The 72,089-nt window shown below is 44.8% G+C and overlaps 2 protein-coding genes across 2 annotated transcripts; both read right to left on the reverse strand.

Moving 5' to 3' along the window:
- Window positions 1-2,337: 2,337 nt before the first annotated feature.
- phldb2b (pleckstrin homology-like domain, family B, member 2b) lies at window positions 2,338-51,452 on the reverse strand. Its single transcript, XM_038972674.1, has 23 exons — window positions 51,164-51,452; window positions 36,295-36,351; window positions 35,905-36,025; window positions 34,892-35,074; window positions 24,053-24,172; window positions 21,906-22,090; window positions 20,507-21,808; window positions 16,244-16,615; window positions 14,894-15,031; window positions 14,646-14,783; window positions 13,476-13,604; window positions 12,900-13,052; window positions 12,706-12,816; window positions 12,500-12,589; window positions 9,380-9,532; window positions 7,794-7,937; window positions 7,515-7,614; window positions 6,304-6,457; window positions 4,702-4,792; window positions 4,470-4,616; window positions 4,165-4,384; window positions 3,965-4,050; window positions 2,338-3,839 (listed from the first exon to the last, which is right to left on the reverse strand). The coding sequence occupies exons 1-23, from the start codon at window positions 51,194-51,196 to the stop codon at window positions 3,699-3,701; spliced, it is 4,368 nt and encodes a 1,455-aa protein (XP_038828602.1). The 5' UTR covers window positions 51,197-51,452; the 3' UTR covers window positions 2,338-3,698.
- An 8,993-nt stretch (window positions 51,453-60,445) lies between these two features.
- On the reverse strand, window positions 60,446-71,574 carry plcxd2 (phosphatidylinositol-specific phospholipase C, X domain containing 2; the record flags this gene model as incomplete). The annotated part of the gene is made up of 8 exons (XM_038972675.1): window positions 60,446-60,605; window positions 61,455-61,585; window positions 61,835-61,945; window positions 66,096-66,305; window positions 66,494-66,613; window positions 66,705-66,841; window positions 68,616-68,682; window positions 71,563-71,574. Coding segments are annotated over 8 exons (948 nt in total), but the record flags the coding sequence as incomplete, so codon positions are not given.
- Window positions 71,575-72,089: the final 515 nt, after the last annotated feature.

The raw sequence follows: 72,089 nt of genomic DNA on the forward strand, positions 1-72,089 counted from the left end.
CATAACCTCCTGACTCTTCACATAACCTCCTGACTCTTCACATAACCTCCTGACTCTTCACCTAACCTCCTGACGCTTCACCTAACCTCCTGACTCTTCACCTAACCTCCTGACTCTTCACCTAACCTCCTGAGCTCAATACGGCATTCTCGATCACACAGGGAAGAATAGAAAACCAATGAAGGTGGTGTAGTTATTTATATCACCATAGAGCCCACACCCTGAATAGAGACGACATCCCCCTCCTCCAGCTCTAGAGACAATAAACGGAACAAGAAGTCATGTTTTCCATTGTCAGGGTGTTCATATTTTACCATAACCCTCTGATAATTGTGGAAAAGGACCGCACCTGTATTATAGCTGCGCCAGTCCACTGTATTTTATCTGTAGTAGTAGACTCCTCTCACTGGTGCTGTGAAAATACCTGCATCATAGGAGAAGCAAGGAGAGATCAACACTGTCATTGCAACTTATTGGAGATATTGGACTGAATGTCTGTCTATGCAGTGCCTTCGGAAAGTATTCAGACCCCTTGACTTATTTGTTACGTTACAGCCTCATTCTAAAATGGATTAAATAGTTTGTATCCCTCATCAATCTACACACAATACCAAAACAGGTTTTTAGACAATTTTGCTAATTTATAAAAAATTACACAAGTTTTCAGACCCTTTACTCAGTACTTTGTTGAAGCACCTTTGGCAGCGATTGCAGCATCGAGTCTCCTTGGGTATGACGCAACAAGCTTGACACACCTGTATTTTGGGAGTTTCTTCCATTCTTCTCTGCAGATCCTCTCAAGCTCTGTCAGGTTGGATGGGGAGCGTTGCTGCACAGATATTTTCATGTCTCTCCAGAGATGTTCGATTGGGTTAAAGTCCGGGCTCTGGCTGGGCCACTCAAGGACATTCATAGACTTGTCCCAAAGCCACTCCTGCGTTGTCTTGGCTGTGTGCTTAGGGTCGTTGCCCTGTTGGAATGTGAACCTTCACCCCAGTCTGAAGTCCTGAGCGCTCTGGAGCAGTTTTTCATCAAGGATCTCTCTGTACTTTGCTCCGTTCATCTTTCCCTCGATCCTGACTAGTCTCCCAGTCCCTGCCGCTAAAAAACATCCCTACAGCATGATGCTGCCACCACCATGCTTCACCGTAGGGATGGTGCCAGGTTTCCTCGAGACATGACGCTTGGCATTCAGGCCAAATAGTTCAATCTTGGTTTTATCAGACCAGAGAATCTTGTTTCTCATGGTCTGAGAGTCCTTTAGGTGCCTTTTGGCAAACTCCACTGAGGAGTGGCTTCCATCCGCCCATCTCCACAGAGGAACTCTAGAGCTCTGTCATATTGACCATCAGGTTCTTGGTCACCTCCCTGACCAAGGCCCTTAACCCCCGATTCCTCAGTTTGGCCAGGCAGCCAGCTCTAGGAAGTCTTGGTGGTTCCAAACTTTTTCAATTTAAAAATGATGGAGGCCACTGTGTTCTTGGGGACTTTCAATGCTGCAGACATGTTTTGGTACCCTTCCCCAGATTTGTGCCTTGACACAATCCTGTCTCGGAGCTCTACGGACAATTCCTTCAACCTCATGGCTTGGTTTTTTTCTCAGACATGCACTGTCAACTGTGGGACCTAATATAGACAGGTGTGTGCCTTTCCAACTCATGTCCAATCAATTGAATTTACCACACGTGGATTCAAATCAAGTTGTAGAAACATCTCAAGGATGATCAATGGAAACAGGATGCACCTGAGCTCAATTTAGAGTCTCATATTAATGGGTCTGAATACTTATGTAAATAAGGTATCCTTTTTTAAATTGTATTATAAAATTGGCAAAAACTTTGAAAACCATGTTTTCGCTTGGTCATTATGGGGTATTGTGTGTAGATTTGAGGATTTTGTTTTATTTAATCAATTTTAGAATAGGGCTGTAACGTAACAAAATGTGGTAAAAGTCAAGGGGTCTGAATACTTTTTGAAGGCACTGTATACATGTTTAGGATGATTTACATTGCATTTTATATTTAGAAAGATGCATTTGTAGAAAGATAAATAAACGTGCCAGTTCATGTCAGTACTTGTGTAGTACCTGCATTCGCTCTCTCCAGCTCCTTCACCTGTGTGTATACAATGTGCCAAGAGGACTGAGAGCCAGTCTGAATACAGGACCAGATCACCCTCTAGTGGTTCTGATACAACACCGCTGCTTCTGATCACATGGAGTTCCCAGTCATGTTTAGCATAAACAGAATCTTTACATGGATCATAGACCCTTCCATCAAATCAATGTCTCATGAAAGCATGTTATCTTTTCAAGAAAAATGACCAAACACATTTTCAAGTGACAATATGTTCTTACTTTAATATTTGTTCTTGCTTTTTCTGTATGCAGAAATAAAGATACATGCATTGATAATCAATAGCATAAAAACAGTATGATATAGCTACATGATCAAAAAAACTGCCATTTAAAAATATATATATATATATATATAATGGTTTAAAAGCACATTAATGCCCGATAATGAATCAAACCCCTGGCTAGCCCGACCCCGGATACTTCATATCTGAAAGGATACAGTAGAAACAATAGGCAGGGTGGAATTTAGTCATGTAAGTAAGCATTTCACTGTTAGTCTTCACCTGTTGTTTATGAAGCAAGTGACAAAAACGGATTGGATTTGCTTACACCTGTCCTTTCAGTTCTACACTCACTGCATAATGTGCTAGGTTCGAGTTGGGATGGTTTAGGGGTCATTCTCTGTCCCTCAGAGTGTTCAACTGTCACCCTCTACTGAAGAGAGGGAATAGCTAGATGTATATGATGGTGGGAAGGAAAAGCATCATGACTCAGCACTAACATACAGTAAACCTATATGCCAAGGCTGCTCACCATAAAACAAGGCATTTGATAAATACAACTCACAGCTAACATATAGCTATCTGGTTAGTCAACGATAACATACGCAGCGAAAGCTCGACCAGCATGATTATAATCTGTGAGGGTTAACCTATATGATCCTGTATTTATTCTACCACTGACATGTATAAGGCTGCATCTCAATGACAACGTATTCCCCAAGTAGCAGCCTTGGGTATTGTATTTTACCACAGATTACTTGACCTTTGGCTACACTGGAAGACGCAATGGAGGACATTGGCCTCATGAGTTAAGACACCATACAATAAGATTAGCACCTCTGGGTTATGTGATCACAATGTAACAAACACACACACAGGAGACCTGAGGTCTTTGGGGATGAGTAAATATCAGTAACTTGTCCCCTGATCATTTGACCCTACACAACCAGGAATTGAAATGACCGTTCTGTTTGCTTGTTTACTAATGATACATAAAAACACTGGCCAATCCCAGCGGAGCTACTGTGAGAGTTAAGGCACACTGTTGGAGAACACGTACTTGGACATTTTTATAATAATAAAATACAGAAATAAAAACAACAGTCCATCTCTGTCACAGAGAAGAGAGAGGAGCTAATCCTGTCGTCATAACCACACGCTGGCTGTATCCTTCCACTCCGAAGCACCCCTCTTTATACCATGAACTGAGTGTATCCTTCCGACGCGTACAGATCAAGTCTCCTACACCATAAAGTGGGTGTATCCCTCTGCCATGGCCATATCACGCCTTCTACACCATGAACTGAGTGTATCCCTCCGCCATGCCCATATCGCGCCTTCTACACCATGAACTGAGTGTATCCCTCGGCCCCAGTGACAATGACATCCATCCAGATCCTCATGGCCTCAGGAGAGGGGGCCACCATGTAATAGACCCTGTCATGAGTCTTCACACTGAACGTCAGACACGGGTTAGGACTCTGGAGGGGGGAGGGAAGGAGGGGGAGAGAAGAATAGGGAAAGGGATCAGATACAGCAAGGCTACAAGGATTCAGCATTTAATAAGAGAAAGACCGTGTCTCACACACAATAAAGGAGTAGGTACCTTGTGTGCGTTCTTTAAGTGGTCGTAGTAAACTTCCTCTATTGCTTGGAAGTAGATGACCCCTTTCAGCTTGGCCTCATGCTTGTCTGCAGCAGTGACAAAATACACAACAGTTAGAAACACACAAGCAGACCAGAAGAGTAGGACTTAGTGGTGTGTGTTACTCACACTCCAGTCCATGGTCCCTGTCCATTCTTTACCTGAGAAGTAGGAGAGCGTTCGTCGGTTGCGGTCAAAGACGAACCAGCGTTTCTTCCAGGTCTTGATCTTTCCCCCCATCTTGACCAGGAATCCTCGGCACGTCTTCTCCGTGAGGGACAGGTGGAAACAGGTGTCAGCACTGTGGCCCGCTGACTCTATATGGGCTTTTAGGTCAAAGTCATCCTTACGAACTGGTAGGTAGCGCGTCAGAGGACGGGACTGTGGGGACAGGGGTTAAAGGTTACTCTAGTGGTCAGCAATCTTAGTCCTGGAGAGATATTGTTTCGTATGCCTATTGTTTCACCTGTGCTCTCTGTTTCTCCCGTAGTTTCACCTCCCTGTCGATGAGTTTCTGTCGTCTGTTGGTCTCCTCCTGCAGTCGTTTCTCCAGATCCTCCCTCCTCCTCCTCTCCTCCTCCAGAGCCTGTTTGCGTGACTCCATCTCTTGCTCCTGCACCAGACACACCACACACTTTACTTTAGATGTCAGTGTGTGTGTGTGTTTGTTTGTTTATCTGTGCACGTGTGTATGTTACCTTGTGTTCTATGAGGCGATTCTTCTCTGCCTGAGCCTGTCTCAGCAGACGCTCCATTTCCTCCAGTTTGGTCACGTTAGACATACTGGCACTGCAACACACACAGTCATTCTACAGGCTGGGAATGATGCAGCACAGGACTTATTCTTCCCATGGAACACACACAGTCATTAAGAATGGGCCCTGCTGGAACACATTAGAACCAGCCTGGACGTGTGTGTGTGTGTGTACGTGTGTGTGTGTCAGCACAGTCTGCTGCTTTTCATTTCCACTTCAAAAGAACACCTGGAATAAGTCTAACTAACTCCTCCTCTATCCATCTCTGCTTCATCTCTACCATAATCCTTCATTCCTTCTCTCAACCCTCTTCCCTCTCATCTCTCTCTCTCTCCTCTCGACATCTCTTCGCTTACATTTGAATAATTTAGCAGACGCTTTTATCTAGGGTGACAGTAGTGAGTGCATGCATTCTCATCGTTTTTTGTACTATGGCGTTGCAAGCACCATGCTCTACCAATGGAGCCACACGGGGCTTCTCTTTCCTGGTCCTGTCACCTTTATCTGAAAGAGGCCTCTCCCTTACATAACTAGTACACACACACACGTCACTCCAGTGATGGCTTTACAGAGATGCAGTATTCGATATGGTGTTCCATTCCCGAGGCTACATAGATACTCCTTTGGGAATTATCCTGATTGGAGCACTGTGTGTGTGTTTGTATGTGTGATTACAGCGCCATGCACATCAGAGAAGTAATCCAAGAATGCTAGCCAGGAAATATAAGCAAACTGAAGCTCAGACGCTCTCCCTCCCTCCCTCCCCCCTGCTTACCTGCATATATAAGAGGGAATGGAGCTTATTGTCCATTCAGATGCTCCAAGCTAGTCCAGTTCAATTTAACCCCAAAAAAACCAACCAGAGCCAAGACCCACAGAATACAGAATCTGTGCCGTGAGTGTACAGAACCAATCCCGTTTTATCTTCAGTCCAATCAGAAATGAAACCACAAAACCTAATTGTGCTTTGCTGTGTCACTGAAAGCTTCACGGTGCACAGAAACAAGCAAACAGCTCCAATGTCTGGACCACAAAAACGGACTAACCCATCTAAATCCCAGGGGTGTAGAGCTGGACTGAACCCTCTCCAGACAGACATAGAGAAAGCGAGAGAGAGAGAAAGAGAGAGAGAGAGAGCACTCTACATACAGAACTCATGATTTCACCACAGTGAGGCTGAACCCCAAATCTACCTCCGCTTGATAGCTATCCCCGCTTGTAACCTGACTCCCCTAACCTCCCCCTGAGGAGGGAGCCTAAATGGCAGGAGAGCTACAGGTCCATTTGCAAACATACTTTTTACATTAGCTCTACACAAACTCACACAAATGTTTCAACATGCATGAACATTCACCTCTCTCCCTCTCCATGTTTCACATGATAGAAAATGAGAAACTGACTTCATATGATCGGTATGCACATTCAGCCTCTGAACACACACATATCAATTCTCCCACTTTTCCTTCACCTCTCCAACACACACACACACACACACACACACACACACACACACACACACACACACACACACACACCCCCCCCTACCAGGAGACGTTGTCGGGGGAGCAGGCAGAGATGCTGGTCTCCATTGAGTCAGAGCTGTCCACGCTCATGGTGTCGTATGCCTGGCCGTTATCACAGTAACCGTAGGTGTCCAGGTACACGTTGGACTGGGAGGCGGCCCGAGAGCTCGGCTGACCTAGACCAAGACCACACACGGTCAGACAGAGAGAAACCACAACAAAATCACACAGTCAGAAAGAGAGAGACCACTACCAAAGCACACAGGGTCCAAGAGAGAGAGAACAAAGCCCAGAAAGGATACAAAAATATATTTTTTAAACAGCGTGAGAGAGAAGCTGTGCATATTTGATGTGTGTATACCATTGAGTTACCTGTCTGTACCCCTCCCTGCACTGAGCCCTGTTCTCCAAGACCGCTCCCCACCTCAGGGACCACAGTCTGACCGTACGGTACAGACTGTTGGCCCTCCCTCTGATCACACTGACCAGCCACGGTTAAAACACACACAGCAAACTAAAGGTGCAAAAAGTTACCACAACCAAAAGGTCCAAATAACAATGTCCAAAACCGTTTAGTCCAAAAAATAGATCCCAGAACAAAATGAACAACCACAACCAGTGGACCTCCAACCTGACTGTCACTACGAAGGGAGTAATGTAACACGCACTCCTACAGTAGGGTACAGCAAAGACACACACACACACACACAGACCGAGACACACACAGGAAGCCTGATACCATCACCCAGAGAGGGTCAGAGACACACCACACCCCTCTGATGACCCACCCCAAGGGACAGGCTTCAATCTCACCACAACACGCGCACGCAAACACACACGTTATCCATGGGTTACTAGGACCTATTAACGGATGCTTCACAACAGCAGAGAGCATTTCCTGCCTCTCCTCAAATCTCTCTACAAGCAAATAAACAAACCATGCTTCTGTCCACCCATCACACACACACACACACACACACACACACACACACACACACACACACACACACACACACACACACACACACACACACACACACACACACACATCTGACGATCCATCTTTTTTATAGGTTGAAACCCTTGCCTTATAAGGTAAGCTGTGTGACTAACTTGTCCCGAGGGTCACTGGTGGTGTGACAGACAACTCTCCTAGACAAACTCCTCTTCCCTCCCCTCTCACTACTTCAGTTTCGCGGTCAGTTTACACATGCGTGAGGTGTGTGTCCTCACCCTTGTGCAGGCGCCGTTTATCTGTGTCTCTATTGGAGACAGACATGGCCCGGGGTAGAATACTGCCACAGCTAGAACTCTGGACCAGGGGCTGATGGGACTGTGGAGGACCAGAAAGAGAGATTAAAGGTGTGTGTGTGTGTGTGTGTGTGTGTGTGTGTGTGAGAGAGAGAGAGAGAGAGAGAGAGAGAGAGAGAGTGAGAGAGTGTGAGTGTGTGTGTGTGTGTGTGTGTGAGTGAGTGAGAGTGAATGTGTGTGTGTGTGTGTGTGTGTGTGTACCTTGTTAGGCATGCTGCGTCCTAGTGTAGCACAGTTGAACTGAGGGGTGACAATGGACGGGGTCTTCTTCCTGGGTAATGTGTCACTCAGGTGGGCCCCACCTTCTTTCACTAACCTCTTTCTCTCCTCCAGTGAACGGAAGTGCTGAACACACACACAATAGTCAGAATCACACACACACACACGCGCGCACACACACACGCGCACACACACACAGCCTTTACCTGCCTGTTGTGGCGGTGTTTTTTGACAGGCAGAGGAGGAGGAGGAGGAGAGTCAGGGAGGGGAGAGGGGTCACGATAGGTCACCATGTCCTCCGGCCAATGAACCGAGGGGGTTTTGGTGAGAGGGGGGCGGCGGGGCAACAGGGGATGGGAGGAAAAGGAGGAAGGACAATCGACAGGAGAGGAGGAGTGACAGAGCTTAAAGAGGAAGAGAGGAACACCATCAAAGAAAGAGAGAGTACAGCAGACAAAATATAAAATCAAGAAAAATTGAAACGCAAATGCATGGAAAACTGAGGAAGGCATACAGTGCATTCGGAAAGTTTTCAGACACCCATAGGGATGGTGCCAGGTTTCCTCCAGGTGAGATGCTTGGCAATCAGGCCAAATAATCCAATCTTGGTTTCATCAAACCAGAGAATCTTGTTTCTCATGGTCTGAGAATACTTTGGCAAACTCCAAGCGGGCTGTCATGTGCCTTTTACTGAGGAGTGGCTTCCTTCTGACCATTCTACCATAAACACCTGATTGGTGGAGTGCTGCAGAGATGGTTGCCCTTCTGAAAGATTCTCCCATCTCCACAGAGGAACTCTGGAGCTCTGTTAGAGTGACCATTGGGTTCTTGGTCACCTCCCTGACCAAGGCCCTTCTCCCCCGATTGCTCAGTTTGGCAGGGCAGCCAGGTCTAGGAAGAGTCTTGGTGGTTCCAAACTTCTTCTATTTAAGAACGATGGAGGCCACTGTGTTCTTGGGGACCTTCGATGCTGCAGAAATGTTTTGGTACCCTTTCCCAGATCTGTCTTCCTTCGACCTTATGTCTTGGTTTTTGCTCTAAGCTATAAAAACAAAGAGAGTCGTACACTCCATATGTATAACCTTCCAGTAATTTATTGGGTAAAACATACACTGTGACATACACTGTCAACTGTGGGACCTTATATAGACAGGTGTGTACCTTTCCAAATCATGTTCAATCAATTGAATTTACCACAGGTGGACTCCAATCAAGTTCTAGAAACATCTCAAGAATGATCAATGGAAACATGATGCACCTGAGCTCAATTTCAAGTGACATAGCAAAGGGTCTGAATGCTTATGTCAATAAGGTATTTCTGTTTTTTATTTTTAATAAATGTGCAAAAAATTCTACAAATCAGATTTCGCTTTGCCATTATGGGATATTGTGTGTAGATTGATGAGAGAATTTTTGAAATACATTTTAAAATAAAGCTGTAAAGTCAAAGGATCTGAATACATTCTGAATGCACTGTAAATAATGTTATCCTCCTCCACACAAACACACCTACTGACCAACAAACACACCTACTGACCAACAAACACACGTGCCCCTTACACACACACCTCGTCCTCCGCTGGTTTTTGGGCGCTGTCGTCAGTGGGGGGGCTAGGCTCAGAATCAGGGGAGGGATTGGCCAGAACAGGGGCAGTGGCGGGACTAGGGTTCCCCCCTAGCTGGGAGTAAATTTCATTGATCTCACTGACTGTTACATAGCCCTGGAACATACCATGAGGGAAAAGGGGGGAGAGAAGAAGTGGCTAGAGATGAAGTGGACAGGGAGAGGGAGAAACAATGGTGAAAGAGCTCGAGATTAAAAGGGAGAGAGATTAAATAAAGAAAGGGGTTGAGAGATAGAGAGAGAGAGAAAGGGAGATTCAGCCATGTTAAAACTTTTTGTTAGCTTGGTCAGTTAAACTGCAGCATCAGAGACAGAGCTGTACTGTTCCATTAGTTTCACATAGACAATGAATGAAGAGAGAAGGTTAAACATAAACAATATGAACATCTTTAAAGGCCAGTTTGTTACCAGTGCAATGTGTTATTATCACTGTATAAATGAAAGACAAGAGAAGGTGTTTCTAAAACGGCCTGTAAAAAGTGCTTCTCAACCTCAAGATTCCTGGATTTATAAGAAACTATCCATCACACAACTCATTCCATAGTTCTCATGTTATCGTTTTGACCATAACCTTTTTGATACAAGGGACCAAGATTCTAAGAAACACTAGCTTAAAGTAAATGTCCAGTGAAACTCTCACTTTTTAAATTCTGTTAATGCACACACAAATAATGTTGTTGACTCGTCCTATACTCGTATTTGTGGCCAAAGTATAAATTGGAGAAAAAAATACTTCAAAAACCCCACCTCAAACTTGTAGTGGGGCAAAAAAGTATTTAGTCAGCCACCAATTGTGCAAGTTCTCCCACTTAAAAAGATGAGAGGCCTGTAAATTTCATCATAGGTACACTTCAACTATGACAGACAAAATGAGAAGAAAAAAAATCCAGAAAATCACATTGTAGGATTTTTAATGAATTTATTTGCAAATGATGGTGGAAAATAAGTATTTGGTCACCTACAAACAAGCAAGATTTCTGGCTCTCACAGACCTGTAACTTCTTCTTTAAGAGGCTCCTCTGTCCTCCACTCGTTACCTGTATTAATGGCACCTGTTTGAACTTGTTATCAGTATAAAAGACACCTGTCCACAACCTCAAACAGTCACACTCCAAACTCCACTATGGCCAAGACCAAAGAGCTGTCAAAGGACACCAGAAACAAAATTGTAGACCTGCACCAGGCTGGGAAGACTGAATCTGCAATAGGTAAGCAGCTTGGTTTGAAGAAATCAACTGTGGGAGCAATTATTAGGAAATGGAAGACATACAAGACCACTGATAATCTCCCCCTGCTTAAGCCAGTACATGTCCAGGCCCGTCTGAAGTTTGCTAGAGAGCATTTGGATGATCCAGAAGAAGAGATCGGGAGAATGTCATATGGTCAGATGAAACCAAAATAGAACTTTTTGGTAAAAACTCAACTCGTCGTGTTTGGAGGACAAAGAATGCTGAGTTGCATCCAAAGAACACCATACCTACTGTGAAGCATGGGGTGGAAACATCATGCTTTGGGGCTGTTTTTCTGCAAAGGGACCAGGACGACTGATCCGTGTAAAGGACAGAATGAATGGGGCCATGTATCGTGAGATTTTGAGTGAAAACCTCCTTCCATCAGCAAGGGCATTGAAGATGAAACGTGGCTGGGTCTTTCAGCATGACAATGATCCCAAACACACCGCCCGGGCAATGAAGGAGTGGCTTCGTAAGAAGCATTTCAAGGTCCTGGAGTGGCCTAGCCAGTCTCCAGATCTCAACCCCATAGAAAATCTTTGGAGGGAGTTGAAAGTCCGTGTTGCCCAGCAACAGCCCCAAAACATCACTGTTCTAGAGGAGATCTGCATGGAGGAATGGGCCAAAATACCAGCAACAGTGTGTGAAAACCTTGTGAAGACTTACAGAAAACGTTTGACCTCTGTCATTGCCAACAAAGGGTATATAACAAAGTATTGAGATAAACTTTTGTTATTGACCAAATACTTATTTTCCACCATAATTTGCAAATAAATTCATTAAAAATCCTACAATGTGATTTTCTGGATTTTTTTTTCTCATTTTGTCTGTCATAGTTGAAGTGTACCTATGATGAAATTTGCAGGCCTCTCATCTTTTTAAGTGGGAGAACTTGCACAATTGGTGGCTGACTAAATACTTTTTTGCCCCACTACAAGTTTGAGGTGGGGTTTTTGAAGTATTTTTTTCTCCAATTTATACTTTGGCCACAAATACGAGTATAGGACGAGTCAACAACATTATTTGTGTGTGCGTTAACAGAATTTAAAAAGTGAGAGTTTCACTGGACATTTACTTTAAGCTAGTGTTTCTTAGAATCTTGGTCCCTTGTATCAAAAAGGTTATGGTCAAAACGATAACATGAGAACTATGGAATGAGTTGTGTGATGGATAGTTTCTTATAAATCCAGAAAATTACAGGCCTCTCTCATCTTTTTAAGTGGGAGAACTTGCACAATTGGTGGCTGACTAAATACTTTTTTGCCCCACTGTATCTCAAACAGACCGTTGAAAAACGCTTTCCATTTTGTCATAGAGTATGATGTCATTAATATTTTTTATGACCAGTATACACCGGTCATGTTGTTGGGTATGCCCACATCATTCCAAAACAGAAAAGCTGCTTTTTAACATACTTAATTACCATTTTTGGAAGGAAAACTATTTCACTCGTAATTATTTGTCATTAATTATAGGTCATATTTCATAGAAATCTGGAAAGTTACTTTAAATGACTAAGGATGATGGAGAGAGAGAGGTGGAGGCAAGGATGAAAGATAGATGGAGGGAGGAAATAGTACCTCAGCGCTCTTTATGGAAAGAGAAGAAAGGAGGGAGGATAGGACCAGCAGGTCAGCAGGAAGGATAAGAGAAGAAAGAGAGGAAGAGGCGTGGTCACGGGACTGGTCGCTAGGAGATCGACACACGTCAGCCAACGACGCAGTATCCTAGGAAACAGGAAAGGAGGAAAGGAGAGGAAAAGAGGAGGAAGACAGTGAGACGAGGGGGACCATGGGTGGGAATGGAGGTTGCTAGGCAATAGTCAAACATACCTCCTTAAGACTGATAGGGCTGAGAGGGAAGCCCCGCCCACCTGTGAGGTCAGCATACTTCCTTTCCACAGAAGCAAGGTTATCTTTCTCCTGAGAGAGAGAGAGACTTTAATATGCAATTAGGACTGAAATCAATGGACTGTTGCAAAACACACACGCACACACTCACAAACAGACACACACACACACACACTGTGCGTACATACCCTCTGCAGCATCATCTGCAGGTTGGTCCTCTCCTTCAGGAAGCTGTCCTTTTCTCGCTGAGCCTGCTGGGTAATCTGTCCCGCCTGCTTATTTAGGGCCACCAGCCTCTCCTTGGAACACATACAGTAGTTTAACACACACAGTTTAACACACATACACAAAACACACTCATACTCTAACACACACACCGTACCTTGCGTGTGACGGTGCTCCGTTGGTAGTCAGCTATCTCTCTGAGGAGTTGTGTGTTTTCCTCCTTCTCCTCATCATGACGACTCTCTCTCTCCAGCTGCTGAAACTCCAGGTCCTCAAAACGCTTCGTCTCAGCTTCCAGCACCTCAGAGTTCTGACACACACACACATGTTTTTCTCAGATTGTGTTATAACATTTTGGCTGTCCGCAAGTGTTCAATTACTATTTTCTGCATGAGGGAGAGAGCATTCAGTCACACACGCACAAACACACTCACACAACCACACCAAGGCATGCTCTCGCCAAACCTGATGCACAATCATGCTTCCTCATCCTAACAAAAAACAGCTAATATCCCCCATGAGCAGGTTGACTGTGTGGAGCTTTCTGACAGACATGATATGACACATACTAAAACTGACAGACAGGAGGAGAGGTGAAGAGGAAAACCTCCTGTAGATAAATGATAGGGGGAAGGAACAAGAGGAGAAGGATGGGTGAACAGGTGGGGAAGGTGTGTCACAGGAAGTTGTTTATTTTAGCAGGAAGTGTGTGTGTGTGTGTGTGTGTACTGACCCTGGCGAGCTGCTCCTGTAGGGGCTCCTTCATGGCCTCAGGACAGCAGTGGAGCTGGGAGCGCAGCTCACACACACTCTGAGACAGCTGCTCTACCCTAGCCCTCTCAGCCTGCAGCGACACACACGCCTGGCACACACACACAGACGGATAGACGACAAGCATACAAGCACGCTCACACACACATGTGCATATGTACGCAGAGGTACAGTACACACACACACACAGGAATGACAAGCAGACACAGGACAGAGGGAGAGAGGACGGTAGCGTTAGTGGGAGTCGGGAGGCAGAGTTAGTTACTACAGTGTTACAGTGGTCAGGAAAGCAGAATGGACTAGAGGGCAGAGAAGAGGGAAGGACTGACACAGCGGTGGGTTGGGGATGATGAGGGTTATTATGAGAGGGAAAGGGGTCTTCAACACAGACCACCAACAGTCCAAGACGTTCAGGCTGACCAGACACAGGAGAAACAGGCTAACTGACCAGACACAGGAGAAACAGGCTAACTGACCAGACACAGGAGAAACAGGCTAATTGACCAGATACAGGAGAAACAGGCTAATTGACCAGATACAGTATGTGTCAAACTAGACAACTTTATTTTTGTCTTTCTCTCAACTGATCCTTATCTGTCTTCCTCTCATCAGATCTGTAATCACCAAAATGTGTAAGGGTAAGTCTCTCTCTGTCTCCTATCTCTCTCTCTCTCTCTCCATGGTATGTTCCTCTCTCATGTATCTGCCAGCTGTAGGGTTAATGCAACTCTCCGGAAGCAGGCCTGAACATGACCCAGAGGAGAAGAGGGTGCCAACACACACACACACACACACTTCCTCCTATCTATCCAACCCCTCTTCATTCCCCTGTCATCGATCTTTTAGTAGAACCTCACTATACACCCCCCCCCCGTGTATTAACAGCTGTATATTTGGACCAGAGACTGCATGACAGGGATTTACACATACCAAGTCAGCTAGTCACATGTCAATCAATGTATCGCTGGGTGTGGCTAGAGAATACATACTGCAGCATGCTCATTACATATGCACACAGTGCTTATGACACCACAAACTCTTAGAAACTCCATATAGCAGTACACACACAGACACACACTCTTTCACTCTCCCTCCCTCATGTTGCCCCAGTGTTATCACACAGTGGTATTACCGGAGTCTTCTGGTTCTGTGCCTGTTGTTCCATGTCAGACATCTTGGTGTTGAGTGTCTCCAGAGCATCTCTCTCCTGCTGCAAGGCTGCTAGCTCCGCCTGCTGCTCTGCCTCCACCAGGGCACGCTCCACCTCCACCTGGATGGCCAGAAAGAGGGAGTGAGTCTCTATCCATCTCTACCTCTATTACCTCCTTCCTCCCTACATCTCTCTCCACCATTTTTACATCCCTCCCTCCCTCTTTCTACCTCTCTAAGAGACTCGTCCATCTGGTTGTCCAGTTCTTTGATCTTCTGTTCCAGCTCCTCCATGTTGTTCAGCACCTGGATCCTCTCCTCCTCCACACGGGTCACTTCCTGCCTCCGCTGGCCCTCCTCCACCAGCGCCTAAAGATGACGTCACACTCTCACAATGGAATCTATGCTATGTTCTTTATTCACGGGTCCTGGAGAGCTACAAGGAGTGAATACATTTGTTTCCAGCCAAGAACTAACAAACCTGATTCCGTTTATCTAGCTCTTGATGATTAGTTGAATCATGTGTGTTAGTGCAGGGCTGGAACAAAAGCTACATGTTGTCCTGAATGAGGGGTGAAAAACAATACGGTTCATAGAAAAGTTCTAGGTATTAACATGATAGCTAAATCCAACCAATTAAGCTATCTGTCGAGTACCTTTCTGTTCTTCAATTACTCACCAGAAACTATGCAGCTGTTCATACGTACCACACACACACACACACGCCAGCTGCCCACCTTAGGTTGCTATCCTTAGCACTCTCTAATCTAATAACCAGACTGTAAATATCTCATGTGTGTGTGACCTCTCACAGCAACCAATTTTTACAGTATCCAGCACCTCCGGGTTCTCACAGTAAAATAGAAGACTAATTCACAACAACAAACAACCCTGACCTCTAAAACAATAGGTTGCTGTGGAGGTCTAAGAAGAAAATACATTTTTGAGAGTAGGGAAAATAAAAATACAGTATGTGGACCTTAAATGGTAAGGTAAGTCAGATTCCAGAGGAGTTTCCACATCAGAACTAAGGAATGTACAAGGAGGGGTTGAGCCGTGACCATGGCTAGTGTGTGTTTTCTTCTGTTTACAGTGAGAGGGGAGCTCTCTTTCTCTCTACCACTCTCCTCTAACTCTCATTTAGTCATGAGAAGCTACATTAAGCTGCATATAGCTTCATAGGCTGTTATTAAGCTTGATTAGGCCTGTGTAAGGATTGCCTGACCAGAGGTCTCATTAACAGGTTGCCAGGTGATAAACACTCTGCCTCCTGTCAATCATTTAACAAGGCTTAATTAAGCTTTACTCAGAGGAAGGACAGCAGTAGCACCTTATGTATTCGTGTGTGTGTGTGTGTGTGTGTGTGAGTGAGTGAGTGAGTGAGTGAGTGAGTGAGTGAGTGAGAGAGAGGCAGGGAGGTTGGCTGAAAGAAGTACAGGAGAAAGGGAACAAGAGATCAAATATAAATGGGAGAAAGCGAGAGTGAGAAAGCTCTCACTCTCGCTTTCTCCCATTTATATTTGATCTCTTGTTCCCTTTCTCCTGTACTTCTTTCAGCCAGCGAGAAAGTGAAAAACTCACCCGATTGGTCCTAGGCAGGCGCGCGGTGGGCGAGGTGGCGGAGCTTCGTAGGCTGATGGCCGGCGATTCCGCCCTGTTGTCCCGGTGGCCGCTGCTCGGTCGCTGTCGGACTGGACGCTCCTCATCGTTACCATAGTAACCGTTCTCCGAGCCGCTACCGGCCCCATTTCCGTTAACGGTTGAGTCGGAGAAGACGGATTCTGACTCATCGTCATCAGAGACCTGGAGTTTCTCTAGTTCCCGGTTGATCTTCTGAAGGTCGGCTAGACCAACACCGGTATCGACACTAGAACCAACACCCCTCTCCCTGTCCTGCTCCGATCGACCCAGCTCTGAACACAGAGACAGAATGGTTTCCAGCCGCTGGCGTTCCTACAACACAGCACACACAGTTAGAAGCCCACACAAATAGGTACATACAGAGTTACACACACAGACACACTTAGATATATATGTACAGAGATACACACACACAGCAAACACATGGATTATTATCTATATCCAACTGAGAGCCAAATACACAGATATTACCTGTGGAAGCATGGCTAACATTAGGAGCATTTCTCCTCACAGACACTCCATAGGGCAAACAGACTTTTCTCATAGCCTTTATATTTCTCTCATAGAGAATAACGAGAGCCCACAATAACACAAACTAAACCTATAGCTAACTAACTAACTACTAGCGCTGTGCTACTGAACTAGCTATAGAAATTCACTAAGACAGTGGGCTACTATCTGCAATGCACTGCTGCAGGTGAGAGAAATTAGAAACCACATTGCCCCGAGAACTGAGTGACTGCTAGCAGATACAGTGAGTAAGAGAGAGAGAGGAGAGAGAGAATTCATGTGTGTGTGTGTGTGTGTGTGTGTGTCTGTATGTGTGAGAGAGAAGAGGCAGCAGGAGGCTTTCCTGCGAATGTTATTGGCTCGGAGTCAAACTCTCCAACCGGAAAAGCCCAACGTACTACATACAACATTGGAAATATATCCCAAACACACACACACACACACACATGCACGCGCGCGCGCGCGCGCACAGGAGAGAGACTAGAAATACATCCCACATGCATACACATCTACACAAACAGAGGCCAATAATAACAACGGTCAGTCAACAAGTAGCAGAGTAAAGCAATACTCTATCAATTTGACACCTGATTCAGTACTAATGGAGACAAACCGCTGTAGACCTACTACACAAAAGGAGGTGAAGCAGTACAGTTAATAACAGCAACTGGCTCTGGGTGTAACCTGATCTGATCACAAACAGCCCTGGCACCCACAGGAGAGGATATACTGATATAGAAATGCAATCCTTCCTCTTCTCTCACCATCCCTCTCTCCCCATCTACACCCTCTCACTCTTTCTCCCCGTCTTGCTCTCCCTCCATCCATCCCTCTCCTATCCCCAGTCACAATCTCCCCCTCTACCCTTCTCCATTTTCTCTCTCTCCCTTCCCTGTCTCTACCCACCACTCTTAATTCAATTTAAATTCCATTTAAGGGCTTTATTGGCATGGGAAATAGATAAACAAAAGTGAAATAAACAATAACAAATGTTTACAGGAAACATTATTCTTTTGAAACTTTTGTGAGTGTAAAGACATTTCAAATGTCATCAAATAGTTACAGGGGTACACACAATGGCGTCGAGGGTACGCCAAATAAATATTTTATTGTTTTTGTAACTTATTTTCTACACATTTTCAAACAGTACATTTATATTTTCCAACGGGGCTATACATTTGGGTGAGGTTTTTTCTCTCGCCTGAGTAGCCTCGTTTCACTGCCCAAAAAAAACTATTAAACCATCCAGTGTTCAGTGAAATAACAACACAATATCAAATACAGGTAGCCTAGTCAAATAATTAACATCCAATCACATTAACCGTTACTCTCTCGCGGGAAACCTTCACTCTTGCGCGGACTTTTAGAAACATGACAATTTGAAAAATAAGCCACCAGAGTTTTTGGAGCGAGAATAAAGATGGCTTTAGAGTAGTAAGACATGTATAAAAGCAACAGATACCATTAATAAGAAGGGACTAGAATAGGGTGAGCTACCGAGTCGCTAGGACAGGCAAGCCCCATACTATTGTGGAGGACTTAATTCTTCCTGCTGCCGCGGATATGGCTGGGACAAAGCTGGGGGAAAAGGCCAAAAAAACTACACAGACAACGCCTTCATCAAACAACAGTTTTTAACGACGCATCAGTGACATGGCAGGAGATGTTTTGAAGCAATTACTGCTTCACATACAAGCCAGTGAATTCTACGTGTTACAGCTGGATGAGTCAACAGACGTGGCGGGCCTGGCACAGCTCCTGGTATATGTCCGTTACATTTATGGGGGGTCAATTAAGGAAGACATCCTCTTCTGCAAACCACTGGAAACCAGGACAACTGGAGAGGATATTTTTAAAGTACTGGACAGCTTTGTGACATCAAATGTACTTTGGTGGTCAAGATGTGTTGGTATCTGTACTGATGGCGCAAAAGCCATGACAGGGAGACATAGTGGAGTGGTAACACACGTGAGAACAAGAGAGCCTCATCAAAATTGCAACAAGCGGTTCTGTGAAAATGAAAATGAATCAAAAGCCACTGCCAGATCTGGATAGGGCTACGCTCAAGAGTTTCTTGCCTTGGCAAATCGCGCTAAGACACTGATGCCCTTTGCAACCACGTACCGACGTGAGAGTGGATTCTCGGCCCTCACTAGCATGAAAACTAAATACAGGTACAGACTGTGTCGAAAATGATTTAAGACTGAGACTCTCCAATGCAACCCAACATTGCAGAGTTATGTGCATCCTTTGAAGCAAACCCTTCTCATTAACCTGTGGTGAGTAATTCACAATATTTGATGAACAAATAAGGTTTTATTGGGAAGATGGTGAAATAAAGAGCAAAATTATTGATTATTATTATATTATTATTTGTGCCCTGGTCCTTTATTATATTATTATTTGTGCCCTGGTCCTATAAGAGCTCTTTGTCACTTCCCAAGAGCCAGGTTGTAACAAACACTCCCACTCATTCTTATGTTTAATAAATGTATCGTATAGTGCGTGTGGCAGGCTTACAATGATGGCAAAAAACAACATTTGAGAGTGTGCTGACCCTGGTGCTAGAGGGGTACGCAGCTGGAGGTTGAATGTTTGAAGGGGTACGGGACTATAGAAAAGTTGGGAACCACTGCTCTAGGGCAACGGTGTCTAGATGGAATTTGTATTTGTGGTCCTGGCAACTGGACTTTTTTTTGAACACCATTATTTTTGTTTTACTGAGATCTCCCTCACCCAGCATAGGAGCAGCTGGTGGAGAAAAATTCCCAATAGTGAAATCAGGGACAGAGTAGTAGTGAAGTTCTCCTGTCTCGCCTCTAGAGGGCAGAGTAGATCCACAGTTAGCATACAGAGGAGACGCATCTCAATAGAGGAGACGCATCTCAATAGTGAAGATGAAGGAGAGGAGACTAGGAGGAAGCGATTTTAGACTATTGAGATAAAGCCTAATTCTCTTGAGTGATTGGTGCATAAATGTGTGTTTCCGACATGTTTGTATGTTCTCCCATGAAGGCAGCCTTTACGTCGCTAGGGAAAATACTTTGAGGAATGATCCTCTGGGAATATTCAGCACACTTCAAAAGACGTTCACATTGCCCAACACTTGTATGAAAGCCACCGTCCGTAGTTGTGGCTGCACGTCTTTATTTTGGACTTAGCCCTGTTTACTTTGTGTGTGTGTGTATGTGTGTGTGTGTGTGTGTGTGTGTGTGTGTGTGTGTGTGTGTGTCAGAAAAAGAGAGAGTGTGTATCTACCTGCCCTATATTTCTGCTCTCCAAATACAATCTGGTTCTAGCCCACATCTGACAGTTCTGTTATGGGTTCCTAATGATCCAAACCAACCCAACTGTGCTGAACTGCAGATGGCCCTACTTACGGAACCACACACACACACAAAACCACAGAGGGCCCAAAAAAGCCAGTGTTTTCCTCTAAACCAGACCCAACCCAGCGGAGGAGTAAGAATAGCTAAGCATGTTAACATAGGCTAGCAGCCAGAGGCAGTACTTCCCTGAGGGAACATATGTTTGTGTGCGTGCATATTCATCTGTGTGTATATGCCCCAACAGTGCAGCTCCCGAAGAGTGTGTTTAGGAGGTTGAGAGGTCAGAGGGAAGATATCTGATTCCACCACATAGCTGTGCTATTTCATTCAGATCTTTAAAAAAAGACACACACACACTACTCACCAGTCTCTCCACCTCCTGTTCTCGTAGTCTCTCATCTCTCTGGCGATGGTGGTAGTCAGTCAGTTCTTCCTTCCCACTCAGGGAGCTGATACTGCCACTTCTCGCCCTGAACCCCCCCGGTGGGGTCACCCCCGCCCCCAGCCCCACTCCTCCCTTCCCAAATGACTGCCTTCGTTCCCCTAACCCTAAACCTGGCTCTATACCTCCCTTCCCAAAAGACTGTCTCCGTTCCCCTAATCCCAAACTAGGTTCTACCCCTCCCTTTCCAAAGGACTGTCTTCTCTCCCCCAGACCGAACCCTGGTTCAAGCCCACCCTTCCCAAAAGACTGTCTCCGTTCCCCTAACCCTAGACCAGGCTCCAGGTTGCCACCCCTGTGCTCCCTCTCCCCGAAAAAAAGCTCTGGTCCAGGGGAGACTCCGCAGCTGGCTGGCCACTCTGGCTCCTGGAGGCTGGATGTGGAGCTGGTGGAGGTGAGGCTGAGTTTCTTGGCCACGCGGGGACTGGAGGAGCCCCCTGATCGGAACGGAACAGTCACGTCTGGAGTGGCCTGGGTGGGAGACTTTGGGGAGGAGAGGGAGATGGATACCACCCCCTCACCTTGGTTCCCCTTGTGGTTCATGTTTTGGGCCTGGCTGTAGTTAAAGTTAGTGGTTTGGTTATGGTTGTAGTTACTGTTTGTGGTGTGGTTTTGGCTATTGTTGTGAGAAGAGTTGCGTAGAGGTTCAGAGCGCCGTGAGGTCGGGGGGAGGGTAGAGAGCACCAAGGCTCCATTATCATGGGAACGTGGCGACGATGACGGGCAGAGGCGGGGCAGAGAGAGGCTGTGACTTCCCATCATGCCGCCTATCGATCCTGCAGAGTACTTCCTGGTTCGGTTGCTAGGTGTCGGCTCATGGTTGCCGTGACTTCGGCGTCCCAGGCGGGGGCTGGAGGGCACGCTGGCTGCTCCACTGGTTGGAGAGAGGGATGAGCGTGGAGGAGGAGAGGAGAGGCTCTCACCACCGGCCACTGAGTTAGAGGAACCTCCACCGTTCCACATCGACAACAGGGGGGAGGAGTTTGGGTTTAGTTGGCGTCGCCCGTCGCCAGGGGAGGCCAGCAGGCTGTCCTGTGATTGGTAGGATTGGTTCCGGGTCATGGAGGATCGGGAGGAAGGGGGGTCAGAGCGCCGAGAGGGGGAGGGAGGGGCGGCAGCTTTGACGGAGAGGGGCGGGCGATCAGAGCCATAGAAACGCCTAGCCTGCTCTTGATAGGCTGACGACATCGAGGTGGGTGAGGTCACAGGCGTGGTGGGTGGAGACTGGGAGAGGGGAAAATACATTAGAAGTGTAAAACCATGTCCATCTAGTGCATGCCTCAGTTCTGCTGGGGTTCGTTGAGAGCTACAGCTGTCATACCTGTGTCATACTGAAGTAGGAGGGGCTAGAGTCCCCATTGGCTCTCAGGCTAGTCTCCAGGGCGATCTTCTTTCGTTGTAAGGTGTCCATCAAATCACGGAGCTCTGAGGCAGAACGCATCCCTCTTGCACTGCCGGCCCCTCCCACCACCCCATGGCTGTAGTCACTACTGAACTTCAGATAGTCTGGGGAGGGAGGGGGAGAGGAGATGGGGAGGGAGAGGAGTTCAACTGTAAGTTGTATTAGTTGCATGTACAGGATACACATTGTATACACCATCCAACGAAATGCTTACTTGCAGGTTCCTTCTTGACAATGCAACAGTAGATACGGGAGAGGAGAAAGCAAAAAGGAATACACATAAGACATGTTATTTGAACGTCTCTTATCTTCACCACTAAGTGAACAGTTAAAAAGCATCCTTTACATGAGCTCTCTGTCCATCATCTGTTTAGTCTGTTGAAGCCTATAGGTCTGAGGGTGTTCTTATTATTCTGAGAATATCTCTGTGGAATCGTGCGTCGACGTGTGCCTTCTTCTGTGTGGTTTTGGTCTGAGAGTAAAAGGAGAACGTTATATGGTGGTTGTACCTGCAGCTAAGTCTATTCATAGCTGAACTTGGCAGGACACTCATAACCCAAACAGCAGAGAGCTGCCAGTAAACGGCCTATAACACCGAGGGCCCAAGAGCCAACACACACAGACACAACACACACACACAGAGAAAAACTCACACGCTCCCACCTATTCTCCGATTTAAAACTAACACACGGTAGTTCAGGTCTCTAAAAGTAGCAGAGCAACCGACTTCCTGGGGAAATAATTTGGGGGGGGGGAATAGAAAACCTCTCAGTGGTCAGGAATGACTTCAATCCCCCCTTGAGAATCCAATGGAGAGGAAACCTAGTCATTTTACTCATCAATGAGCTAAACAAAAAAGAGACAAGAAGGTTAGCCATTTCACCCTGAGTAATGGGACCACTCTTTACACACCGTCAAGACAGTCACACACACGACCTCCAAAACACACATAGAATCACTAAACTTAGACGGACATGTGTGCCTTGTGTGTACACATGTCCGAAGTGTGTTTACCTAGAAGTGTGTGTATACATGTACTAAATGTGTGCATGACAGTATGTATACTGTGCATGTCCTGTGTGTGCACACATGAGAGTGTGTGTAGGTAAGATTGTGTAAGCGAGCTGTCCTAGTGTGTAAAGGTTTAACCTCAGCCTTGTAAGGAGGGGGATAAATGGGGCAGAAAGCAGAAGACATCTGGTCTGGAGACGCTGTCAGAAACACAAACAATCACACTAGACTCCATTAATAGACAGATTTCCCTTTACGGTCTGGTTAATATCAGCTCACTCTGATCTTTATAAAACTATTAACACTAAAAAAGGTGCATGGCTCCTCGCTATACAATTGAGTTCAGTGTGTGTGTGTGTGTGTGTGTGTGTGTGAGACCCCTATACAGATGTATATTCGTGTGTGTACATTCCTGCTGTCTAGCTGCCGAGACAGCGCGCGAGCAGCGATGATATACGCAGACACACACACACCATGTTCAAATGCAGAGATCAATCACCGCGGTTACAGCGGAACACAGCTGCATCACCACGACGACAGCTATTGCCAGATGTGAAAAACATTCCACCCGTCTTGAGAAGTGTGTTTTAGGTGTGTGTGTGTGTCTGTGTTTCTAAACCTGTGACTTGTCAAAGACCCTCTGCCTCAGCAAAAACATATCTATGAAGATATCCACATACACATTAAGGACCTAAGAATGCTTTAGCTTACATTTTAGTTATTTGGCAGATGCTAAGTCTCCTCTATACAGAAGGACTTACAGTTAGTTCAGTCATCTTAAAATAGCTGGGTGAGACAACCACATATCAGAGTCAAAGCAAGTACATTTTTCCTCAATAAAGCAGTTACACATGACCGCGTCTCAATCACGCACACCTGTGGTGGCGGGCTCCACCCGTAACTGTACCCTAACAGTGGGAGAGAGGAAGTGATATGAGAACTGTGGGACTAGGGGCTGATATGGGATCTATAGAGGGGGGACAAAGGAGAAGAGAGGACTGGGGTCAAGGGAGGTCAGAGGTGAAAGAGGGTAGGGCCGAGTGTGTGTATGCTACCTGTGCTGTAGGCCAGAGGAGAGACAGGGCTCTTCTGGGGCAGCATGCTCTTCATACGGCTAGCCTCTTCTGGATGGTTGAAGCGGAAGAAGTAGGATTGACCCAGACACAGAGAGTAACCTGGAGAGAAAACACAGTCAGATAAAGACACACTAATTGAGAGACAAAAGAAATAGTTCAACACAGTTCATGTGTTAGACCTCTAGGTTCTCTGTATAACAGACTATCCATCTGCACCACACTCACACACATAGTCTGGGCCATTCCAGACCACAGTGTTTGGCCATCAATTAGGATCACAGAGTCAGGTATTAAACAAGACATGAGGGTCACAACCTCATAACTCTCTCCCCCTCTCTCTCACACCCACACACACAGCAGTCATCCACAGCTGTCCAAATACCTCACAAAAAGAGGGAGAGATAAAGAACGAGGGGGGGAACCCCTTATCGCTCTCTTTATTTCTCTCTTGAATGCAGTGGTAAGAAGATCCCTGAGTGAAGGTCAGAAAAAGAACACCATCTTGGCCATCTCTCTGCCAGCCTCAAACTGACCCTTCCACATGATCCAGATAAACAATTCAGCCACTTATCTCTGTATTAAACAATGCTGATGCGTGTAGGATTGAGATATTATCTCTGTATTAAACAATGCTGATGCTTGTAGGATTGAGATATTATCTCTGTATTAAACAATGCTGATGCGTGTAGGTTTGAGATATTATCTCTGTATTAAACAATGCTGATGCGTGTAGGATTGAGATATTATCTCTGTATTAAACAATGCTGATGCGTGTAGGTTTGAGATATTATCTCTGTATTAAACAATGCTGATGCGTGTAGGTTTGAGATATTATCTCTGTATTAAACAATGCTGATGCGTGTAGGATTGAGATATTATCTCTGTATTAAACAATGCTGATGCGTGTAGGATTGAGATATTATCTCTGTATTAAACAATGCTGATGCGTGTAGGATTGAGATATTATCTCTGTATTAAACAATGCTGATGCGTGTAGGATTGAGATATTATCTCTGTATTAAACAATGCTGATGCGTGTAGGATTGAGATATTATCTCTGTATTAAACAATGCTGATGCGTGTAGGATTGAGATATTATCTCTGTATTAAACAATGCTGATGTGTGTAGGATTGAGATATTATCTCTGTAATAAACAATGCTGATGCGTGTAGGATTGAGATATTATCTCTGTATTAAACAATGCTGATGCTTGTAGGATTGAGATATTATCTCTGTATTAAACAATGCTGATGCGTGTAGGATTGAGATATTATCTCTGTATTAAACAATGCTGATGCTTGTAGGATTGAGATATTATCTCTGTATTAAACAATGCTGATGCGTGTAGGATTGAGATATTATCACTGTATTAAACAATGCTGATGCGTGTAGGATTGAGATATTATCTCTGTATTAAACAATGCTGATGCGTGTAGGATTGAGATATTATCACTGTATTAAACAATGCTGATGCGTGTAGGATTGAGATATTATCACTGTATTAAACAATGCTGATGCGTGTAGGATTGAGATATTATCTCTGTATTAAACAATGCTGATGCGTGTAGGATTGAGATATTATCTCTGTATTAAACAATGCTGATGCGTGTAGGATTGAGATATTATCTCTGTATTAAACAATGCTGATGCGTGTAGGATTGATGTTTCAGTTTCAGGGATCCCTCCCAAGCAGCTTAAATACAGAGAAAAACAATGTCAAAATGACAGAACTGTTCCATCCATCTGTCTGATACCAGAGATACCTACACTCAGACAGATACCAGAGAGTAAACCAAACCAAGGAGAGGAAAGAGAGAGAGAACGAAAGAAAGAATGGAAAAATACAGCATGGAAAAAATGTCTGGGCTAATTTTCTCTCTCACTCTCCTCTCTGTCCCAAAACCCCAATGTTAGGAGAGGGGGTAATGGTAATAGGGATGACGTGACTCCCTTAGAGGGCTCAGAGTCTGATCTGGTGTGTGTGTGTGGTTTTAACATGTAGCTGATGTGTGAGTAATGTGTGTGTGTAACTAATGAGTGAGTAATGTGTGTGTGTGTGTGGTCATGTAAAGAAATATGTCTGACATGCTTCCCTCTTCCTGAAAAACTGCAAGTGTGTGTGTGTGTGTGTTTTTTTAGCTGAGGGTACTTTTCTGAGCTCGCTGTAGTATTTCTAGAGAATAAGCCAAGGACAGGACTAAGACCAAAACTTCTCATACCACACTGCTGAGTGTGACTTATTACCCACACACACTTACCACAGGAAATAATACTCAAGACATAAATGTGAAATTCTGGTTTTGACCTTTTCCTTTGAATTGAGAATGTTTTCACACAGGACTGTTTAGTCTATGCAGCTGGACTAGGCACTACATAGTAAACAAAGTAGGATAGGACACATTGTGATGATTTGGCCCGTATCTTCACACACATCAAAGACTGCAACATGCATCCAAAAGGTGTCCATGCATGCGACTTAAACAAAAAATAAATAAACAAATATGTTGTATTGTCACATACACCGGACAGGTGTGGAAGAACTTGACTGGCCTGCACAGAGCCCTGACCTCAATCCCATCGAACACCTTTGGGATGAATTGGAACGCCGACTGCGAGTCAGACCAAATCGCCCAACATCAGAGCCCGACCTCACTAATGCTCTGAATGGAAGCAAGTCCCTGCAGCAATGTTCCCAAAAAAATGTTCTTCCTTTATTTAACTAGGAAAGTCAGTTAAAAACAATGACCTGGTGGAAAGCCTTCCCAGAAGAGTGGAGGCCGTTGTAGCAGCAAAGGAGGTGAACCAACTCCATATTAATGCCCATGATGTTGGAATGAGATGTTCGACGAGCAAGTCCACATACTTTTGGTCAGGTAGTGTAGAATCATAGGATAACGAACCTGTATATGCCATGTGTGACCATGGGTGTGTATAAAGACTGTTTACAGTCTGTTTAATAACTCACAGTACCATATGGTGTTTAGCATGACAGCAAACAGAGGAGAGAGAGAACATCTGTGTGTGTGTGTGTGTGTGTGTGTGTGTGTGTGTGTGTGTGTGTGTGTGTGTGTGTGTAACAGCAGTCTTTCTTCATAAACTCAAATTCCTTGACTCAACAGTCTGCCAGTTTTATAGAACTGTAGCCCTTATTTGTTCATTACACTACATTCTAATTTCCTTTCTCCCAAAAACAACCAATAACAACCCCTCCAAACAACAAACACACAATCTTGTTTTTTACAGATATCCCCAGCTACAAAGATAACCTCACACACTTTGATCTCACAGATGCCAGTGAAGAAGACATCTGGTACCAATTTCTTCTGGTTAATCTAAATTAACCTAACACGGAACCACAATGTTATGGGGGGGAAACCGGTCTATATTTAGGAATAAGAGTGCAATATGTGTCTATCTAATTGCCAAATGTGGACCATTAGGTTATAATATTAAACAATTTGACCTTTATCCCACAGACTATATGTCACCCTGCCTCTTACATGGAGGCTGCTGGAGGGGAGGTAATGGCCCTTATAACTACCAAATACCATGTGTGGGACACTGGCCATGAGCACACTGACTGACACAAAAAAACGATCTCCCAATCTAGGTCATTGGATTTGGGGGGGGGGCACACTCTTCTGGTCTGCTGCTTGGATGTGTTGAGTGGACCACAGCGGCTTTGCAGGGCCCTAAAAAATACACTGCAAAAGTCAATGCATCATTCCTTCCTCGGTGTGATCACTGACACGATTAGTGTCCCTTTTGAAAAATAGGCCTGCTATAGCCTAAAGTAGGATGGGAGGAAGAAAGAAAGTAAGGGAGGGAGGAAGGATGCATTTGAACAGGGGACGCAGCTGGTATACATAAGTAGCGTTGTCATGTCACCTGACAGATGCTACCGCTTTCAATTACATGTCCTCTCTCCTTTATAAAACAAATAAAGTAACGAGGCTAATCTTGACATCTTAAATCAAAGGCACTCTCCCAATAACCGAGTCCCAGGAAGGCAGATACAGATTTCCTTTGGCGTCACTTCAGTTCTACTTTCTATGACCGCAGGCTGTTTTTTCTTGTCAAGTGAAAACCAATCACGTCGTTGTCTGTCTGTGAACTACAACCCTTGAGGTGCGCGCGCTAATACCATTCTTCACAAAGGTGATGCTTACCTTGTGACGTCAAGGTAGCCTTTTCAAATTTGATCGTAGGTCATGAAGTTAATTTCCCCCTGCAAACGTAGACAATATGAAAGACTATCTGGAAAGCATTTAAGCAGGAGGTTTTTATCTCAATTATACAATTTATGGTTGCAACATAGTAAGCGTGACGCAAATGGTTTGCTGTTGCCTACCCTTGCTATATTCCTAAAACATTTAGCCTAATCAAGAGCAGCTGACAAACAAAAATTCGCCAAACAATGAAAAGAGCTTTATCATAAAAATTAAATAACGTTTCCTTCGAGGGGCAATCTGCAGTTGCTTCATCTATTTTGGGAGTTCTGAATTAAACGTACCCATTGATATTTGAAAAATATAACTTATTATTAGTTTAGTTGAACGGTCGTACCGCATCAGAACCCAAAATATAAGCTTGTTTCACTCCAATGTTTGTAAACAAACACTATATAGCCTCAACATGGTTAAAACTATACTTTTGATATCATGGATGGTCAGACCTTGCATCCATAGCTCTGTCTATGAATTTGAGATTGGTTACATTTCTCCAGCCCTATCCCTCATCTTTTTAACGAAAAAAGGGGTGGGCCCCCGCTGTGTTTTTGTTTCAACTGATTATTGCCGTTTTCTAGTCACAAAAGGCTACAAAACCAAATTGATGTACACATGCACGCGCACTCACAGGGGTCTTCCAAATCAGGGAATTTCTGAAATTAGGCTATCTTTACTAACCTTTTTACTGAGTCCCATTCAGCGAATACAACTGCAGTATTTTGGGTTCTTTCTCTGAACAATTACCATCGCGTTCTTATCCTCCTTCAGCCCAGTCCAAAGCTCCAGAAATGACTCGGGACTTCGGGGTTCAACAGATTCCCATCCAGATGGGGTTGAGGTAAGGAGCGCACCAACTCTCCAAAAAAGGGGGTGGTGACGCCTGCTTGACGCGAATAGACTGGGGTAAAAAGCAAAACCCTCCCCTAAGAAAGTTTACGAGCTCTGAATGAGATCAAAAGCAGCCGCGTGTAAAACCCCAAACTAATGTATTTGATTAAAAATGCATTTCAGTTCAGCCAAAGTAGTCTCGGACCCCGTTCTCTGTTGGTTGGAACACAGCGGTTTAAAAGCCAGAGGTATTTGGTCCCCGCCCCCTTACTCTATTTCTTTGTCTACCTAGCCTACTTTTCCCTTCTCTGTGGAAACACCTTGAGAGGAATGTTACTATTGCCAACCTCACATCTATAGAGCTCAACAGCTAAGAGGGAGAAAAGAACAACTCAAACTTAAATAGATGTGATTTTTATCAAAACCATATTTTTTCAAATTCAGCCTAAATGTTTAATTAAATAACAACTTTGATCTGATGCACAGAAGAACAGCTTCGGAAAACTACTCAATAGAGAAGGGGAAGGAAAGAGAGACAGTGGACTAGAAAATAAGTGAGAGCCTTGGACAGAGGGGAATGAGGTAGAGAACTGTGATGGAGAGAGAGACTGCATGGTATAGGGTGGAGAGAAAAGGAGAAAAACATCCACTCTGATATTTTCAGAGGAGTGATTCCTCACAAAACCAGGACAAAAAAAGACCATGATTTTGGGGATTTTCGTGAAATTTAACTCTGGAACATTGATATTCCCATGTAGAGTATATAGGCTATTATGTTCAAGAATATATAGACAAATTTGACTAATCAAAATGTGTATATTTGCTATATTCATGTTTTTTCCCCAATATTCATAAATTAATGTAAGACGTTTTTTATTGAAATCAAAATACTACTCATATTACAGAACAAGTGGTGACACTTCATATGACAATTGCTGCTTAGTAGCACCTATAGATACAATGTTTTAGTGTCTTAAAATACCACCCTGCATCCCACTGCTGGCTTGCTTCTGAAGCTAAGCGGGGTTGGTCCAGGATGGGAGACCAGATGCTGCTGGAAGTGGTGTTGGAGGGTCATTAGGAGGCACACTTTTCTCTGGTCCAAAAATATATATCCCACGGCAGTGATTGGGGACATTGCCCTGTGTAGGGTGCTGTCTTTTGGATGGGATGTTAAACAGGTGACTTGACTCCCTATGGTCACTAAAAATCCCATGGCACTTATCGTAAGACTAGGGGTGTTAACTCTGGTGTCCTGGCTAAATTTGTCCCTCATACCATCATTGTCACCTAATCATCCCCAGCTTACAATTGGCTCATTCATCCACCCTCCTCTCCCCTGTAACTATTCCCCGGGTCGTTGCTATAAATGAGAATGTGTTCTCACTCAACTTACCTGGTAAAATAAGGCTAACATTTAAAAAAAGGAGGCCTGGGTAAGGCCAAAATCCCATAAATATCCCACATTTGATCAATTATTTCTCAATTATGCTTTTAGAAACAAATGTCAAATACTGTATATGTAAACAATCCTTCCTCCAAAGAGACATTCTATGGGTTAAATTTAGTCAAATTCACCAAATTCATGGCATTTTTTTGTCCTGGTTTCGTGAGGAATCACTCTGCTCCTGGCAGACACATGTTTAGGGATAGTGTTTCTGTGTGTGTGTGTGTGTGTGTGTGTGTGTGTGTGTGTGTGTGTGTGTGTGTGTGTGTGTGTGTGTGTGTGTGTGTGTGTGTGTGTGTGTGTGTGTGTGTGTGTGTGTGTGTGTGTGTGTGTGTGTGTGTGTGTGTGTGTGTGTGTGTCTGGTGCCTCCACATCATCATATTGATATGAGTCAGCGGTATGGTTTGTAATCTCTGTTATTGGCAATACTCTGCAAACACAATATGTATTTCCAAACAAAACACTCCAGTTACATCACTTTGTGTGTGTGTGTGTGTCTGTCTGTCTCTGTGTGTATGTGTGTATGTGTGTGTGTGTGTGTGTGTGTGTGTGTGTGTGTGTGTGTGTGTGTGTGTGTGTGTGTGTGTGTGTGTGTGTGTGTGTGTGTGTGTGTGTGTGTGTGTGTGTGTGTGTGGCTAACGTCTGTAGCCTGAGAGATTATCCTAGAGGATGTTTCCATTTCACGCTCTCTTTCTCTAAAACCCACAAGGTTCTCTCGTTCCTTCTTCTCTGTCCTTACCATGAACTCTCACATTCTCTCTACCTCTTGCCCTCTGCCCTGTTCTTTATGTCTTCTTATCATCCCTCTCTTTTCACACTAAGAAGTTTTTCCGCCTTTTCTTTGTATCTGAAAGGTATTGCGGGTGTTGTGCCGAAAATCTCCCCCCTGCCAGAGTCCCCCCCCTTTGCGTGAACGCGCACACACTCAATTCTTCATTGCTGAGACTTGCTTGCTAGTTGAGATTTCTGCTCTTCACTCCGTTGTCAGTTTAGCCTACATTTCACTGATCTTAGTGGCAGCATTTTTTATTTGTGTCCTTCAAGGCAGCTGTCAATGATCAAGTTAGGCTGTGTTTCATTTTATTTTTTATGGCGGTTTGATCGCAGGGGAGGCACTAGTAATGTCTGCAGTTTTCGGTTTGGCTATTTGTTCCAAGTGTATTAGTCTATATATAAATCTCTTTGCAAAAATGTGTCATCTCTCCCATTTCTTATTCGACTAGTAGTTGTTCTGAAATGTTTATTGCTTGCCTACATTTTACTCCCTCCTCTATGTTTAATATAACATCCATACATACTCATTTTGGTTGCCTATCTTGACGAGAAGTTTGTTCTATAGAAAGTATTTGACTGATGTGTGCCACAGAAAGTATTTGACTCTAGTGACACAATTAAGGAAATTAGAAGAGGGGAGGACTTCGGCAAGGCCATTTTCTTGCCTTCCGACCCCTGTTCTGTTATGTTTCAGTATATTCTTACTACAAAATATATGTGTGTTGACTGTGATCTTGGTAAGTGTGGCTTGTCTGTTTAATGAACAAAATAATGAACTATTGATTTCATTCATTTGGACGTAAAATGATTCAACTCAAAATATGCCATTCTGTTGTTTTGGACCTGCCTAAACAAATTCATAATGAATTCCTTTTTGATGGTGTATATTCAATGGATTTATTCAAATAGACACCCACCCACATCTGCACACCACTACTACCACTTGTCAATGGCATGCCAGCATGGGCACTGGAGGTATAAAAGGAATATTTTTTTATTTAACCTTTATATGCAGGCAAGAATGTGGTAAAAATGGGCCTGTTTGAAAGGGGGTCATGTAAACATTTACTCTTTTTTTTTACAGGCAAAATACCGTAATTCCTATGTGAGCGCAGTATAGAGACAACACCTTGGTCTCCAGTACGTATACACACCAAGATGTTGTCAATATTTGAGTCAGCTAGCCACAGTGAGAAAACAAACAGGTCAGTCAATATTTAACTGACAGTGGTCAGACCAGACCACGACAGAGAGCTGGGGAAGAGGTGTGGAAAGAGAGAGGGAGATTAATGGGGAGAGAGGGAGGGGAAAAAAGTGAGAGAATGTGAAAATAGAGGAATGTGTTTGCGTTCTTGTTTACACCTTCCAAAAACCCAAAGAAGGAAAAAGAGAAAGGAATGTTGGGTAATGAAGGGGAAGGAAACGAATGAAAAGGAGGATGGATCAAGGATTTAAAGATGAGAAGTGAAAGTGAAAAGGACTGAAAGAGAGAGAAAAATAAATGTCTAAAGAAAGACTGAAAAGGAGAAGGAGAGAGAGAGAGAGAGAGAGTGAAAGAGAGGAATGGAAAAGGACGAGTGTGTTCTCTGCAGTTGGAAGTTGTGAGTCATGGCATTGTAAACAACAGGAGCTATCCATTCCAAACCAAGGATAATTAAGCTAAAAGGCTAATGGCTCAACCACACACAAACACCACACACACAGCTTCCCAACACCATGAAGAACCCGGGTCATACACTTTAATCACATGATTCATACACATATACATTGAGTGTACAAAACATTAGGAACACCTACTCTTTCCGTCACATATACTAACCAGTTGAAATATATGATCCCTTATTGAGGTCAGTTGTTAAATCCACTTCAATCAGTGTAGCCTTGAGACAATTGAGACATAGATTGTGTATGTGTGCCATTCAGATGGTGAAGGGGCAAGACAAAATATTTAAGTGCCTTTGAACAGGGTATTGTAGTAGGTGCCAGGCGCACCGGTTTGTGTGTCAAGAACTGCAACGCTGCTGTTTTTCATGCCTTCATGGTTTTCCAGTGTGTATCAAGAATGGTCCACCACCCAAAGGACATCCAGCCAACTTGACACAACTGTGGGAAGCATTGGAGTCAACATGCACCAGCATCCCTGTGGAACGCTTTCGACACCTTGTAGAGTCCATGCCCCGACAAATTGAGGCTGTTCTGAGGGCAAAAGTGGGAGCAACTCAATAGTAGGAAGGTGTTCCTAATGTTTGTATACTCATTGTGTCACGCCCTGACCTTAGAGATCCTTTTAATTCTCTATTTTGGTTAGGTCAGGGTGTGACTAGGGTGGGCAATCTAGTTTTTCTATTTCTTTGTTTGGCCTGGTATAGTTCCCAATCAGAGGCAGCTGTCTATCGTTGTCTCTGATTGGGTATCATACTTAGGCAGCCTTGTTTTTGGGATCTTAGGGATCTTGTTTTTGTACTGTTGCTTTCCAGCCCTACAGAACTGTGCGTTTCGTTTTGTATTTGTTGGTTTTTCGGTGTCATCAAATAAAAGTAAGATGTACGCCTACCACGCTGCACCTTGGTCTCCTCATTCCATCAACGAACGTGACACATTGTATACAGGAAGGCAAAAGCTAACCACACATGCGCGCGCACACACACACATAGACACACACACACACTCATAGGCTGAAAATATTTAGCATGGGCTCTCAGAACCTCAAAAAGTTCTACAGCTGCACCATTGAGAGCATCTTGACTGGCTGAATCACCGCTTGGTATGGCAACTGCTTGGCATCCGACCGCAAGGTGCTACAGAGGTAGTGCGTACGACCCAGTACATCACTGGGGCCGAGCTCCCTGCCATCCATGACCTCTATACCAGGTGGTGTCAGAGGAAGGACCTACAAATTGTCAGACTTCAGCCACCCAAGTTATAGCCTGTCCTCTCTGCTATTGCACAACAAGCGGTACTGATGCACCAAGTCTGGAACCAACAGGACCCTGAAGAGCTTCTACCACCAATCCATAAGACTCCTAAATAGTTAGTCTGGGTAGCTAGGTAACTATTTAACTATTTGCATTGACCCTTTTGGCACGAACGTTTTTGACTCATCACATACGCTGCTGTTACTGTTTATAATCTATCCTGTTGCCTAGTCACTTTATCCCTTCCTTTATGTACATATCTACCTCAATTACCTCATACCCCTGCACATCGACTCGGTACTGGTACTCCTTGTATGTAGCTATGTTATCATTACTCACTGTGTATCTACAGTATTATTACGTGTTTCACTTTTCTACTATTTCTCTATTTTCTTTCTCTCTACATTGTTGAGAAGGGCCTGTAAGTAAGCATTTCACTGTTAGTCCACACCTGTTGTTTACGAAGCATGTGACGAATAACATTTGACTTGATTTGTAACCAATGCAGCAGTCAAGGCACACAGGAAAGGCAAACAACACTGCACTTAAACAAGTACTACCAGTAGGTGGCGACAAAGTGTGTTTGTTTGCGGTCCTGTGTATGCATTCCTCTGTATATCTCACCTTGTGTGAGCGGGACGGGAGATGTCACAGGGACGCCGTCCAGGGAGCAGAGGTTACCACAAGGGTCGAGGATGATGACCCCTGACGTGTTGATGATGATGCAATGTTCCGCCTCGATGCCTACACCCTGGATGGTGATGTCTTGGGGTACCACCGCGTCCTCACGCCCGATACGGGTCACTCCTGGAAAAATGTATGTTATGTCGTTGTGGGGGAAAGTTGAGTTGACTTTAGATCCAAATTTTTGGGGGTGAGTGTTGCATTGTTAGGCTAGAGAGTTATATAGTGAGCTAAGCTTAACACATCTGTTTAAGAGAGTGTTTAAGTCTCCCTACCAGTCAGTCTGATTCTGTGTGTAGATCTCTGTTATCTCTGCTACCATCTACACCCTGTTGGCTTGTTAGCAAGATATCTGTCTGGAATACTGATGAACCACAGACACCTGTGGTGTCAATGACTGAAAGGTCTATAAATACACTGCAATTATGTCATTATACAGTAAAAATACTGTGACTGTGTGCATGTGTGCTTGCATGTATGTGTGTGCACTTGTTACAGCGTGTGTGTGATTGCATTTGCGTGCATGCGTGTGTGTGTGTGTGTCTTTAATGTTCCCTGAGGGGGGAAGTCAGCTTGGCTCCCTGTCCTGGCTCTATTGTGACCTGATTTCCTCCCAGAGTATCACATCCCCCCCATCTCCCTTTCTCTCTCTCCCCATTTCTCCCTCTCTCTCGCCCAAACTCTCTTTCTCTCTCTCCCTCCCTCCATCTCTCCGTCTCCCCATATCTCTCTATCACCCCTCTCTCTCTCCCTCTCCCACATCTCTCTCTCCCCTTCTCCCTTTCTCTCTCTTCCCCTCTCTCCCTTTCTCTCTCTCCCTCACACCCCCTCTCCCCAGTAGCAGTCACCATGGTTACAGGGGGTTCTAGGGAAACAGATAAAAGGGACATAGCATGTATGGGCCAATCAAGTGTGTGTGTGTGTGTGTGTGTGTGTGTATGTGTGTGTGTTACCTTCTGTAAGGGGCAGTAGGGTGATAGCCACACTCAGTCTCCCACTGCCCAGGCTGACCAGATGTGGTGTGGCTGTTTGGACCTTCAGGCATTTCCCTGTGTCTATCAGGTCCAAGGGAGACTGGGGAGAAACATCCACACATTTCATATACAGTCAAATAGTTAATATTACATCTTAAAGGTATGCTTGTGTTCTTTCTTTTCACGAACAGACAATTTTTATTTTAAAGTAAGGAAAAATCAAGCATGTAAACTCTAACAACTTATTTTGAAAATAAACTGAAAGCAGCTTTCTATAGTGCTGCTGGTCCAAACTATAAAGATCTTACTGTAGCAACTATTCTACTACAAGTACATTGTGATGTAGCTGAGTGAGGTATCTATTGTCACCTGTGGCTCGTCTGGACTCATCTGGTCTGACTCTGGCTTACAGAGTGTCTCTGGGTCCTACAGGAGAGAGAGTAGAATGAGGTTAGACTCAGTCAAACACACATATACTCTAAAGACACAGAGAGGCCCAGAAAGCTAAACACACACACACACACCCCAACAGCTGTAAAACCCGGTAACCCATGTGAGAAGCGGGGATGCCCACAGCCAGCTGATTGCATATTTAGAACAAACACAGAAACGTAAACACATTACCGCACACAAAAAAGTGTTGATCGGGGGCAGAATGCGTTCAGACCATCAAATAATTAGCATATATATTACTCTTATAGAATTTCCATGTGGGCCGAGGATATCGGAAATGTAATCAAAGCCTATTGGATAACTAGGACAGGATAATTTATAAAGGACTTTTTAGGACATAGTGAAGACATCAAAACTATGAAATAACACATATGGAATCATGTAGTGACCAAAAAAGTATAAACAAATCAAAATATATTTCATATTTGAGAATCTTCAAATTAGCCACCCTTTGCCTTGATGACAGCTTTTCACAGTAATGGCATTATCTCAACCAGCTTCATGAGGTAGTCACCTGGAATGCATTTAAATTAACAGGTGTGCCTTGTTAAAAGTTAATTTATGGAATTTCTTTCATTCTTAATGCGTTTGAGACAATCAGTTGTGTTATGACAAGGTAGGGGTGGTGTACAGAAGATATCCCTATTTGGTAAAAGACCAAGTCCATATTATGGCAAGAACAGCTCAAATAAGCAAAGAGAAACGACAGTCCATCATTACCTTAAGACATGGCTGTTTATTTACCACCACAGACAGATGCTGGCACTAAGACTGCACTCAGTCAGCTGTATAAGGAAATAAGCAAACAGGAAACCACTCACCCAGAGGCGGCACTCCTAGTGGCCGGCGACTTTAATGCAGGGAAACTTAAATCAGTTCGACCAAATTTCTATCAACATGTTAAATGTGCAACCAGAGGGGAAAAAATTCTAGATCACCTGTACTCCACACACAGAGACGTGTACAAAGCTCTCCCTCGCCCTCCATTTGGTAAATCTGACCACAACTCTATCCTCATGATTCCTGCTTACAAGCAAAAATTAAAGCAGGAAGCACCAGTGACTCGGTCTATAAAAAAGTGGTCAGATGAAGCAGATGCTAAACTACAGGACTGTTTTGCTATCACAGACTGGAACATGTTCCGGCATTCATCCGATGGCATTGAGGAGTACACCACATCAGTCACTGGCTTTATCAATAAGTGCATCGAGGACATCGTCCCCACAGTGACTGTACGTACATAGCCCAACCAGAAGCCATGGATTACAGGCAACATTCGCACTGAGCTAAAGGGCAGATCTGCCGCTTTCAAGGTGCGGGACTCTAACACGGAAGCTTACAAGAAATCCTGCTATGCCCTGCAACGAACCATCAAACAGGCAAAACGTCAATACAGGGCTAAGATTGAATCATACTACACCGGCTCCGACGCTCGTCTTATGTGGCAGGGCTTGCAAACTATTACAGACTACAAAGGGAAGCACAGCCGCGAGCTGCCCAGTGACACGAGCCTACCAGACGAGCTAAATCACTTCTATGCTCGCTTCGAGGCAAGCAACACTGAGGCATGCATGAGAGCATCAGCTGTTCCGGACGACTGTGTGATCACGCTCTCCGTAGCCGACTTGAGTAAGACCTTTAAACTGGTCAACATACACAAGGCTGCGGGGCCAGACGGATTACCAGGACGTGTGCTCTGGGCATGTGCTGACCAACTGGTAGGTGTCTTCACTGACATTTTCAACATGTCCCTGATTGAGTCTGTAATACCAACATGTTTCAAGCAGACCACCATAGTCCCTGTGCCCAAGAACACAAAGGCAACCTGCCTAAATGACTACAGACCCGTAGCTCTCACGTCCGTAGCCATGAAGTGCTTTGAAAGGCTGGTAATGGCTCACATCAACACCATTATCCCAGAAACCCTAGACCCACTCAAATTTGCATACCGCCCAAACAGATCCACAGATGATGCAATCTCTATCGCACTCCACACTGCCCTTTTCCACCTGGACAAAAGGAACACTTATGTGAGAATGCTATTCATTGACTACAGCTCAGCGTTCAACACATTCAACACGTTCAACACAACATAGTACCCTCAAAGCTCATCACTAAGCTAAGGACCCTGGGACTAAACACCCCCCTCTGAAACTGGATCCTGGACTTCCTGACGGGCCGCCCCCAGGTGGTGAGGGTAGGTAGCAACACATCTGCCACACTGATCCTCAACACTGGAGCCCCCCTGGGGTGCGTGCTCAGTCCTCTCCTGTACTCCCTGTTCACCCACGACTGCATGGCCAGGCACGACTCCAACACCATCATTAAGTTTGCAGACGACACAACAGTGATCACCGACAACGACAAGACAGCCTATAGGGAGGAGGTCAAAGACCTGGCCGGGTGATGCCAGAATAACAACCTATCCCTCAACGTAACCAAGACTAAGGAGATGATTGTGGACTATAGGAAAAGGAGAACCGAGCACGCCCCCATTCTCATCGGCGGGGCTGTAGTGGAGCAGGTTGAGAGCTTCCAAGTTACTTTGTGTCCACATCAACAACAAACTAGAATGGTCCAAACACACCAAGACAGTCGTGAAGAGGGCACGACAAAACCTATTCCCCCTCAGGAAACTAAAAAGATTTGGCATGGGTCCTGAGATCCTCAAAGGCTTCTACAGCTGCAACATCGAGAGCATCTTGACTGGTTGCATCACTGCCTGGTACGGCAATTGCTCGGCCTCTGACCGCAAGGCACTACAGAGGGTAGTGCGTACGGCCCAGGACCTCACTGGGGCTAAGCTGCCTGCCATCCAGGACCTCTACACCAGGCGGTGTCAGAGGAAGGCCCTAAAAATTGTCAAAGACCCCAGCCACCCCAGTCATAGACTGTTCACTCTACTACCGAATGGCAAGCGGTACCGGAGTGCCAAGTCTAGGACAAAAAGGCTTCTCAACAGTTTTAACTGATAATGAAATGGCTACCCGGACTATTTGCATTGTGTTCCCCCCCCACCCCCTCTTTTACGCTGCTGCTGCTCTCTGTTTATCATATATGCACAGTCACTTTAACTATACATTCATGTACATATGTACATACTACCTCAATTGGCCCGACCAACCAGTGCTCCCGCACATTGGCTATCTGCATTGTGTCCCGCCACCCATCACCCGCCAACCCCTCTTTACGCTATTGCTACTCTCTGTTCATCATATGCATAATCACTTTAACCATATCTACATGTACATACTACCTCAATCAGCCTGACTAACCGGTGTCTGTATGTAGCCTCGCTACTTTTATAGCCTCGCTACTGTATATAGCCTCGCTACTGTTTTTCACTGTCTTTTTACTTTTGTTTTTATCTCTTTACTTACCTATTGTTCACCTAATACCTTTTTTTGCACTATTGGTTAGAGCCTGTAAGTAAGCATTTCACTGTTTTATTTGGCGCACGTGTCAAATAAACTTTAATTTGATTTGATCTGAAGGTTAGTCTATCTGAAACATTTCAAGAACTTTGAAAGTTTCTTCAAGTCCAGTCGCAAAAACCATCAAGCGTTATGATGAAACTGGTTCTCACGAGGACCGCCATAGGAAAGGAAGACCCAGAATTACCTCTGCTGCAGAGGATAAGCTCATTAGAGTTACCAGCCTCAGAAATTGCAGCCCAAATAAATGCTTCGCATGTAACAGACACATCTCAACTGTTCAGAGGAGACTGCGTGAATCAGGCCTTCATGGTAAAATTGCTGCAAAGAAGCCACTACTAAAGGACACCAATAAGAAGAAGAGACTTGCTTGGGCCAAGAAACACGAGCAATGGACATTAGACCGGTGTAAATCTGACCTTTGGTCTGATGAGTCCAAATTTAAGATTTTTGGTAGAGTAGGTGATCTCAGCATGTGTGGTTCCCACCGTGAAGCGTGGAGGAGTGATGGTGTGGGGGTGCTTTGCTGGTGACACTGTCAGTGATTTATTTAGAATTCAAGGCACACTTAACCAGCATGGCTACCACAGCATTCTGCAGCGATACGCCATCCCATCTGGTTTGCGCTTAGTGGGACTATCATTTGTTTTTCAACAGGACAATGACACAATACACCTTCAGGCTGTGAAAGGGCTTTTTGACCAAGAAGGAGAGTGATGGAGTGCTGCATCAGATGACCTGGCCTCCACAGTCACCCAACCTCAACCCAATTGAAATGGTTTGGGATGAGTTGGACCGTAGAGTGAAGGAAAAGCAGCCAACAAGTGCTCAGCATATGTGGAAACTCCTTCAAGATTGTTGGCATACTGGACCTTTTGCACCCTCTCTGGATTACTGACCTCTGCCTGCCGTTGAACTGTTGTTTGCCTGCCCCTGTATTAGAAATAAACTTTTGTTTCTTCGACACTGTCTGCATCTGGGTCATACCTGAAAACTGATAAATGTGTGCAAAGCTGTCATCAAGGCAAAGGGTGGCTACTTTGAAGAATTGAAAATCAAAAATATATTTTCATTTGTTTAACACTTACTATATGTTACTATATGATTCCATGTCTGTTATTTCATAGTTGTGATGTCTTCACTATTATTCTGCAATGTAAAAATAAAGAAAAGCCCTTGAATGAGTAGGTATATCTTTTGACTTGTACTGTGTGTATATAAACTCAGCAAAAAAAGAAACGTCCTCTCACTGTCAAGTGCGTTTATTTTCAGCAAACTTAACATGTGCAAATGTTTGTATGAACACAACAAGATTCAACAACTGAGACATAAACTGAACAAGTTCCACAGGCATGTGACTAACAGAAATGCAATAACGTGTCCCTGAAAAAAGGGGGGGTCAAAATCAAAAGTAACAGTCAGTATCTGGTGTGGCCACCAGCTGCATTAAGTACTGCAGTGCATCTCCTCCTTGTGTACTGCACCAGATTTGCCAGTTCTTGCTGTGAGATGTTACCCCACTCTTCCACCAAGGCACCTGCAAGTTCCGGACATTTCTGGGGGGAATGGCCCTAGCCCTCACCCTCCGATCCAACAGGTCCCAGACGTGCTCAAAAGATCCGGGCTCTTCGCTGGCCATGGCAGAACACTGACATTCCTGTCTTGCAGGAAATCACGTACAGAACGAGCAGTATGGCTGGTGGCATTGTCATTCTGGAGGGTCATGTCAGGATGAGCCTACAGGAAGGGCACCGCATGAGGGAGGAGGATGTCTTCCCTGTAACGCACAGCGTTGAGATTGCCTGCAATGACAACAAGCTCAGTCTGATGATGCTGTGACACACAGCCCCAGACCATGATGGACCCTCCACCTCCAAATCGATCCCGCTCCAGAGTACAGGCCTCGGTGTAACGCTCATTCCTTCAATGATAAATGCGAATCCGACCATCACCCCTGGTGAGACATAACCGCGACTCGTCAGTGAAGAGCATTTTTTCCCAGTCCTGTCTGGTCCAGCGACGGTGGGTTTGTGCCCATAGGTGACGTTGTTGAGGACCTGCCTGACAACAGGCCTACAAGCCCTCAGTCCAGCCTCTCTCAGCCTATTGCGGACAGTCTGAGCACTAATGGAGGGATTGTTCGTTCCTGGTGTAACTCGGGCTATTGTTGTTGCCATCCTGTACCTGTCCCGCAGGTGTGATGTTCGGATGTACCAATCCTGTGCAGGTCTTGTTACGCGTGGTCTGCCACTGCCCGTCCTGTCTCCCTGTAACGCTGTCTTAGGCATCTCACAGTACAGATATTGCAATTTATTGCCCTGGCCACATCTGCAGTCCTCATGCCTCCTTGCAGCATGCCTAAGGCACGTTCACGCAGATGAGCAGGGACCCTGGGCATCTTTCTTTTGGTGTTTTTCAGAGTCAGTAGAGTTTTCATAATTGTGACCTTTTAATTGCCTACCGTCTGTAAGCTGTTAGTGTCTTAACGACCGTTCCACAGGTGCATGTTCATTAATTGTTTATGCTTCATTGAACAAGCATGGGAAACAGTGTTTAAACCCTTTACAATGAAGATATGGGAAGTTATTTGGATTTTTACAAATTATCTTTGAAAGACAGGGTCCTGAAAAAGGGACGTTTCTTTTTTTGTTGAGTTTATATATACACTGCTCAAAAAAATAAAGGGAACACTTAAACAACACAATGTAACTCCAAGTCAATCACACTTCTGTGAAATCAAACTGTCCACTTAGGAAGCAACACTGATTGACAATAAATTTCACATGCTGTTGTGCATGGAATGCTGTTGTGCAATGGAATAGACAACAGGTGGAAATTATAGGCAATTAGCAAGACACCCCCAATAAAGGAGTGGTTCTGCAGGTGGTGACCACAGACCACTTCTCAGTTCCTATGCTTCCTGGCTGATGTTTTGGTCACTTTTGAATGCTGGCGGTGCTTTCACTCTAGTGGTAGCATGAGACGGAGTCTACAACCCACACAAGTGGCTCAGGTAGTGCAGCTCATCCAGGATGGCACATCAATGCGAGCTGTGGCAAGAAGGTTTGCTGTGTCTGTCAGCGTAGTGTCCAGAGCATGGAGGCGCTACCAGGAGACAGGCCAGTACATCAGGAGACGTGGAGGAGGCCGTAGGAGGGCAACAACCCAGCAGCAGGACCGTTACCTCCGCCTTTGTGCAAGGAGGAGCAGGAGGAGCACTGCCAGAGCCCTGCAAAATGACCTCCAGCAGGCCACAAATGTGCATGTGTCTGCTCAAACGGTCAGAAACAGACTCCATGAGGGTGGTATGAGGGCCCGACGTCCACAGGTGGGGGTTGTGCTTACAGCCCAACACCGTGCAGGACGTTTGGCATTTGCCAGAGAACACCAAGATTGCCAAATTCGCCACTGGCGCCCTGTGCTCTTCACAGATGAAAGCAGGTTCACACTGAGCACATGTGACAGACGTGACAGAGTCTGGAGACGCCGTGGAGAACGTTCTGCTGCCTGCAACATCCTCCAGCATGACCGGTTTGGCGGTGGGTCAGTCATGGTGTGGGGTGGCATTTCGTTGGGGGCCGCACAGCCCTCCATGTGCTCGCCAGAGGTAGCCTGACTGCCATTAGGTACCGAGATGAGATCCTCAGACCCCTTGTGAGACCATATGCTGGTGCGGTTGGCCCTGGGTTCCTCCTAATGCAAGACAATGCTAGACCTCATGTGGCTGGAGTGTGTCAGCAGTTCCTGCAAGAGGAAGGCATTGATGCTATGGACTGGCCCGCCCGTTCCCCAAACCTGAATGGGACATCATGTCTCGCTCCATCCACCAACGCCACGTTGCACCACAGACTGTCCAGGAGTTGGCGGATGCTTTAGTCCAGGTCTGGGAGGAGATCCCTCAGGAGACCATCCGCCACCTCATCAGGAGCATGCCCAGGCGTTGTAGGGAGGTCATACAGGCACGTGGAGGCCACACACACTACTGAGCCTCATTTTGACTTGTTTTAAGGACATTACATCAAAGTTGGATCAGCCTGTAGTGTGGTTTTCCACTTTAATTTTGAGTGTGACTCCAAATCCAGACCTCCATGGGTTGATAAATTTGATTTCCATTGATCATTTTTGTGTGATTGTGTTGCCAGCACATTCAACTATGTAAAGAAAAAAGTATTTAATAAGAATATTTAATTCATTCAGATCTAGGATGTGTTATTTTAGTGTTCCCTTTATTTTTTTGAGCAGTGTATATACGTATATGGGGGTTGGAAATTACGCAGAAAATTACATAGATGGAATCTACAATCTACCTGCACTATTAAAGCTGAAATACCCCCTAAACAATTGTTTTTTATAAATACATAAAATACAAAAAATAACACACACACACACTCACAGAAACCCCTCTCCCTGCACGCACAGCTGCCACATGTGAGAGAATGTCTGTGTGAAAGTGTTCCAGAGGGAAAGAAATCACTTCAACAGGGCACAGGCTGGGAGGACACACACACACACACTCCAGTGGGAGGAATGGGCTGGAATGTTCCATGCCGGCCGTTTTCCCACGAGTGTATGGGAGTGTTTGGCATGCCCATGCCCACATTGGGGGACACACATACACACACAGACACACACACACACCACAGTGGCACTCTACAACCATGACTGTGACCATGAGTGGTTGTCTCTGGTCAAACCACCCTGAGGGACCAAGTTCACCACCGAAGACCACGACCTTAGTTCTTGGCAGTGGTAATGACAATTCCACCCTAAAGTCCATGGAATGAGAGGAGACAGAGGTTGTGAATTTTCAACTGTTGATTGGAGTGGGGTTTATTTCACAGCTCTGTGCAAGAATTAAAGCGAAGGCCGATAAATCCACATCTAGATAGTGTGGGTGTATGAGTATGTGTAAAAGTATAGTATGTATAAAGAATTGACCTTAAAGCGTTAGAAAGCGTGTGAGAGGACGGAGAGCAGTTGGCAAGGGGAGTGATTAAACACAGAGAATATAGTCATATAGATATGTATACAAACAGTAAGAGCACCAGAATGACATGATGGGGAGGTGTGTCTATGTTTGTTAAGTTTCTGGGTGGGTTGGCCTTGGCGAGTGATCGAAGTATGTTTACCCCTACCACATGCACACACACACACAGACGAGTGAAACAGCACAGCTGAGATGATTAGAGCCTTGTTAAAACCCCATCAACCGCACCTCATTCCCTTCAATCACCCCTCCTTCCTCTCCTCCTTCCTTCCTTTCTCTCCCTCTCTCTCTTCCTCCAGCTCCTGCTCCTTATCCTCCTATCATTTCCCTCCATCCCCTCTCTCCTTTCCTTTGTCTCTTCTCAGCCGTCCTCTGTCCCCTCCTTATTTTTTCCTCTCATCTTCTTTCCTCCTCTTTCTTCTATTCTCTCCTCTCACCTCCTCTCCCCTCCTCCATGTTCCTCTACTCTTTTCGCCTCTCCATGGTCCTCTCTTCTCCTCTCCTCCTCCCTACTCTTCTTTCCTTTATTCTCGTCTCTCTCCTCCTCTCCTCTATCCTCCTCTCCTCCTTTCCTCTCCAGAGGAAACACAAATCACCAGCCGCTCCAGTGCACTTCCTCTAATTCAGAACTCACTTCCTGTCTGAGCTCACTTCCTTTACAGCGCAAAAGCACCATTGCCCCTCTACAGACACATTCTCTCACACACGCACGCACGCACGCACACACACACACACACACACACACACACACACACACACACACACACACACACACACACATGTTCACAATCATGTTCACACACACATCCTACTCCACGCTTCAGGGAAACGGGTGTTACCTTAATGCGGGTGTATTCCCAGCAATCGCTCACACACACTCTTACACACACACACACACACACACACACACACACACACACACACACACACACACACACACACACACACACACACACACACACACACACACACACACACAAAGGATAATCGACAACTGATAAATGGGGTATGTATGTGTGTTTGAGATGAGCAGATGTAGATGGAGGTCAACAGCAGTTGAAGTAGAAGTGCTCTTCATAATGACAGGAGCTGCTTTACGATCAGCCGTATCCATCTTCATGCCTCCCACTCCTACACAGCCCCCATCCCACAAACAACACACACCCAGGTGAGCAGGCAAGTCAGTGCAGGTGTTTGGCCTCGTTAAGCTTTAGCGGAGCACTCAGGTGTGTCGCCCCGGGATACAGAATACTGAACTACCCTCAGCAGCCACATTCTTGGGTTGTTTGTTTGTGTGTGTGTCTGTGTGTCCGTCCGTGGATGTGTGTCACATTCCTATACGTCTATAGGCTCCATATCTCTGGTGATGGGCATCGGATCCCGGTCCATGCCACTCCTAAAGGAGGTCAGAGAACATGTCTTGGGGTTCTAAGTTCTAACCCAGAGATTTATACGTTTTCATAACAGAGGTCTACTGCTTAAGGTAGAAATGGCAGTAGACATGTTTAAACTGCTCAACACACACATAGCATAAGAAGCACAGAGCAAAGTTATATTTCTAAGATAGTTGATGGGATGGTGTAAATAAAACTAGACTGAATTACACACTACAATGGATATTCCAACACTGAGCCCCGACCTGCTCTGCTCTTGCTGATCAGAAACTTGTTTGTGTGCTGCCTAACCAATGGCTGTGCTGTGTAGGCCTACAGTGGCAGTTCAGGAGGAGAATCAAAGGCTTCTTCCGATTTTTGTTGTTGTTGATTAGGCCTAGTCCAAAAAATGCACTATCTTGCGCTTGGACTAACCTATAGCCTATGCTCTGTTCAGTTTGAGAAGGAGAGCACGAAGATGTGGAGGAAGAGGTCAACTTTGATAGCTTGCTACTACTATAATTTATTTTATTAAAAATAATGTTTCTTTCCCATGATGTAGGCTTATTTATCAGAATTATTCACTTCACAATAAACCAGATTTGAGAAAATGACATTGTGGAGCTGAAACTTGAAGCAGCAGCTGCGGCACAATCGGCAATGGACATGGTGCTGAAAGTAGGCAAATTTGAGTAAGCAGCCTAATTAATTTAAACCGTTTTCATTTGAATTTACTAACAACGAGGGCTTTGTGTTGGAGCCTATTGCTTCCTATTTAAGAAATAAGAAGTAGGCCTACCTGTTTGACAGACGAAATTAGGCTATAGGCTGCTATATCCATAGATTTTTAGGTCAATTCCTCCACCCTCCATGTACTCTTTAAATAGCCTTCTCAGTGTCAGTGAAGAGCTGTTAAGTTAAAACCAAGACTCAAATTGAGGGGGTATAAGAGGCCTACTTTTTACTTTAGAAAAAGCACAGGCTTACCCCATGTTAGCTTAAGATTTTTTAGGAAAATAAAACGGATCCAATTATATAGTGATCTATAACAGCGCTTTGGTCCGCGATGCTTTATGCTAGAAACAAGCTGTTTCTTTGACATTCAGAGGCTGAGCTACAACCTTCTATAACCAAGGAGACCAAACATGTACTTACTTGGGAAGTAATGAAATTCTGTCCCTATCAATTGATTAAGCTATTCACTTTCTGTACAATAGAAGTGACCTTCTCTCGTTGGGTTAAGCCACGGAAGAAGAGTAGCCAGCAGTTTGTATGCTTCAGTAGGTATACTCTGTGTGGGGTGGAAAGGTAGGTATACTCTGTGTGGGATGGAAAGGTAGGCCTACTCTGTGTGGGGTGGAAAGGTAGGCCTACTCTGTGTGGGGTGGAAAGGTAGGCCTACTCTGTGTGGGATGGAAAGGTAGGCCTACTCTGTGTGGGGTGGAAAGGTAGGCCTACTCTGTGTGGGGTGGAAAGGTAGGCCTACTCTGTGTGGGGTGGAAAGGTAGGCCTACTCTGTCTGGGGTGGAAAGGTAGGCCTAGTCTGTGTGGGGTGGAAAGGTAGGCCTACTCTGTGCGGGGTGGAAAGGTAGGCCTACTCTGTCTGGGGTGGAAAGGTAGGCCTAGTCTGTGTGGGGTGGAAAGGTAGGCCTACTCTGTCTGGGGTGGAAAGGTAGGACTACTCTGTGCGGGGTGGAAAGGTAGGCCTACTCTGTGCGGGGTGGAAAGAGGTAGGCCTACTCTGTCTGGGGTGGAAAGGTAGGCCTAACTTTTGAAAGTACCATGCTCAGATTCCTAATGACGTCTCAGATGTAATTATTTGCAAACAGGGACAGTTTAGTTGCAAACAAGACACACTGATTTGGCATTGGAGAAATATGATAAGGTGAACACAGAGGCCTTTCTCTCTGTCCATTCTTAACCTGAAATGTTGGTAATTTGTGTGGTATTAAAACATATTTTGATAATATGTAAAATTACGTAGAATTGCATGAAATGGTTATAAAAGTATTGTTTTATGACCTGCAAATACGATGAGAGATTCATGCAATGCTTTTGCTTTTGCTATAAAGGAGATCTTTCCATTCCTACTCTCGTCCACGGTGGTCTGTGAACCCACAACCTTCTGGCCCGCAGCCCTGTGCACCATCAAAATTCCTGCGTTGACATGTAATGCTTTCAGGACAAAGCATAGTTTCTAAAACTGCATATCTAAGGCTCTGGTCTGTTCAATAAGTGGGGGTAAAGGGTAGACATGTTCTCTCCTGTCCACCTTATGTTTTCATTATAATTTTGGGTACAGGGGAGGGTCACTTGTTTTTTGTTATGTGTTCAGTGAGGGTTTAGGTAAAATATATTTTGCTGAAGGGAGGGCCATCCATTTTCTTTTCAGAGAGGTCCGATTTTCTACATGTAACCCTTATTATAAATAACATTCACTCCCTTACGGTCTGTGGTGTGTGCCTTGGGGGTGGGGGTGTAACAAAAAAAAAGGGAAACTGTACGCAAGTTCACTAATTTAATATCTCTCTCTTCCCCTCTCTCTTCTGTCTTTCTTTCTCTGTTCGGTCCCTCCCTACATTCCATGTGAGGTCTCCTTACGCTGACAAAGCTCTTATTGTGTCCCTGCTTCTGCCTAGTCCCCTGTGGGTGACACACACACACACACACACACACACACACACACACACACACACACACACACACACACACACACACACACACACACACACACACACACATACAGAAACACTTATACATGAGGGTCGAGTGTGGCAACCCATCCCTCCCTCCCTCCCTGTTTCACTCTAATCACTCTCTGGCTAATCAATGGCTTAAGTTGATCAGTTAAGTACCCGGGAGAGGAGAAAGCTGTCTCCAACTCTGGAGAGAGAAACCTACACACGCTTTAGAGAGTCACACACACACACACACTTGGGCGAGAGTGACCTTTAGAAACAAACCCCCCTCTGTCTCTGGATTCCTCCTTCGCATGGCCTTTCTAACCTGTGTGTGTGTGTGTGTGTGTGTGTGTGTGTGTGTGTGTGTGTGTGTGTGTGTGTGTGTGTGTGCGTGCGTGCGTGCGTGCGTGCGTGCGTGCGTGCGTGCGTGCGTGCGTGCGTGCGTGCGTGCGTGCGTGCGTGCGTGCGTGCGCGTGTGTGTGTGCTTTAATAAGTGTAGGAGCAGAGCTGAAGAGTTGCTTTAGAAATCCTAGCCTGAACCCCTCCTCAAACACCTACATGTAGACCAGGAAGCTCTTGTTTTCATTGTGATAATGCTGGCATCACCCTTAAACAAATAAAAAATGAATTATGAATCCAAATCAACATATGACAGGATGACTAATGTTGGTACAGCTGAAAGTCACTGAAGCTAATCTGATATTTAATATGAAGGTATGCATTAGGAAACTCAAGATTACCTATATACTATATGCGGTGGATCAGCTAGTGCTTTGACTTGCAGAAGGATGGATATCAGACAGATGCTAAATTAGTTCTGAGTCAGCTGACCTATACGGTTTAGATGCCAAGTCACTCTGGGATAGACCAGACATTAGAGGAGGGAAAGAGTGGGAGATGAAAGAAGGAGAGAGAAATGTGAGGAGGAATGGAGCGAGATTGCAGGGTGGAGATTAGGGAGAGACCTTTGGGAGAGGAGGAGCACAAAAGGGAGAGTCATCAGGAGAGAGGAAAAACAGACACACCAACAGATAGTCCCTCAAACAGAGAGAAAGCAAGAAAGCTTATAAAGCATGAACAGGGATGGTGGTTGTTTGGATGAGAAATAGGGTAGTAAGAGGTAGTCTGCATTCATTTCTCACAAGGATCTATTCCCTCATATCTGACCAGACTCTGAAACTCACCTCTGGTTCTAAGTAGAAACAGACTAGAGTGAGATACCACTCTACAATAGTATCTCCCCACCTGGCTATGCCTGTGGTTCCTAAACGGTACTCTGCTGAGACCCACCTAACACTTTCGGGGTCTATCTTCTGCACCACCAAGTAAACAACTGTTTGTCTCAAACTAGAAAAACCCAGTCTTTACCTTCAATCTGAGAAAAATCTGGAAATACTAACTATTTCAGGAAACATTGCAACACTTTCTCCACAGTGTGTGTAGAGACAAACCGCTAAAGTAGGCTCCTCTTCCCTCCATCCACTGTTGTGATTGGTCATCTCATCACATGGACAATGTGCCACTGGCCTGTCTGCCCGTCTCACCTTCATGCTACTATGAGAACATGGCTAGGGTGTGTAGCTCGTGAAGCTCAGGTCAAATTCTACATTCACTCTGGCTTGAAAAGATAAGGCTGGGTCAAAGGTTATAGGGTCAGGGGGTATGGTCTGATACACACTGGGGTTATAGGGTTCTAAGGAGGATTGTAAATGCTGTATGTCGTGGACCAGGTTCATGTTACATTAAACTCCACCTTCCCATGTAGACTGACCCAGTTACCTGTTGAGAGAGGGAGCTTTATCTTATGCACATGTCACCAACACTATCAGAATACCTAGGAACCGAGAGGGCGTGGTGTACCATACAGTATACAGATCTTGGATCATTCACGTGATCATATTCTGTATACTGTCTGCAGACACAACATTCATGGTGCAGGCACAGGCTTGCCTGCGCAAGACTTGTGTCCAAATCCATAGCCACTATTGGCATGCAGGGTGCACAGCAATATAAAACCAACAACAGTGTTCCTTGTGTGTTCAAAAATAACAAAATCTGCAATTAAACACGGATTACTGAGCTATAATCTGTCATTATGCTGCTAAATGGCTCCCTCGGGAAATTAACCTCTAAAAGAACAACGGAACCGGTAGTATAGGACTAGCCTACCGGTAAAAAAAAAACATTTAGGCTAATGTAACAGAATAACATGTTATGAAAACGTAGTAGGCTATAAATAACATATAGACCGTGTCACGTGTAAATAATACACCGAAATAAACGTAAAGCGAATAAAATATAAAGGTTTACCGTTGATGAAACGGGGCTGAGAAGCTCGGTCATGACGAGAGAAGATTCCAACACAAACACAAAAATTCCCAAACTTTCTCTTTAATAAAAAATCCAAGCGGTTCTGCTGCTGTCACTTTCCTCTGAAACCTTGTCCAGGACGCATCACCGGCGCATTCCACCGCTGAACCGAGAAGTTCAACGGCACTCGTGGTTCTTCAGGAGAGACTTGATGCGCCGTCCTCACCCACAAACAAAATATACATACATACACATACACACTGAGAGGCTGGCGATGTAGCGCACAGGAATGCACAACAGCTGGAATGGGACCTGGGAAGAACAGGGACTGGACAGTGTGTGTGCGCGTGCGTGCGCGTGTGTGTGCGCGCGTGCTCAAATTTACAGTCATAATGTGTAGGTGTTAACAGACACCTCTGCTTGACCTCTTCCAACTTCTCATCTCCTCCTCTGAGAAAGATATCTAAATTGTGACCTCTTCTTCGGATTGAGACAAATCGGAGCCAAAGTCCCTTTTACGCATGTACCTTTAATCTAATTTATATCAATTCCCTTAGAGCTGCCCTGACTGCAACAACGTTTAGCAAACCTAATTACTTCAGGAATGTATTTCCTTGCACGGTGACTTGCCTATTTCAGGGGGAAATAAAATATAATGACAATATAGTTCCTAATGTATCCTAACTCAGTTAGAGCTATGATGATTCTCATTCACATAAAAAAATTGATATTCTATGTAACGGATGCCTCAAGAGAGCGGTGGTAAAGGCTAATCGTTTCATCGCATACCTGCCGGTCGCAGGTGCGAAACGGAATTTGCCCTGCTAGGCACTGGAGCACGCCGACAGCACGCGAATCTCTGGTGTGTGAGTCAATAGTCTGTACAAGACCCGCTCAAGTTACGCACGCGCGTCCAGTTTCCCAGGTGGCTCGCGGTGGTGTGGCGCAAAGATTGTCTACTATATTGACAAGATATTTGAGTGACCGTTCTAACAATGGAAATACATGTTCTCAGAGATGGATGGCAGGCGGGAGGAGGCGAGATCAGTTGGGACAATTCTAGCATATGAGTGGGCAGATACGAGTGTGACCAACATCAAATCAAATCAAATTTTATTTGTCACATACACATGGTTAGCAGATGTTAATGCGAGTGTAGCGAATTGCTTGTGCTTCTAGTTCCGACAATGCAGTAATAACCAACGAGTAATCTAACCTAACAATTCCACAACTACTACCTTATACACACAAGTGTAAAGGGATAAAGAATATGTACATAAAGATATATGAATGAGTGATGGTACAGAACGGCATAGGCAAGATGCAGTAGATGGTATAGAGTACAGTATATACATATGAGATGAGTAATGTAGGGTATACAAACATAAAGTGGCATAGTTTAAAGTGGCTAGTGATACATGTATTACATAAAGATGGCAAGATGCAGTAGATGATATGGAGTACAGTATATACATATGAGATGAGTAATGTAGGGTATGTAAACATTATATTAAGTGGCATTGTTTAAAGTGGCTAGTGATACATTTTTACATAAATTTCCATCAATTCCCATTATTAAAGTGGCTGGAGTTGAGTCAGTATATTGGCAGCGGCCACTAAATGTTAGTGGTGGCTGTTTAACAGTCTGATGGCCTTGAGATAGAAGCTGTTTTTCAGTCTCTCGGTCCCTGCTTTGATGCACCTGTACTGACCTCGCCTTCTGGATGATAGCGGGGTGAACAGGCAGTGGCTCGGGTGGTTGTTGTCCTTGATGATCTTTATGGCCTTCCTGTGACATCGGGTGGTGTAGGTGTCCTGGAGGGCAGGTAGTTTGCCCCCGGTGATGCGTTGTGCAGACCTCACTACCCTCTGGAGAGCCTTACGGTTGTGGGCGGAGCAGTTGCCGTACCAGGCGGTGATACAGCCCGACAGGATGCTCTCGATTGTGCATCTGTAGAAGTTTGTGAGTGCTTTTGGTGACAAGCCAAATTTCTTCAGCCTCCTGAGGTTGAAGAGGCGCTGCTGCGCCTTCTTCACAACGCTGTCTGTGTGGGTGGTCCAATTCAGTTTGTCCGTGATGTGTACACCGATGAACTTAAAACTTACTACCCTCTCCACTACTGTCCCGTCGATGTGGATAGGGGGGTGCTCCCTCTGCTGTTTCCTGAAGTCCACAATCATCTCCTTTGTTTTGTTGATGTTGAGTGTGAGGTTATTTTCCTGACACCACACTCCGAGGGCCCTCACCTCCTCCCTGTAGGCCGTCTCGTCGTTGTTGGTAATCAAGCCTACCACTGTAGTGTCGTCCGCAAACTTGATGATTGAGTTGGAGGCGTGCATGGCCACTCAGTCGTGGGTGAACAGGGAGTACAGGAGAGGGCTCAGAACGCACCCTTGTGGGGCCCCAGTGTTGAGGATCAGCGGGGTGGAGATGTTGTTACCTACCCTCACCACCTGGGGGCGGCCCGTCAGGAAGTCCAGTACCCAGTTGCACAGGGCGGGGTCGAGACCCAGGGTCTCGAGCTTGATGACGAGTTTGGATGGTACTATGGTGTTAAATGCTGAGCTGTAGTCGATGAACAGCATTCTCACATAGGTATTCCTCTTGTCCAGATGGGTTAGGGCAGTGTGCAGTGTGGTTGCGATTGCGTCGTCTGTGGACCTATTGGGTCGGTAAGCAAATTGGAGTGGGTCTAGGGTGTTAGGTAGGGTGGAGGTGATATGGTCCTTGACTAGTCTCTCAAAGCACTTCATGATGACGGAAGTGAGTGCTACGGGGCGGTAGTCGTTTAGCTCAGTTACCTTAGCTTTCTTGGGAACAGGAACAATGGTGGCCCTCTTGAAGCATGTGGGAACAGCAGACTGTGATAAGGATTGATTGAATATGTCCGTAAACACACCAGCCAGCTGGTCTGCGCATGCTCTGAGGACGCGGCTGGGAATGCCGTCTGGGCCTGCAGCCTTGCGAGGGTTAACACATTTAAATGTTTTACTCACCTCGGCTGCAGTGAAGGAGAGCCCGCAGGTTTTGGTAGCGGGCCGTGTCAGTGGCACTGTATTGTCCTCAAAGCGAGCAAAAAAGTTATTTAGTCTGAGCAAGACATCCTGGTCCGCAACGGGGCTGGTTTTCTTTTTGTAATCCGTGATTGACTGTAGACCCTGCCACATACCTCTTGTGTCTGAGCTGTTGAATTGCGACTCTACTTTGTCTCTATACTGGCACTTAGCTTGTTTGATTGCCTTACGGAGGGAATAGCTACACTGTTTGTATTCGGTCATGTTTCCGGTTACCTTGCCCTGGTTAAAAGCAGTGGTTCGCGCTTTCAGTTTCACGCGAATGCTGCCATCAATCCACGGTTTCTGGTTTGGGAATGTTTTACTCGTTGCTGTGGGTATTACGTCGCCGATGCACTTTCTAATGAACTCGCTCACCGAATCAGCGTATTCGTCAATGTTGTTGTTGCCATAGGGATAGAGAACTCATCTTTGTATCTGTGCCATTATAGCTCTGTGACAGTATGGGACAGCGCCATTGAGGCTATCTCCATTTTAAAGTAGTACATTTTCTTCTTCTGCATTGACAGAACTCATAGGAATCCACACCCAGTTGACTACTTTAAAATGGTGCATGCCCTCGATGGCAATGTCCATGCTAAAATGGGCTATAGGCTATCCATGACGAGTCCTCTATCTATTTCTATGACAACAGGCAAAACTCTGATATTACGTTTTCTTTCTTCTCCAAAGTTGCCGAAATGCCACGTGCGTCCAATTACATCAGTGCATTTGCAGCAACATAACCATTACAAAACGTCTATTCAATCAAATAGCCTAATGTATCAAATTAGCAATTCCATTTTTTTTTTCTCCAGATTCGACACTCATTGATCTCCATACAAAAACTCCTCACTTCGTGGGCTTATTTTCATGGACTGATTTTGGGCTGAGTAAAACCTCTTGCTTCACCTCTTCCTCTCTGTGTGGCAGGAGAGGCTACCCAGGACCAGAGGGGGCTATCTGACACAGAGAGGACTCAGCATAAACAGGAAAATCCAACACGTGCCCAGCACTGTCCCTCCCAATGGCATGCATGTACATTTGTAACCAATCACTCAATAAATTAAAAGGTCATTGAATGAAAGGTCCCATCTTGTTTGTAATGGACAAAGGGTTTTATTTTGGCAATGTCACAGGTCACCAAGTATCTTACTCCTACAAAATGTTCTCAGTGTGAAGTGATTCTCCATGTAGGTCAAGAAGCCTTTTAGAGTTAATTTCCTGCAATTCTACACATTTTGCCATGGGGCGCAGAGAAGATATTGCAATTTTATAGCTAAATTCATGCAATTCAAACATTTTTGCCATGAAAAAGGTTCAGTTTTACAGCTTATTTCCTGCAATTCTACACATTAAGCATGACTTATGCCATGTTAATATGATATCTGAGTGAGAACGACTAACGAAATTAATGGTGGCTCCCCTTGATTACTACAAGTTTGTATAGCTGGCTAGACTAACTTACCAACCTATAAAATGTTAGCTGACATAGGCTAATTGAGTGAATGTCAGTGACTGACATAAGATAAAAACTCCTGATGCACAACCAATTGTCGAAATTGGACCTTGTGTATTCTAGTATTCTAACTCTTAACAGTAAGTTGAGACCCCAACTGAGTTCCTAAAATATATATATATATATATATATATATATATTACACTGAGTATACCAAACATTAGGTACACCTTCCTAATATTGAGTTGACTCCAATGCTTCCCACAGTTGTGTCAAGTTGGCTGGATGTCCTTTCGGTGGTGGACCATTCTTGATACACACGGCAAAATGTTGAGCATGAAAAACCCAGCAACGTTGCTGTTCTTGACACAAACCGGTGCGCCTGGCACCTACTACCATACCCTGTTCAAAGGCACTTACATGTTTTATCTTGCCCATTCACCCTCTGAATGGCACACATACACAATCCATGTCTCAATTGTCTCAAGGCCTAAAAATATTTTTTTTTACCTGTCTCCTCTTCATCAACACTGATTTAAGTGGATTTAACAAGTGACATCAATAAGGGATCATATATTTCACCTGGATTCCCCTAGTCAGTCTATGTCATTGAAAGAGCAAGGTGTTCTTAATGTTTTGTATACTCAGTGTATGTGTATATATACTGTACATAACCAAAGTATGTGGACACCTGATCGTCGAACATCTCATTCCAAAATCATGGTCATTAATATGGAGTTGGTCCCCTCTTTGCTGCTATAACAGCCTCCACTCTTCTGGGAAGGCTTTCCATTAGATGTTGGAACATTGCTGAGGGGACTTGCTTCCATTCAGCCAGAAGAGTATTAGTGAGGTCGGGCACTGATGTTGGGCTATTAGGCCTGGCTCGCAGTCGGCGTTCCAATTCATCCCAAAGGTGTTTGATGGGTTGAGGTCAGGGCTCTGTGCAGGCCAGTCAAGTTTTTCCACACCGATCTCGACATCCTATTTCTGTATGGACCTCACTTTGTGCACAGGGGCATTGTTATGCTAAAACAGGAAAGGGCCTTGCAGAAAATGTTGCAACAAAGTTAGAAGCACAGAATCGTCTAGAATGTCATTGTATGCTGTAGCATTAAGATTTCCCTTCACTGGAACTAAGGGGCCTAGCCCGAACCATGAAAAACAGCACCAGACCATTATTCCTCCTCCACCAAACTTTACAGTTGGCACTATGCATTGGGGCATGTAACATTCTCCTGGCATCCGCCTAACCCAGATTTGTCCGTCGGACTGCCAGATGGTGAAGCGTGATTCATCCCTCCAGAGAATGCATTTCCACTGCTCCAGAGTCCAATGGTGGTGAACTTTACACCACTCCAGCCGACAGCTGGCTTTGCGCATGGTGATCTCAAGCTTGTGTGCGGCTGCTCGGCCATGGAAACCCATTTCATGAAGCACCCCGACAAACAGTTATTGTGTTGACGTTGCTTCCAGAGGCAGTTTGGAACTCGGTAGTGAGTGTTGCAACCGAGGACAGACAATTTTTATGTGCTACGCGCTTCAGCACTCAGCGGTCCTGTTCTGTGAGCTTATGTTGCCTATCACCTCGCGGCTGAGCCGTTGTTGCTCTTAGACATTTCCACTTCACAATAACAACACTTACAGTTGACCGGGGCAGCTCTAGCAAAGCAGAAATTTGACAAATTGACTTCTTTGAAAGGTGGCAGCCTATGACGGTGCCACATTGAAAGTCACTGAGCTCTTCAGTAAGGCCATTCTACTGCCAGTGTTTGTCTATGGAGGTTGAATGTCTGTTTGCTCGATTTTATACACCTGTCAGCAACAAATCCACTGATTTGAAGGGGTGTCCACATACGTTTGTGTATATATATATATATATATATATATATATATATATATATATATATATGTTAAGGGGGGGCGGGTGCACCCTATCGACCAGGGGCCCTAAGCGACCGCTTATGCCTAGAGCCAGCCTTCATGTAGGTATACTCTACCAGAAATCAACAGACTTTGCATAATCTAGTTGTCCAGCCTTAACCATCAAGTCATCCTATTTGTCATTAAACGATAAACATACAATTGAGTTCCTGTAGTCTAGGTGGCTTTTTGATAACTGCTGCATAAAGTAAAAAAACAAATAGCTTTATAAAATATGTTGCTTAATAATTATTGTCCATTCTTTGGTAGGTATAGCAAAGATTGGCCAGTGTTTGAGTTCTCCATGGGGGCCTCCTCCCATCTGGAGGAACTGAACTTTCACAATGACATCATCGTAGAGAAACACAGACCCTGGCGGCAGAGAGATGGCCATGGAATGTTGGACAGCATTCTACAGTGAATTTCACAATTCCCAAGTGATTCCGTGGAGGGGCAGGAAGGGTGGGCACTCCACAACATAGCTGTTTTGACAGGGATGCCGCTCGGAATCAGGGGCCCTTCACCTTGTGATTCCAGAAAAACACGTTATTCAGACAAATCTCAGTGTTTAGGTTAGGAAACACATTTCGGCTAAAGATTGTTGAGTGAAGTCTGTAACAAACTGTCAGTCAAAGAGAAGCCCAATGAGAGGGCTCTGCAGTAGTTACCCTTAGGCAAAGATCTAGAATCAGCTTATCCTCTCCTAAATCCTAACTTGATCTATTAGAGGGGAAACAGTTAAATTAACCATAGATCAGTGTCTGGGGCAACTGCATACTGCTCCAGAGGGTTAGAGTGTGTACAATCCAGAGTGGTTTGGGTAGGTTCTGTGTGGTTTGGTGTGATTCCAAGCTGCATTTAACCAGTTCCATCTCAATATCTCTCCCTCCCTCAATTATCTATTCTCTACACACAGTCACAGCATCATACTAGGCCATTACATTTTACACCTCTCATAATGAGTTAAATAAATACTGACACACAGAGAGAGGCCTGGAGTCCCCTGATCGGGATGTGATTATCATCGACTGCCCTGACATCCATAACCTACTACCAAGGCCCTACGTCAGAATGCTCTTGTACCCACTGAAGCGAGGGTCCCTTTGGGGTCGAGAAACCCTGACTCTCCTTGGAGACCTGGGGAACTGTCTGGGATCATCGGGACCAGAGAGAGAGAGAGGAAGAGAGAGAGAGAGAGAGAGAGAGAAAGAAACCAGAAGAAACAAATAACAGAGGAACGCGTCTGTCTTTCTTCGTCTATTTGAGACGCTCCACTCCCACAAGCCTCTGTGGTATGTGTAATGACTCTACAATTAGTGTCCCTTTGTGTGTTACTGTGTGTGTGTGTTACTGTGTGTGTGTGTTACTGTGTGTGTGTGTGTGTGTGTGTGTGTGTGTGTGTGTGTGTGTGTGTGTGTGTGTGTGTGTGTGTGTGTGTGTGTGTGTGTGTGTGTGCGTGTGTGTTACTGAGAGCAAGAGCGTCAACAATGCGGTTTGGCCTGAGAGAGAGACACACACACCAGTTGAGAAAAAGGGAGGGAACATCTAGTCAAATGGCTACCCAGACTATTTGCTTACCCCCCCTTCTCTCTCCACACCACTGCCACTCTCTGTTGTCATCTATGCATAGTCACTTTAATAACTCTACCTACATGTACATACTACCTCAACTAACCGGTGCCCCTGCACATTGACTCTGTACCGGCACCCCCCTGTATACATTGATATTTTTTACTGCTGCTCTTTAGTTACTTTTATCTCTTATTCTTATCTGTATTTTTTTAAACTGCACTGTTGGTTAGAGGCTTGTAAGTAATCATTTCACTGTAAGGCAAATACCTGTTGTATTCGGCGCATGTGACTAATATAATTTGATTTGATTTGAAAAAGGGAGGGAGGTAAAATGAAAACGTCTTTCTCAGTGAGGGAGAATAAAACGAGATCCTCACTGCCTGCAGACAGCAGCTGTGCTGATACAATCTCTCTCTCTATTTCTCTCACTCTCTTTTTCTCTCACACACATACTTTCTTTCCTCCTTGATTCTGAACAATATCTCCTGTCTCCTCTTATTCTTTCTTTTAGTCCCTCTCTATCGCTCTTCCCCATTCTGTCTACCCTTGTCTGGGACTCCACCTCTCTTCTCCTTCTCTCTCCCTCCCATCATTCCCCTCCAGGAGGACCACAGAAATGTACAGTTAGTCTGGGAGTTTTTCTCTGTGTCAGTGTGATAATCAGTGGACTGCCACAAGCCACACACACACACACACACACACACACACACACACACACACACACACACACACACACACACACACACACACACACACACACACACACACACACACACACACACACACACACACACACACACACACACACACACATCCAGACAGCTGTGTGTGAGTGGCTGTAGCCAGACTTTCATTGCTAGTTATAAATCAAGATGACATTGCTATGATCTATCTTGAATGTGTTATCATAATAACTGCATGTCAACACACAGCTGTAAACTGCTACCATTGAAATAGTGTTAAATCTATGTGTGTGTGTGTGTTTAAGCAGTCTCAGCCCTTGTTCGTTGCTATACTTATAAGCACAATATGTGAATCTCTGTGGACATTTGACTGACCATGATCAGTCAATACTGGACATGTGAGCTTTAAGTGCATGAGATAGTCACGTGATGTATGTCTGAGTGTCCCATTATCACGTGTCCCCGAGTGTCTGATCATGCGATCAGTGATGCAGCTGCCATGATGGGTAGAACGGAACCGTGAAAAGATCCAAGTGGGTTTCTTTTCGACTCATATCCGGTCTACTCATTCTGACTCTATGGTGGCGTTGGTCAGGTTTTCTTGCGGTCCTGTTCGTTGAGCAGGAGGTTGTTGAGGTTGATGACTGTGTTGGCGAAGTCAGTCAGTTCCACAAAGTCAGAGGTGATGATGTTAATCCCGTCAACACCGGGTTTCTGGGTCTCGACCCACGTTAATATGATGGGAAGGTTCCTGAGAAGGGGAGAAGGACGGGAAGAGGGGGGAGATGATAAGGGGAGGAAGGGGGAGTGGAAGAGAGAAAAGAAGGAGTGTAAGAGCTGTTGTGTCTGAGGCAGAGGTACAGTAGCGACTGAGTCAGACTATAGTTATTGTATCCAAAGCGCATTGTTTAAGTTTGGAGCTCTCACTGTTTTAGTTATGGGTGCATTTCAGCACACACACACACACACACACACACACACACACACACACACACACACACACACACACACACACACACACACACACACACACACACACACACACACACACACACACACACACACACACACAAGGCCAGGGTCGTATCAGTGATAGAGCCCTTAACCTTCCACTAAGCCCCTGCAGCCGTCAGGACAAAACCAGGAAGTGGGAATGTTTATCCTGTGATAATAAGCCATCTTGTTTCCGCGGATACGCAAAATTAGGCCATTTCCTCCCAGCCTGCCGTCTCCACTAAATATCCGCTTCAGAGTCGCTTCTAGACACTCATCTATGGTCAGTTTTCTGTTTTCTTCTCTTAATGGTTAATGTGAGGAATTATGGAGAGCAACCCAATCCTAGATCTGTACCTTAGGGCAACTACCTGGAGAGTCTAACTAACCGTTACCCTTACAGTTTACCTTCCCCAAGTCCTACCTTTAGCATTAGGGGGAGACGCCAAACTGACCTTAGATCAGTCAGTGTTTAGGGTCTTCACCCTACTGGGAGTCTGACCTACTGATAAGCTGACAAAACTGACTGTGTATACCACCCTCTGCTGGCTGCTATCAGAATACATACTATACGCTCAGTACACACACAAACACTAATAACACACACCTCTCGACTAGATAGTTGCGTAGCCCCTTGACCAGGCCCTTGACAATGGTCTTGACTCTGGGGGTGAGGATGGCCTGAGTCACGTGGAAGGACCCCATCTTAGCCCTCTCACCTAGAGTTGTCTCCAGGAACTAGAATCATAATCGTAATCATTATCAACATCAGTTGGATTTATATAGAATTTTTAGATGAGATTTATCACCTTATCTCATCCACTACGAAACACACACACACACACACACACACACACACACACACACACACACACACACACACACACACACACACACACACACACACACACACACACACACACACACACACACACACACACACACACACACACACACACACACACACACACACACACACACACTGACCTGAAAGAGTTTGGTGGTGTCTGTAGTGTTAGCCCAAGGAGCTGGACACTTGTTGCCCGGCCATATCAATGGACAGTTCTCAGCAGACGGGTGGTGGTAGAATACTATGACCTGGGACACACAAGACTCAGACTCACTCTCAGAACATTTCATTTTCACACCTTAACCCATAATCTGTCTATCTGCTAATTCCTAATTATGACTCACCTATTGTACCGGTCTCGCCGCCTGTCTGATTACTACACATCTGTCACCTGCCAGGTAATCTGGCTCTAGAATCGAGATTAGGGTCACAGAACATAGAACCTCACCTGACCACATCTCTAAATGAGAGACATTTTTGATAAACACACACACACACACACACACACACACACACACACACACACACACACACACACACACACACACACACACACACACACACACACACACACACACACACACACACACACACACACACACACACACACAAGAACAAAAGCGGAGGGTTCTGCTTTATGACCAATAACAAGTGGTGCGATGGGGAAACGTACAGGAACTTACAAGCTTTTGCTCACCCAACTTGGAATACTTGGTCATCAAATGTTGCCCTTTTTACCTTCCGAGAGAGTTCTTAGGGATTATCACCACGGCTGTGTACATCCCGCCCCAAGCCAACACACGGCTGTGTACATCCCGCCCCAAGCCGACACACGGCTGTGTACATACCGCCCCAAGCCGACACACGGCTGTGTACATACCGCCCCAAGCCGACACACGGCTGTGTACATACCGCCCCAAGCCGACACTCGGCTGTGTACATCCCGCCCCAAGCCGACACACGGCTGTGTACATCCCGCCCCAAGCCGACACACGGCTGTGTACATACCGCCCCCAAGCCGACACACGGCTGTGTACATACCGCCCCAAGCCGACACACGGCTGTGTACATCCCGCCCCAAGCCGACACACGGCTGTGTACATCCTGCCCCAAGCCGACACAAAAATGCACTCAAAGATCTTCATTGGACCCTGGACAAGCTGGAGACCGCGTACCTGCAGCGTTCATTGTTGCAGGGGACTTTAGCAAAAGTAATTTGAGAACCGTGCTCCCAAATTAATATAAACACATTGACTGTCCAACTCATGGAGATTCAACGCTGGACCACTGCTACACGCCTTTTTGACACGGGTATAAGGCCATGTCCTGTCCTCCTTTCGGCAAATCTGACCATGACTCCATTTTGCTCCTTCCCGCCTATAAACAAAGACTCAAGGAAAGTTCCGGTGGTCAGGTCTGTACAACGCTGGTCTGACCCATCAGAATCCAGGTTCCAACTATTTTGATCACATGGACTGGAATATGTTCTGGGTTATTTCTGCCGATAACATCAATGAATAAGCAGACTCAGTCACCGGATTCATAAAATGATGTAATATCCTCCCCACTCCCTCAACAGACATCTACCCTGGCCCCACCCCAATGGAAATTTGTGACCGATTGACTCAATTCGGTCTTATGTAGCAAAATTTGTGTTTTTAACATTGGATATCATACACTATCATTGCATATCATACTCTACAGTTGAGGAACAATGAGATAGTAATTATTTTGAGAAAATGTCCCTTGAATGTTTTGGTACACCTACTTAAGAGCTCTTCTTTGTCTACATCCATTCATCATCGTTCACACCCTCTTAAGCTTAGCCCCACCCATCTCTTTAAGGATTCACATGTGAGGCCATGTGCTAAACAGTGAGTACGGTAGTGTATTAAACAACCCAAGACTAAAGGCTGGTTTATACTATGTCTATCGACATGTCTGTATACAGTGGTCGCAGTGACATCATGAACATTCTATTGTCATCCAACATCAAACTTGTCGTTGTCATTATGAACAATTATAAACCTAAAAACGACAGCAGCCTGGTGGTCCAAAATAGCATAACTGGTGTATTTTAACAGCAATAAACCCATCCGTTTAAAAATATGTCAATCTAGCAAACCAGGCAACTAAAAGCAACTTTCTAACAATGTTTTGGTTCGTTTCTAGCTTGTTAGCTAGCTAGCTAACGTTAAGTTAGCTGGCCAGCCAGTTCAAATAATGACCATATCATATAGCTGACAACTCCTTAACTTTAGCTAATTTGTATTCATTATTACAGGAAAATAAACTTACAACAAGATCATTATTTACACGTTAATGGAAAGCTAATTACAGAAAATAACTTACGGTTGTGAGTGTGACGAAATAAAAGCAGGGCATTCTACCGGACAATTTTTGAACTTGGACACTGTCTCATTGGCCTAACTTTATATCCTAATTTGACTTTGGTGCAGGTCATGTTGTTCTTCACATTACCATCTCTGGTAAACACACACTATATCAAATAAAGTCAATGTTTATTTGTCACATGCACAGGATACAGAAGATGTAAACAGTACAGTGAAATGGTTACTTGCATAGTGGTGTCCTTTGTTTAGACATGTAGCTAGCTAGCTCAACAATTAACCATAATCCCAACTCATAACGTAACTACACTGCATGAATCTACAGGTAGCTAACCAACTACACTGAACAAAAATATAAACAAAAAATGTAAAGAGCTGCAATAAAAGATCCCAGAAATGTTCCATACTCATAAAAAGCGTATTTCTCTCAATTTTTGTGCACAAATTTGTTTACATCACCGTTAGTGAACATTTTATCTTTTGTCAAGATAATCCATCCACCTGATAGGTGTGGCATATCAAGAAGCTGATTAAACAGCATGGTTATTATACAGGTGCACCTTGTGATGGGGACAGTAAAAGGCCACTCTAAAATGTGCCGTTTTGTCACGCAACACAATGCCACAAGTTTTGAGGGAGCGTGCAATTGGCATGCTGACTGCAGGAATGTCCACCAGAGCTGGTACCAGATAATTTTATGTTAATTTCTCGACCATAAGCCGCCTCCAACGTCGTTTTAGAGAATTTGGCAGTACGTCCAACAGCAGACCGCGCCAGCTCAGGACCTCCACATCTGGCTTCTTCACCTGCGGGATCGTCAAAGGGGGGTACGCGGGGTACTGAGGAGTATGGCTTGTTTGAAGATGGAATCCGGAGACAGGTGTTTTATATATCAGCCTTATTTGTTCTCTTCTCAACTCCCTTCTCATTTCCAATCACACCTGCATGTTCTCAGTCTCCTTAGCTATCATACTCGGCTTCCACTGGGCATTCCACTAACTTCAAAACTCGATCCTCCAGAAAGTGGAGAGCCTTAGCAACACTTTGCAGTTCTTCGTGATATCTTTCAAAAACACCACGTTAGAAAGGATTACCTAAACATACTGCAGCTCATGTTGTAGACAAAAGCACGCTACATGGCAGACTAATCCGAACTCCTCTCTCTCCCATCCAATCATGGCTAGCGGGAAGGTTCCTGCCTTTTTCTGTAGCTAAACCAACTAAGCTCATTATTTAACAATTGTATTCGTATATACAGATGGCATACAATTTAGTTATTAAAGCACATGAAAGTTCACATATTCCAGAAGGCATTTCTGCCAAAACACACATTTGAATAAAAAATAATTACGTTCAAATGCCTCTCCTGTGAAGTAGTGACGTGTGACATACGCCTAGTTTCCTGAAACAAGTCACATTAGTCATGCTGAATAGCCACCACTGCTCCTATCCCCCCCCCCCCCCCCCCCCCACCCCCCCACACGGAGGGATACAAATACCAGCACTATTCTTTCCCAAGCACTCTCAAACACCAAAGCGCAAACACACACACACCAACTGCCTCCTGACTTAATCTTCTGTCATCCATTAAGACTCACACTGGCCGCTTACAGACAGAAATAGCTGTGTGTGTGTGTGTGTGTGTGTGTGTGTGAGTGAGTGAGTGAGTGAGTGAGTGAGTGAGTGAGTGAGTGAGTGAGTGAGTGAGTGAGTGAGTGAGTGAGTGAGTGAGTGAGTGAGTGAGTGAGTGAGTGAGTGAGTGAGTGAGTGAGTGAGTGAGTGAGTGAGTGAGTGAGAGAGAGAGAGAGAGAGAGAGAGAGAGAATCAATGTCTGTGAGATGAGATCCCTGATTGACAGGTTGAAATAGCTGCAGCAGCATTTAGTAAGCAATCCACTTTAGCTTCTACTGAAATCCTGACTCCACTAATACTCTAAGGTGTCACACACACTCAACTTATAAATGACTTGGTCTTACTATCAGAGGTTCAACTAGATCTGTAAGTGGAGGAGTGTTCACACTTTCTGACCTCACCCTGTCATGCTCACCTGGTACTTGTTCTCCCAGAGGTAGTCCAGGGTGATCTCCTCCACAACGCCGATCTTGCAGAGTTTAGGTCCGAACACTTCCTGGAGCATGTTGATGAGGTAGGTGTGATGCTCCATCCCCATGGCGTAGTGATGGTTAAAGTCCAGGAAGACCATCTCCTTACCATGGGCGTCCAGGAAAGAGTTAATGTCCGACAGACCGTCACACACCTGAGAGAGAGAGAGAGAGAGAGAGAGAGAGAGAGAGAGAGAGAGAGAGAGAGAGAGAGAGAGAGAGAGAGAGGGGGGGGGGGGGGGGAGATAAGTCAATAGCAGGAGGAGACGTTTACTGTAGGTTTTCGTATAATAACATGTTTATTGATCTTCTAGGTGTCTGGCTATGGGGTCAGTATATCCACCTTGTGTCCAAACAGGCCATGGATGAAGTAGATCTCAGTACCAGACTCTCCAGGTTTGGATGACACACGCAGGTCAAAGTAACGAATCCCTGCGTCCAGCTGCTCCTTAAACGTCAGGTTCTGGTGATAAAAGTCATATGCTGACAAAGACTGAGGATCCCATCTTTTCAAGAGAGTATTGGTTAATCATCTGAGCCAGTTGAACCCTCACCTGTGTCATGGACCACTTCTTCATGACTTTCTTGGAAACGAAACGGAAGGCTGTGGCCAGGTATTTGACTATGGCCTTCTGGTCAGGGCCCACCGGGGCCTTCACATCTACCCAGAAACTAAACGAGTCATGGGACCCTGCGAGAGAGGGACGAGGGGAGAGTGGGAGAAGGAGGGGAGAGAGGAGGAAGATGGGAGAGAGGGACGAGGAGTGGAGAGAGGGAGGAGAGGGAGGAGGGGGAGAGAGGGAGAGAGGGAGGAAGATGGGAGAGAAGGATGAGGAGAGGAGAGAGGGAGGAGGAGGGGAGAGAGGGAGGAAGATGGGAGAGAGGGAAGAGGAGTGGAGAGAGGGAAGAGGAGTGGAGAGAGGGAGGAGAGGGAGGAGGGGGAGGGAGGGAGAGAGGGAGGAAGAGGGGAAGAGACAGATCAAGTGAGATAGAGAAAGATATGCCTTTTCAGTCTGGAAAAGGAAGTGAAGGTCCTTCTGCCGATCTTATGAGTGGGCTAACCATCTACTTTGTGCATTCTCTCTCCCTCTCTCTCTCTCTCTGTTTCTCTCTCCCTCAAACACACAAACTCAGGTCTCATCCAGGTAGTACAGATTAACACCAAGAACCCTCTCTGAATCCATTAGGCTAGCCTCACTACATTGTAAACCAAACAAACACATGCCACATCAGTCTCACACACACGTCACACAGAAAATCAGTCACACCCCAGTTCCCCAGACCCACAGGTGCTGCATCAGTGTTTTCCTCTCTAGCCCAACAGTAGCCTAAGCTATTCTCAGACAGAGAAGGTGCAACTTAATTTAGCTAAAGTGTGGCTTTGCTGTTAAAACCATATAACCCCAGATAGACTTTACCAGTGGGAGGTCATAAACCAAGTCAGAGCCAACAGTCATCAGTATACGCCTCATGTCGACCGACATATGATACCCCTACAACACACACACACATGTAAAGTGCCGTCAGAAATTATTCACACCCCTTGACTTTTTCTACATTTTTATGTGTTACATCCTGAATTAAAATGGATAAAATTGAGATGTGTGTGTCTCTGGCCTACACACAATACCCCATAATGTCAAAGTGGAATTATGTTTTTTGAAATTTTTACAAATTAATAAAAAATGAAAAACTTTAATGTCTTGAGTCAATAAGTATTCAACCCCTTTGTTAAGGCAAGCCTAAATAAGTTCAGGAGTAAAAATGTGCTTAACAAGTCACATAATAAATTGCATGGACTCACTCACTCTGTGTGCAATAATAGTGTTTAACATGATTTTCAAGGTCCCTCAGTCAAGTAGTGAATTTTAAACACAGATTATACCACAAAGACCAGCCAAAATCCTAGAAGAAAACCTGGTTCAGTCTGCTTTCCAACAGACACTGGGAGACAAATTCACCTTTCAGCAGGACAATAACCTAAAACATAAGGTTATGTTACACTGGAGTTGCTTATCAAAACGACATTGAATGTTCCTGAGCGGCCTAGTTACAGTTTTGAAAATCTATGGCAAGACTGTCTAGCACTGATTAACAACCAACTTGACAGAGCTTGAAGAATTTTTAAAATAATAAAATATTGTACAATCCATGTGTGGAAAGCTCTTAGAGATTTACCCAGAAAGACAGCTGTAATCGCTGCCAAAGGTGATTCTAACATGTATTGACTCAGGGGGTTGAATAATTACCCAATCAAGATATTTTGGTTTGTTTGTTTTTTTACAAATATTAGAATTTTCTTCCAGTATTTTGTGTAGATCATCGACAAAAAATGACAATTACATCCATTTTAATTCCACAACAAAATGTGGAAAAAGTCAAGGGGTGAATACTTTCTGAAGGCACTGTAAATAACAGATATTGTTATTTATTTACATAACACACACACACACGCGCGTGCTTACCGGGCACTGCAAGGTGCTTCAGGGGCATAGCTGTGAGCTTGGGGGAGAGTGAGCTCATCCAGTTGGCGTTCGAGGCACCGATACCCGTGGGCCGCGTCTTCATGGCTCCTTTCTGATCTCACGCCCCCCCCCCCCCCCCCCCCCCGTAAAAACGTTAATCGTCAAATCTGGTATACCTGCTGCTGGTGTATCGCCAGAATCCTCGCCACCCCCATGAGTCTCATAGTAAAATAAATCATCCTGAGGTGAGGAGCAAGAGCGCCTTTCATGCCTCCTCGAGCCACCTGTGTACCTACCTGTCTCCCTGCTCTTTACCAGTGGTGTGGAGCCCACCAGGGCAGCCCAAGTGCCTCCAACGGGCTAATGACATTGACTAATCTTCTTAGACCGAAATTACACTCGTTATCCCCCCTCCCTTCTTCCCTCACTCCCTGCGTGCAGGTTTAAACCGGCAGGGCTTCCCTCCATGCGTGCTGTGCATTAGCCTACTCAGGCTCACCCTACTCACCACCGGAAACAGTGACAGATGGACAGCGGCTTGGTCGGGGGTCTCTGTCCGTCCTGGGGACAGAGAGTGGCAAAATCTTAAATGGCCATAAAAATGCTTAAGTGACCATCCATCATTAAAGTGACAAAATTTCACTGCAGAATATACTGTATGTGACTAGGGAGAGTAGGAGAGAGGTGGCACTAGGAGTGGGCCTAATAGCCTACACAAGTGACCTTGTGGTTCCATGGCAAGCACAAAGGCCTGCCTGTACAAATGGTCCACAGTATAGTGCACATAGTCTACAATGAAGTTGCGTGTATCACTGCTAAATATTTGAGCATAGAACAGGGGTCAGCAACAGGCGGACCACAGGCAAAAAACGGCCCGCGAGTTATATTTTCTTTGCCCCCCCCCAGTTAAATTTTTTTGGACCGATTCTTGCATGGGGTCGCCTTCCTCCACTGCATATAACAGGGCTTCAACATGGGAACATGACTCTGCCAACCTGCATCAGTTAAATCTATAAATTGTTTATATTTCTTAAATTGAAAGCATGAGTTTGTTACAATCAGCCTGTGAGGCTTTCATCAGATTCACTGCTCTTACCCTGCCATACAAGTGCAGTGTATCACCTCTCCATCCCCCTTCACCATCAAAGCAGGGCCTGACATTTGCTGCGAATGGTTCACCTGACCAAAACAAAAAGGATAACGACGTGAGAAATATATACATAGATCAAGTCAAACTGTGGGAGGGGCATGATCATTTTTCAATCAATCCAGGGGATTAGCTAACGTTAGCTAGCTATCGTGCTACAGAAACGTAATGCTAACAAGTAGCTAACAAAACTTTAATGTTTCACATTATATTTCTTCACTCTGACAGGCAGCCAAGCTTTTATAATCCTTCATCTGGTGTTGGGTTGCAACCTGGTCTTTGCTGTAGTAGCTTATCTGGTACAGTAGCTAAGTTAGCTAGCTACAGTAAATAATTGCTGGAAACTGGAGGCTGGGCAAATCTGTTGTTTGATAACACCCCCGGATTTATCGTAAAAGGATCACACCCATCACACAGCTGGATTTTGTCCAAGTACCTGTCTCTTTCCTCATATTGAGCCCTTTTGAAGTATTCTGACACCGCCATCTCTACCATATCTAGCAACATTAGCTTCCATTAAAATGTAGTTTGAAGCTGCCCAACAGCAGAAAATAGAATATTGGCTTCATGACGTTTTTGATAATGACCTATTCGCCAAGTACATTTACACATATTCCGAATTTTACATGGTTATATGGTGCTGCTAGTGATCAGAGGCAACCAGTAATTCAGGGCAGGTGGGACTCAAAGAGCACCTGTTTAGCTAAAAATAAATCTAAATAAAAAAATGTTTGTTGTTGCCTGTTTTGCATGTTATTATGGCATTAATACATGTCACATATCAGTTAGCAAACAATGTAAAAAATAAATAAAAGGATCTCTACAGATCCGGTGTCCCACCCGCAGGACGGTTGAGCTAATGTGCGCTAATGCGATTAGCATGAAGTTGTAAGTAACAAGAACATTTCCCAGGACATAGACATATCTGATATTGGCAGAAATTCTTCTTAATCTAACTGCACTGTCCAATTTACAGTAGCTATTACAGCGAAAGAATACCATGCTATTGTTTGAGGAGAGTGTACAGTATAATAACTTGAAAAGTTATTAATAAACCAATTAGGCATACTTGGGCAGTCTTGACAGAACATTTTGAACAGAAATACAATGGTTCATTGGATCAGTCTAAACCTTTGCATATACACTGCTCCCATCTAGTGGCTAGAATCTAAATTGCGCCTGGGCTGTAATAATACATTATGGCCTTTCTCTTGCATTTCAATGATACAAAAACAAAAACATATATTTAAAAAAAGTTTTTTTTTCTATGTATTATCTTATACCAGATCTAATGTGTTATATTCTCCTACATTCATTTCACATTTCCACAAACTTCAAAAGTGTTTCCTTTCAAATGGTATCAAGAATATGCATATCCTTGCTTCATGTCCTGAGCTACAGGCAGTTAGATTTGGGTATGTCATTTTAGGCGATTCTTTAAAAAAAAGGGGCGGATCCTTACATTAATAAAGCCACGTACAGTACAAACATGGTCTCTTTTTTGCTTTATTGAGTAAGGCAGCTCCAAAATGCAGGTGTTTCAGCCTAGTTCAGTGCTTTCTGTGGTGGTGGGGCAGCCAGCGGAAAATACAGAGCGTAGGGGTTGGTAATCTTCTCTAGTTGCGCAGTGATTGGCTTGGTGTTTTGTCACTCATTGGGTCACTACATCACTGCAAAATCTACAGCGAGAACTCGAAAGTTCAAGCACCTTGGATGCTGCCATATATTTACATTAGAAGGGCCCATCCAAGAAGGCTCTAGGTCATTGGCCACAGATAAAATGACGTCAAATCACGTTATATACCGTAGCTTTGATTGGACTGATCATGTCAACATTATACTTTCAAAATCTTAGCTAGCAAGCTAGACAAGCAGTCATAGTCATGAATCACGTCGACAATCTACTGGTAAATCCTTTTCAATCCTTGTCATATGAAGAGAAATTATAGATAAAATGTATCGGTGCTCATCGGCCAGTGGAAATAAACTTAACACAACAAGTTGGAAATCTCAAATTCAACAATGAGTGGTTTGGAAGGAATCAGTGGCTAACTGCAAGCATTGCAAAGCAATCACAAGCCTGCTATTCAGTGGAGAGAGTGTATGGTTCAAGTCTGGGTTTAAGGGTCTCTTTTCCAGGATAAACATTCACATGCAACACCATGGGCCAAAAAATGTTGAATACATTGGCCATGCTGTCAATCCAGCATGACTTCTGCCACTTTCAAAACAACTGGAAACTCAGAACTGGGAAATCTCAGACTTCAGTGAGTTCAAGACAACTGGGAATTCGGGAAAAAACGAGTCATCCAACTCGGAATTCCAAG

The sequence above is a fragment of the Salvelinus namaycush genome, chromosome 33 (genome assembly GCF_016432855.1).
Source record: "Salvelinus namaycush isolate Seneca chromosome 33, SaNama_1.0, whole genome shotgun sequence".
In the NCBI taxonomy this organism is placed as follows: Eukaryota; Metazoa; Chordata; class Actinopteri; order Salmoniformes; family Salmonidae; genus Salvelinus; species Salvelinus namaycush.

Bases quoted from the DNA above. Each gene is read 5' to 3' on its own strand.
- phldb2b (XM_038972674.1), bottom strand. From the start codon at position 51,196: ATGACCGAGCTTCTCAGCCCCGTTTCATCAACG. The intron at 13,053-13,475 runs GTCAGTACACAC...TGTGTGTGTCAG, and splicing joins TACAGGAGCAGCTCGCCAGG to AACTCTGAGGTGCTGGAAGC. The intron at 4,385-4,469 runs GTGAAACAATAG...CTGTCCCCACAG, and splicing joins GGGAGAAACAGAGAGCACAG to TCCCGTCCTCTGACGCGCTA.